General features: G+C 41.5%; 1 protein-coding gene across 4 annotated transcripts; it reads right to left on the bottom strand.

The window, feature by feature from the left end:
• Window positions 1–1,058: 1,058 nt before the first annotated feature.
• On the bottom strand, window positions 1,059–48,140 carry pitx1 (paired-like homeodomain 1). 4 transcript variants are annotated; one of them, XM_038795845.1, is made up of 5 exons: window positions 48,060–48,140; window positions 43,590–43,656; window positions 5,000–5,152; window positions 4,031–4,236; window positions 1,059–1,987 (listed from the first exon to the last, which is right to left on the bottom strand). In XM_038795845.1, the coding sequence occupies exons 3-5, from the start codon at window positions 5,145–5,147 to the stop codon at window positions 1,439–1,441; spliced, it is 903 nt and encodes a 300-aa protein (XP_038651773.1). In that variant the 5' UTR covers window positions 5,148–5,152; window positions 43,590–43,656; window positions 48,060–48,140; the 3' UTR covers window positions 1,059–1,438. The 4 variants fall into 4 exon arrangements, with proteins under 4 accessions (XP_038651773.1, XP_038651775.1, XP_038651771.1 ...); XM_038795847.1 differs by having other exon boundaries at window positions 43,590–43,653; XM_038795843.1 differs by lacking the exon at window positions 48,060–48,140 and adding an exon at window positions 47,159–47,313 and having other exon boundaries at window positions 43,590–43,653.
• Between the last annotated feature and the right edge of the window lie 12,808 nt (window positions 48,141–60,948).

Genomic DNA, 60,948 nt, shown 5'->3' with positions numbered 1-60,948 from the left:
TAAACTTCTGTTAAAATTTCAACGTCAGCTTCGAAATGAAGGAACACCATTGCTCCCGGGTGCATTGTTTTCCCAGCAGAATCTCACCATTTCTGCTGGTCTAATAATTCTCAGCTGCCGAAACGAAAATAAAGTACCCGTTGCAACTCTTCCTTCGTGTGTTCCTCTGCGCCCCCCCCCCCCCCCCCCCCCCCCTCTCTCTCATTGGCGGAAGGAGCAACCGGTAGCGTTTTGAAAGCTTTACATTAGTTTGTGATTGGATTCGCTTAGTCGGTTACGGCTCTATCTTTACACGTTTGCAAACTCATCATTTTTCCAACGCCCAAAATATATCTTAAATACTTTTTTCCCCCCTGATAAGATGTGGCTACGATGTTGCAATTGGGCGCGGAATGTATGCACAGCATTCATGAAAAGGAATGCAATCCATGTGCATTGTCCACCACGGTTAGAACAGAAGCAGTTTTGATACCTTTACTGTGAATGGGGTGGATCGAGTCCTGTTGTTGAAGGCGGGCCGAAGGTGGGCCATTCTGATTGATCATGGACTGCAGCTAACTTGTTTTTGGCCCGGACCTGCCACCAGAACACATTATGCCAGGAGAAATGTTGTTCTGGGCCGCGGGGGGAGATGGAGAGAAATCAATTCATCCAGGTCAATTTTCTTTTCAATGTTTTGAGACTTTATTACAGCAATCTACACTGTACAACCCTGCTTCCGAAATGCCACCGGGAAGAGAAATCGGCCGCTGTGTTATTTGTTTGTTTGACATTGGCCCGAAGTGAAAACACAAGTAAAAATAATTCAGCTTTGAAAACATATATAGATAATATTTATACTCTCCGTGGGGGATGTTTTTAAAATCTATCCATTCAAAAGCAATTCTATGCAAAAAGTCAGTTTTTATAGCATGCTATTTTTTTTTAAATTGGAGTTTTTTTTCATTTTTGGGCGAATGAATCTCAAGAGTTTAGAGGTAGGTTTCTTTGCTGCGGAGTTAGGAATGGCGGTAATGTATAACATTCCTTCTTTTGGAGTACAGCAATAGACATGCATCTTTTTTTTGTTTGTCTACACATTTTTAAAACTTTATATTTATCAACGGACTGCAACGTGTAACAATAATAGATTTGATTTCTATATATACACAAATCCACTTTCAATTGTTCAGTATTAATAGTAAACTTGAGCTTAAAAAAAACTTTCAAGGACACCGAACTACTGTACCCAACTGAATATTCTTTCTTTTTAAAAAACTCACTCAAGTTCTTGCAGTTAAATATTTTTTTTTGTTTGCGAATTGGACAGAATGGTGCTTGAAGTCCAGGAGAGTGGTAACCCGCACACGCCATTAAAACTTTGCAATGAAATCCTGTTTTACTGAGTTTGATTTCCCCCTCTTGTCTGCATCAAACGTCCAGTTCTTTTTTTTGTACATTACACGGGTCTGTCGATTGCATATTGACATGCATTAAGACTGGACCCTGGATTTTGCAAACTGCCGTATCCAAAACCGCTGTGCTGTTTGGGTTTCAGTCTGAGGCTGGCAAGACCAGGGTTACAAGTGTCCCGGTAAACATAAGGAGGAGTCGGTGGTGCGTATGGACAGGCAGCCGAGGACATGGCTGAGTTGAGAGAGGAACCGTTGAGATTATTGATGTTGCTGAGGCTGGAGCCCGGCATTCCCGGTACAGCCGAATGCACCATAGTGGATTGCATTGTCATGGAGGAGATGGTGCTTGGCGCCGAGAACATGGATTGAGAAGACAGTGGGTTCATGGAGCTGAGAAACGGGAAGCTCTTGGATGACAGCGGGCCTGGGGCCAGGCTCTTGGCCGCCCAGTTGTTGTAGCTGTAACCGGCGTACATGTCGTCGTAAGGCTGCATCAGGCCGTTAAACTGCGGCATAAATCCATTTTTACATAGATCCACCTGCTGATTGCGCTCCCTCTTCCTCCATTTTGCTCTGCGGTTCTTGAACCAAACCTATAAAAAAAGACAAAAGGGAGCAAGTTAAAAGTGATTAACGTGCGGCTGTCACTGATACACAACAAATAAATAGGGAACTGGTCCTGCTGCCTCGAATCATCGAAGTTGCAGAAAGAAAGAAATCAGAAAGAGTTTAGCAGTTCACAGTTTAAAATGGTTTGAGCTGAGAATTTACAAGCCTCCACTTTGTCCCTTTCTATGATCTTGTTATGCACATGTGTTAAAAGCATGGCGCGAATATGGACACTGCGGCCTAAGTAATTGAATAGGGTGTGTGATTATAAAATGATAGAAAGGTTCAGAAGAATCCTGTCAATTTGAAACCGTGGGGATGTAAACGGAGACTAACTAACTGATTGTAGTTAATATATGTTCCATTCGACATTGCAGTCAATCTACTGCCAGATTTAAAACAAATTACATTCATTTGGTTTTCCTTCTAATTTCTCACTTCGGGTTTCTTTAGAAAGACACATGGGTCACTGCCCGTGGTCTGATCGGCTTATATAGGATTAAATCTGATAAATAACAAACTGATTGATTCTGAGTTTCATTGAACTGAATTGCAGGCGTTATTAAAATAAGGTCCCTTTCTCTGATCTGAAATCTTCTCTGTTCTACACTGCAAAATATTTCCATTCCCCTGAAAGTAAAGCACAATAATGTTTATCGTTGTTAACTATCCACCTGCGAATACTTTTACAATCGTTGTTCCACTGATAAAACTCGTTGTGCTTCCGAAAAAATCCAGCAGCGTTGAAGCAAATTAATCCCCCAATAGAAAACATGCAAACTTATAATAATGTCTGACTGATGATCATCTGATGGGATAATACAATATAAAAGAGCGCCAGCTAACTTCCGTTGACATTGTTTTGTATTGATCTAAATGGGGGGGGGGGGGGGGGGGGGGGGCTACATGACCAGCAGAGGTTCTGTAAAAATTGAATGAAAGCGGTTTCCCATGGATGGTCTTGTAAGTTGTATTAATGTAGCAATTGCACGTATGGTCACAGTTTTTAAAAAAAATCTACTGGGGTGTTCTGCTATTCTTATTGTTGCAACATTTTTACAGAAAAGGACATTCGATTTAACTGGATAATTATTAGTTTAAGAGCACGTTGTAAGATTTCGTAATAGCAGGGTTAAGTGAAATTGTAAAACATTTGTGTCTAATTTTACGGTCTGAAAAATACTAGACAATGGGGTTATTGTCTGTATTCCGTGTGAAAACACACTGAGAAATATATAGGTGCTCATTACCCGCTCACTAACACACACGCAGTTTGTTTCCCCGGCAATGACTGTGACAGCCCTGAGCTCACTTTGGCTTTGCTGGAATACAAATATATTGCTCAGCCAGGGCATTTTCTTCCATCTAGAGAGCTGACACCGCAAATGTTTGGAACACATTAAAACTTGTCTGGTTCCCAGTCCACGGTGTTCTCAGGGGCGAGCACGCGAGTTTGTTTAAAGACAAAATGCATGATGTAATCATTTTGTGTGGTTTATGATGTAGTATTGGGACTTCATCGCCTGGGTTTTCACCAATTTGCGCTTTGAAAGATCAGACAGTTTGCTGCCATTAAATATTCTTTATAATCCTCGGGACATTATTGGACTTCGAACAGTGGCCCAAGAAGGAGACATATTGAGGAAACCCTTTAAGTTAAAAAAAATATATAAATTACGCTTCACTAAGAAGAATTGTTCAGACTCCCCTTCTTTTTGGGTCTACACGCGGTGTTACTGATTCCCGTTCCACTATTAATCCAACTACTAAATTATATGATACTGACCTGCATCTTTTAATCTAATTAGTAATATTGCACCTAATGTTATCTGACTACATAAAGTATTACGCCAATCTGAAGAAATACGATGAGAATTGGTGTGCACATTTAACCGTATGCCGAACATTTTGAACGACACATAGTGAGTCCAAGTCCCTAGCTGTGCGATTCAATCAGAATATCCTCAGTTTTCTGCCCGTGTTCTCTTTCGATAAACAGAACCGACCGAGAGGCGAAGGATACTCACCCTAACCCTGGCCTCTGTAAGGTTTGTCCAAACGGCGATCTCTTCCCTCATGGACATATCGGGATAGCGGTTCCTCTGGAAGGTCGCCTCCAGTTCCTGGAGTTGCTGGCTGGTGAAATGCGTTCTCTGACGTCTCTGCCTTTTCTTTTTGGACGGATCGTCCGTACTGCAATCTTCTGATTTGTGCTGCATCGATTTCTCCTTATCTGCAAAATACAAACGCAGATATGCAACACGTGCACATTACAACAACTCGCCCGGAACCTCAAGAGAAAGAAAGTACCGCTGGAACAAGATTGCAAAACGGATTGTATCAGCATTCAAGGCACCCCCCCCCCCCCCCCCCCCCACCCCCCAACCCCCCGGCAACTTCAATGAGGGATCAGTAAAATACCATTCTTCACAACCACTCAGTGTCAATATTATTATCAACGAGATGGCTCGGTTTAATGACCCCTCCTGCCATTGTTCCATTGCACGCCATTTGCTGTCAAGGTTATTAAAAGCTACCTGGTTAGTGCTAGTTTAGAAATGGTTAATGTTCATTTGTCCATTGACAGTTCAGAGCACCAGACTCGTCTCCATTATCACAGAATCAGCCCCCGATAAACCTGCAGATCAGCAAAGCGACGCTTAAACCTGCCTCATTCCCTCACTGTCAACACATCGGCTGAAACATCCAAACATTTAGAAGATCAGAATTAAAAAAAAAAATGATGACAGCTTTTATCCACCGATCGTGCATTTTAGACAGCTACGTGCGGGCAAAAAATAGCTTGGCGGAAGTCCGCCCTTCACTTTTAGATTTAAACTCCTACTGCATATCATTCCTTTCATTTCTGCGCAAGGGTTCAACTCGAGCTGGCGTTATTCCGGAGACGGGGGATCTCAGAAGCGATGGGAAGGTCATTTGCTCCCCCCTGGAGCACTCCTTGTGCCAACAATAAGGAACTGGGTGCATCCCATTACCTGCTGCCGCCTCCGTGTCCGAGGACTCGCTGGCTGTGTTTTCTAACCGATCTCTGCTTTCACCCGACCTCAGCAAAGGGAAGCTGGAGGCGGCCATGTCACAAGGAGCCGGGGGTCTTCCGCTTTCGGCTAGCCTCTCCACATTCATCGCACCTTTAAAACACAGTTCACCGCCCCTTTTAATGTCTCATCGATATTCTCTTTCAATTTCAATCCATAGCACAAGATCCGAATGTTCAGGTGACAAACAAAAAAAGATACGTTTGGTTTCAATGAAACATGATGCCTTTTCTAACAGGCGGGTTGAGTGCTTCAGCCGAACATATGAAAGCCTGTGTGTGGATTGTGTGTTAAGGAGGCAGGAGCTGGATTTGTATACTGTGCCGAGGGGCAGGAATGACCCGCCTGGATAAGGTGGCGGAACTGATAGAAAACTCCTCCCACTGCCAGAAGATTCCTCCTAGTTTTCGCTGATAAGTCACCACCCACAATCCATCAGAATCGACTGGGCTAATCTGGGGAAACAAGCTCCCAGCGTCCGCCCAGTCACAAGATAAATACTTTTAGCAGGGCCCGTTAAACAAGTTCAATTGTAAAGAGTTGGTTCAGAGTTTTCTTTCCAAATTCAATAAATATCGGATTTAGGGGCGGGTGTGCCTCTCAATGTTAGAGACTGTATAGAAAAAGAGCGAGAATCGACATTTCAGAAACCCTAAAACATGCCACCCCACAAATAATTTATGTGTCATGAATTACAAATATTTCCAGGATTAGAACCGTGAAACTATTCCGCTTTCTGACTGCCAACCATTTTCTGCTTGTTAAATAATCTTGCATTAAACGAACATCAAAACTAGATTGATATTTGGATTGAATAAAGATTAGTGGCAGCGTTTGGTGCGTTTTATCACTTTCCATTATGTTATGTGATCTCCTTCTTCACGCTTCCCCTCAGAAACCAATAGTTACCCTCTTCAAACTGGCATTTTGAATTGGCTAACCTTTCATGTCAATACCTAATTATAGTGTCAGCATCAGTTCTTATATTTGGGGCTCAATATTATTGCATGGAATTAAAATGAGCGTCACGTTTTGATATTTGCTTGTCTTCCCCCACAAGAAGTGGTCCATTCAAACCATTATTTTAATTGTCGACGAAGGAACATATCGAACCCTCTGCCAGGTTGAGTTTGAGGCTGGCGTGGCACTTGAATATCTGTGGCAGACATGGGGTGGGAGGTGGTGATGGTGCAGGTTTGGGGCTGGATCATATTCTAGTCACCGGGAGGAACGGAAGAATTAGCCCGAGAGTAGTCCTAGCTCGGTAGTTTAGCGCGTTTCTGACTTCACACTCTCAAAAATACGAGTTATATCCTCACAGTTTAGGCATTTAGAGAAATTGGACATAGTATAGCCTATTTAGAATTTTACTCTGCGTAGATTAAATGGACATATTTAAAATGTTGCCACTGTCCATTTGAATGTTTCTCAGAAGTGGCCAAACTGTTGCTTGCTTTAGGATGAAGGAGTGAGGGAGAAAAGTTGTTTACGAGCAGACCTGCACGATAGATTAGGAAACTATAATCAAAATAAATAGTGACACTGGTGTAGGTTTTTCAACGAGAAGGGAGTAGTTTGTGCCAGCTTTAAATGTAATGAATTTATCTTGTGCAGTTAAAATTTTAAGGGTCTGTCTGCTCTGTTTTAAAAAAAATAATTTGTATATATGTGTGGATGAGAAAGAGGAAAGGAATGACGTTGTCGCAAGTTCGAGAGAATCAAATAACGAATGAATGATACCGGGAAATATTTTACTAAAGATTTATTTGGCATCATAAACAGCAAGACCCAGACCTTAATAGTGGATTACCGGGTCATTTGAACCTAGCATTGTGTTGCAACCTAAATATTTAACTTTTCCACATTTGCTTTGTAAATGGTATAGATTTGCAACCATTGGAAATGATTAAAAATCACATTGGACATGCCCAATATTATCGCCTTTACTTAGAACTTTACACAGTGTGGAACTGAGAAAAAACTGAGGAGCAACTGGCATGTTATTGGATATTTGGAATCATAGCTTGGATTTTCTGGGTGTTTCCTTGGCTACATATGATTTCCTTCAGAAACGCGACAATCAAGCTGTACCGTAAACATGACCATGGACGTTAATCCTTGTGAGGTTAATTATGTCACAGTAAAACATTTAATTTGGTAAGATTCTAATTAAATCTGGTGCACTGCTAACGCTGCCTGAGTATTTCAAATTCTATGTTCATTATTGAATTTGGGGATCATTGCCATCATTTAAAAAATTATGATTGAATAAAACATCATTCATTTTTATCACACGGGATTACAGGATATTTTGGGATGTAACCGTGTTTTTGGAATTATGTGAAGTGCCATTTTATGGAAAGTATCAGCCGATGACTTTAATATTAAATTAATACTAAAGGTCCTCTCTATGTGAGAAATATTTGTTGAGTCTTTCGCTTGCAGTAGCTGAAAAAATGTTTAATTTTCTTCACGATGACATCACCAGATGAGGGACTTGGTATGTGTTGAACACACTTTATGCAGTTGTTCGCGCAATAATGGAAAGGTATGCAAAATGCAAATTCATCAAGTCAACGTGCATCTAAAATAGAATAAATGATTAAAGCCTAAAATATTCAGATTCAGTTATTAGTCAGAACCACTGCTGTCCAAGCAAAGAGCAATGATATCAAGGATAAAATGTTTTAATGTTGAATTAAAATGGGAACAAATATCAAATTTGGGAATGAACTCATATCTTCCCTTCGAGTCAGAGGTTGTCGAATCCTTGAGAACATACTCCAGGCTGACACTCCACTGATCATGAATAATATTAATATCATAATATTAAATCAGAATTGCAACTGATTTCCAAATAAATAATAATTTTCAAAGATTATTTTTAACAATTAAAAATAGGCTGCACCATTACCTACAATGTTTACTACATTATCTTGAACTGGTTGTAATCATTGCAATATTCTTTATTGTATGAATGCTTAATTGTGGTATGCAGGTTTCTACTTTATATTGAAATGGACTGAAAGATTAATATGTATTATATCTGAATAATTGCAATTTTACCAATAATAGTGTAATAGCACTGGGATATCAGTATTAATTGGTATCACTTATATTGCAAAGTTAACTGTTATGCAGGTAAGATAACAAAGCAACAGGAATAATAAAACAGGCTGGCCATTATATCATAATTATGGATATTCTGGATAAGATTCATACTGATCAATTGAACTATAGACAATATAAAATATCTACACAATCATAATTAAATATTCAATAGTTTTGCATTGGAGTCATTATAATCTCTCAAGGAAAGCATACAAATCAACACTAATTATTTTCTTTGCAACTCGGCACCAAGGTCATGACAAACATTTGTAGGTACATATTTTGTGTGACTGTCATACTACAGAACTCACATGGATTAGATGAATTATATCTGAAATTAACTGACTGTAAAAAAGGCTTAACAAACTACCATTAAATGTTGACCGGAGTACATTATAAAAATAAATAGCAAATTAATTTTGGGATTAGGTTGACAATCATAAACAACTGAAACACTCTTGAACCTCATTTATACACCTTGCTTTAATTATAATCACATATTTTTCTCTTCTATCCATTTTTCAATATGCCCCCTTAAACAGATGGTGACGGTGACTCATTTTAGTTCAACAAAGGCAAAATAATCAAATACTTGATTGGTATCTTTTATCAATACAACATGTTATTGTTTTGTAAAATTTGACTTTGCAGGATGTGATCTCAAATATATCTAAGGGGTTGAAATAAAGTATTATTCATATGATGAATAATGCAAGGATAATGTGTCATTTTACACTATCAGCATTGCAGAGAATTAATATAAATGAAGTATAAATGTTAGTTCTCAACATAATGATGCAGCAAATAAAATAGAAATAAGAATAATCAGAAGTAGATACTTAAAAAACCTTTTAAAATGATATGGTGTCTAGTCTAGTGGAATTGACTATAAAGTTTTTTATTTCATATTCATAACTCATATACAACCCACATCCAGGTATGACAGATTTAATTTAAACAATTAGTTAGCTGCAACTATAAGGACAAATGCTTCCAAACTTTCACCCTGGTGATTATGAGATAATTAAGTAAGAATGGATTAAATCGTACAGTATTTCCTCTGAACAGTTTTGAAAAATTTATACTAATTGCATCTTTTCCCCCACTATATTCATTTACTGCAATAGTGTTTCATTTTTCCAAAGTAAGTGCCCTTATGTATTTACTGAATGATTGCCGAATTTGTACCAAATTATAGACAGTTTTATGCTATGGGTGATCATTATGTGGAGCTAGATTGAAATTGTTCCAAATTTAATTAATTGAAATTCTATGCAGTTTATAGGGAGAAAGATAAATGTGTATGCGTGCACAAATCTAGGAATAATAAAAATATTCTATCATTGAATGCTGGACTGAAGCACAGATTCTGGGAATAAAACAATAATGTTCAATTCCTAATGGAATCCAATTCTGTTAATTTTACTTTACAGTTCTGTTTCCTCCCTCATAAATATAATCAATTATAACTGCAAAGCAGATGGAATAGCAAAATATTTCATCTTAGAAAACAATTATTTTTGATAACACATTTATGTTTTTGTAAGTGATTGTGCTTAATATGATTCTACAGGAAGCAGCATGTATGGAGTGTGCTTACAACTTCTTCAGGAGAATTAAACCCCATTAGAAATCAGTGAACTAATATTTCTTCACCACTTTCCTCTCTCATGTCCCGTGATGATAGCTTCATGCTACAGTATTACCTCAAAGGCATCAGTATTGGTTGGGTATCTCACCAAAGTAACTATTCTTCATGTGTGAGCTGAGACAACAATGTTGATGTAATTAACAACACGGGACATCAAGCCTTACCACATGTGCATTTCAAGACAGGCATCAGTAAAGTGTAATCACAGAACATAGAATCTTAATACACAGAGAAGATCATTAGTCTACATGGATTGTTCACACAGCAATTCAACCGAATGCCACTGCATTACATTCTCTTCATAGTTCTGTACCTTCCTCTGCTTCAAACATTGAATTGATTTTCCTTAAAAATATGCAATGGTCTGTGCCTCAGCCATTCCTGTGGCAAAAAGCATTCCACATTTAACCATCCTCTGTAAACAGAAATGTATCTGAACATCTATGCTCACTCTCCGGTGAAATAGAAGATCCACCAATATCTTCTCAGGTTAGTACATGCGTATTAAATGTGGTCTTGCCAGTGTCACCTCCATCCTGAGAGCAAGTAGAACATAAATGACTACCCATCGTTTCTGACTCCTTAATAGGATGAAATGGTCTTTCTTTGTTCACACTATCAACAACTTTTAAAACTTCCATCAGCATCCAGTACATCCAGCAATTCTTCATCTCATTTGCCTAAGAACTCTAAGGTCAAGACCCATCCTCCTTCCAGCTGAGATCAGTTAACTTCGTACAGAGCTAGCCTTGGGATCCTCTTGGTGTTCTTGGCTCAGCCCCACGCCCCCTAATACATTTCCCAACTGATTCATCAGGTTTCTCGTGTCGTGTATTCATTATTAACGGACGCGACTTAAGTGATTTTTTTTATCCCCCTACAGTGTTGATATATAAAACACTGACGCCGTTATTTCAAAGTAAAATTCTATCCATGCACAAGAACCTCAGCTGAATGAAGAAAGGAGTTCGGAAGCACAGCTACAGCGAGCGGGAAACACGCTGAAAAAAGTCACCCTCGCCATTAAACTGGGTTTAATTTAGCTCGCAGTTCTCACTTTTCGAGATATTTTGGTATTTCCCATAAAAGAGCTTCAGACACAGATGGATTTTAATCAGTGGTTGTTGGCCCCAGGTGCAGGCCTGTGACCACGTGACCGCTCTCAAATCCTCACAATGCTCCAACTAAACAGCAGTGCCTTAAACAAAAACTCATTTAAACTAAAACGTTGCAAATCAGCATTGTGATAATTACATTATTGAAAATTAGCTGGGTTGTAACTTTGAAAGGCAGTTGCATACAGTATTGCATCTGCAGGTTGAATTATAAAGAACGTGCCTTCCTGAGTTATCTGAGGGGCACTGCACTTAAAGATGGGGGAATAATTATTTAAGAAATATAAAGGACAATACTATGGAAATATCTTTGGATAATATAAAATAAAATCGCGCGAAAAAGCCTTGCGTCGATTATTTTCTGATATGCACCATTCCTTGATGTCAAAGGAATTAAATACCTTAAGGAAATAATACATTAGTGCTTCAGCTTTCAATGCGGGGCAAGCCTATCAGTAAATTGCAATGGGCCACAGACAATATTCTTTGCAAAGAATTATATTTCAGAATGCTGTAGATATTTACTTCGCTAAGAGCGTTCTGCATGAATGAGGATTATGTTGGGATCAACATGGTTGTAAACTCGAGCTAGAAATATCTTCATACCATAATCGGTTTAATCTGCTATTCAGATCAGATCAGAAAATCATAACTAAACGTAAATTTTACACAACCAATCTGTTGCTGCCCCCATATACACAGAACCAGTTGATTACGGGCGATGGAAAGTAAACTCCCGGTAAAGGCGACCTGGTTTAAAATCAGTGTGATTTAAATTAAATCTTACATTATTGGGAATTGAATGCACCGCCAACTGATCTAAATTGGTTGCTGCGATTCCTGTGCTATATCTGATCAGCAATATTCAGAAACTCTTGGCTCCTTGCGAGCATTGTACACCATTACACTTTTTTTCTTTGCCCTATCTTATTTCGCGCGCGCGTTTCCTTCCTTCCAAAAAGCAATCATAGATGTTACATATGAAATTTCCAAGAAACCTTGAAACTGGCTGCTGGAATCTTTACGTGTTCGCTTTGGAGGGCAGCTTTCTTGCCTTTTGTTTTTAAGGTCTGTATGAGCTGACCGACCAGTTTGCAAACCAGCCAGTGTTAGTTTAAGGCCCGGGGTAGTGTGGGGACGAGGACAGCATGTTCAGATAACTGAGAAAGGCCGCGGCGAAGAATGGCCCATCTTTTCTGAACAAGGTTGAAGTGGGAAGATTGCACCGACTGGTCAGAGGGAAGTTGTCCCCCACCCCACACACACACACACAGACAAACATAAGTAGTTGTTTCAATCACCATGAGGTGTGTACTGTAGCGTTTGAAGCGCAAGGTATGCAAAGTTTACGACGATATTTGACCCTTCGGCCTGGAAAAGCAGGGAGTCAAATTAGTCTAAATCCTTAAATTAGGGCTCAAACGGCGAAATAAGTAAATGAGTAAATTATGCAGCAATTTTCTTGTTAGGTTGGTGCAGGGATTGTTTTTGCTGCTGTTTTCTTAAATGCTCGGGGTGATCCGGATAAATAGGAGAGCGTGATTCTGGCTCTCATTTAATGTACTTTGATTTACAACTCATCTGTTTAATGTCCTTACAGGGATATTAAGTTGCGGCAGCGAACACATTACTCCAGACTGTCAGAAAACATGATCAATTGACGCGATATTTAAAAAAAAAATGTTTTTTAAGAGTAAGATTTCTTTTTAAAAATCTGACAAAGCTCAGCTTTTTTGAACCGTTGTGACGAATTGTGCAGTGTTGTGGTGAAGGATCAGGCAATTCACTCATCTGAGCGCCGCCACCTTTAAGAAGTTAAAAAAAAAAATCAAACCTTGACACCAACTGGATCTTTCTCTAGCTCATGCCGGAATCGGTCAGACATATGAACCTTTTGATTTATGCATTTCCTCACTCTCAGTAAATCGTTCAATTTATAATATTGTGGAGATAGCATCGGCACTGAAATGCCTTGACGTTCTAGTTTAATGTTATGCAAATAACCAGCTTTTGCTGAAAGTCTAAATCAACTTTTGAGGTCGCCTCAAGCAAAGCCAACATGCCGAGGAGTATATTCATTAATATTAACACGCCGCGTTTGTTCCACATATTTGTTAGATTTAATGGAATATTATATAACAACCAACCCAGATTTCAGAGAATTCCAGCAAAATGAATGGGACTGCTGATTAATATGAACCGTGGAGACGGTTAATATCGGTTCATTGGTGCTTTGAACGTGGAGATCTCTCTGGTACCTGCACCTGAAGAGTCCCTCAACTCTGGAAGTACTCCCTGAACTTCCATGCCTCGCTTCCTCTCTTCCTTCAAGACTTTCCTCTTTGACCAAGCTATGGACAATCCGCCCTATTATCCCTGGCTATATTATAATGTGGTTTGGTGCTAAATGTTGCCTGATAAAGCAGGCGTGAAATATCTTGGCATGCTTTATGTTATTAATGTTAGAAATGCACGTTGTTACTATATAGCATTCATTTTAAATACTTCAATTTTGGGGCATCAATTTAATCATTCTATCTTTCCTCAGGGGGGTACTCTAACCCGTTTGTGTTCTTGGACTCGGGACTGTAAAACTATAAAATGTAGATGGACCTTTCTGGAGGGTGCGAGAGGTGATGGATCAGCAGCTCTAATTAATCATCTCCCCACTTCCCAGGGCCGCTCCATCCGATCCTTAAGGCAAACGCCTTAATTACATTTCAGCAGATATTTTAGCACCTATCGCAGAGGCGACGGAAAGATCCAAGATGCTGTATTACTTAACAGCCACCGACGGTTCAAATGTTTTTTGTCCCGGATTAATGAAAGCAAAATACTGCAGCTGCCGGAAATCTGGAATAAAAACAGTAGGTGCTAGATAAACTCAGCAGGCCTGGCAGCATCAGTGGAGAGAAACAGAGCGGAACAGTGTGGAAGAAATCATATCAGACTCGAAACGTTAACTATTTCTCTCTCCCCAGGCACTGTCAGACCTGCTGAGTTTATCCAGCATTTTTTGTTCAGTCTGGAAATAAATGTTTTCATATTAACTGCTCTGAAAGGTTACAGTTGCCTTGGATATACACATTCACCGTCCATCTCTACCTCACAAAAGAATTGATGAAATAGCTGCAATTTGAAACATTTTTTTGTCCGTGAAATGCTGCCTCCCTTTTTTTTTAAACGATTCCAATTTCAGATCATTCCTACCCGTTCGAAATTACGTTTCTCCGTGTTGCCTGGTGAATAGCGACGTCGGAGTCTACTTAAGGCTTAAACAAATATTTAAAAATCCCCATTTGTTTTCGTTCTGGCAACAAGCTGTAAGCAAGTGGGCTTTAGCGATTAACTTGACAATAATATCCCGGGGTTTGAACATGATTGTGTTCAACAATTTCAACAAATACGCTATGTTGCATTGAATCAGTCAAGATGGGGAGAAGTTTTGAAGAAGCAGCGGAGGTGATCACAGAAATATATTTTTGTAAATTTAATGTCACTCTTATTTCGGGGAAAAAGCAACAGGATTGTTAAGGAAAAGGTTTTCGATTAGCATTTCTTGGCATTTTTAAACAAATCTTCTAAACTGGCTGTGTCATTCTAGGGAATAGCATGCTCAAACAGCCAATTGATGCTCGATTTATTTGGGTGTATGTTTTTTAAAATAAATAAATGTGGCAATTTGGTTAAATTTGGCAGCATCTTCCTGGGCTTTCTGCTGCCGAGGTTGGAAAAGTCCAGGCTGAATTAAGTTAAACTGTTGAGTTTCGGGAACCTTGAGTTGTGCCAGATTATTGTTATATTCATTGACTGACTGGCTCCCGCACACGTTTGGATGATCTTAAAAGTTGTCTCTTTAAAATCTGCCTCGCCTCCTCCTGGGAATTTTGATTTGAGTTGGGAACAGTCTGTTTACAACGAGCTCCTTTGATTTCCCGAAATAAACAAAGGATAGCGCTTCCCGTTCTACGCACCGGCCAGTCTTATAAACAATCACCCCAATATAGCGGCTGGAAACCTCGGGAAATGGAGCAATAGTGCCACCGTTGTACATGCAATAACTGTGCCAACGGTGCATTGGTTGAAACTTGGATAGTCAATGCTCCTCCAATGAAGCGCTTGCTGTATCGTCCCAGGGGCAGCACGCGCTGTCCCCAAACTCTCAAGGTAATTATTGACCTCTCTTTTTTTCCCCCCACGAGCGAACTTGGATGTCACAAAAGTGACTTGAACTAATTATTTAGCTTTTTGTTCAGTGACATCTTCAGAAAGATATCGTGTGGTAATCTATTCACTTTTCCACTTTTGTACCAAGCCGGCGATCAAATGCTCTTTCGGATCATAATTTTATTGAGATGAATGTTTAATCCTGCGCGTTTTTTATAGGAGATTTCTGACTGCAGATCATTAAGATTCCAACGCGGTGAGTTGGCAAGTTGTTCCCCAGAATTTGACATACATGGCAGTGTCTTAGGGGCAGCAGGGTAGCATGGTGGTTAGCATAAATGCTTCACAGCTCCAGGGTCCCAGGTTCGATTCCCGGCTGGGTCACTGTCTGTGTGGAGTCTGCACGTCCTCCCCGTGTGTGCGTGGGTTTCCTCCGGGTGCTCCGGTTTCCTCCCACAGTCCAAAGATGTGCGGGTTAGGTGGATTGGCCATGATAAATTGCCCGTAGTGTCCTAATAAAAGTAGGGTTAAGGGGGAGTTTGTTGGGTTACGGGTATAGGGTGGATACGAGGGTTTGAGTAGGGTGATCATGGCTCGGCACAACATTGAGGGCCGAAGGGCCTGTTCTGTGTTCTATGTTCTATACGCGTGGCGCGCTCGGCCCAGTTGCCTAGTAGACTTCAGAAGTGCAAAACTGCGACCTGCATCGCCCGCGGTTTGGGAGCAGGAGCAAAATGGCAGACCACAGCTCATGGGGCAGCACGATAGCATAGTGGTTAACACTGTTGCTTCACAGCTCCAGGGTCGCAGATTCGATTCCTGGCTTTGGTCACTGTCTGTGCGGAGCCGAAACGCTCTCCCGGTGTCTGCGTGGGTTTCCACTGGGTGCTCCGGTTTCCTCCCACAACTCCTGAAAGTCGTGGGGCTGGATTCTCCGATCCCTGACGCCAAAACCGGGCGGAGAATCCCCGATGACGACAGAATCGGGGATGGCGCCGCTTTCGCGATGCGCCGTTCCCGACCTGTCGAGTTCCCGACAGCGTGGGATACTTTTGTTCTCACCCGTCGGGAACACAGCGTGGCAGCTGCTGACTCGGTCCAGTGCCGCCACAGGCGGAGGCGGGCTGATCCGCGGACAGGGTGGGTGCTGGGGATACTGTGGCTGCTAGCCTCCCCCCGCCCCTGAGCAGGGAATCGGTGGCCGTTTTGCGCCAATTTCCCTGGCGTAAAACACCACCGTCTTCAAGGTGGTGTGGCAACTTAGTCTCCCAAATGGAGAATCCAGCCCGTGCTGTTAGATAATTTGGACATTCTGAATTCTCCCTCAGTATACACAAACAGGCAGCGCAATGTGGTGATTAAGGGCTTTTCACAGTAACCTCTTTGCAGTGTTAATGCAAGCCTACTTGTGACAATAAAGATTATTATTATTGTGTGGACATTTTGAGATGCATTACGCTGGATGCCATAGTGGTGAGATCAATAGCTTGCTGCAGTGAGGGGCTGTCAGAGGTATGCTGAGCAGGCAGATAATAAAGCCAATCAGCATGCAATGCTGCTTCTATGTCAGTGGTGCACTGCAACCCTGTTAGCAGCAGAAAGCAACTCAACCACCCTACCGCTCCCCCTCCACATCCCCACAACCCAGCAGCCCCGGTCTTATTTGAAGGGGTCATAAGTATGCTAGTTGCTCTCATTTATTTTAATTGTTCTGTTGTTTCTACAAGTGTTTGGTATTTTCCATAGTTGTTCGCAAACATTTTGCAAAAGTCTACAGCGGATGCTGAAGAAGATATTGCTGACTGCAAGGTTTTTGCCTCAACTGCTCCTGGCAGACAATCGCCTTACAGTACAGCATCATTTGGAGAATGAGGTCAGACAGGGCAGAACAAGCTGGTGACAGGGGGGAAGGGGAGGTCTTGGTATTCAGGAAGGCATTCTCCTACTTGAACCTCAATGAGAAATCACCTGTAAGGTATCCTCAAAAGTGTCCGTTGCACTTTCTTTTCATTGTGCACAGCTTGTTCACTTGAATCTGTGGCACCCTTTAACTTTGCAACTGCATGTGCCCCGGAGGGTGAACGTCTCCACCTCGTGTGTGAGGTTGGGGCTGATGCAGCTGAAGGTGGTGTATAGAGCGCACCTTTCTCAATGTGTGTGAACATTGCAGGAGGGGGCCCCGTAAACCACATTCATATGTTTTGGTCCTGTCCAAAGCTGGAGGATAACTGGAAGGAGGTGTTTAGGGTAACCTCGAAAGTGGTGCATGTGGAACTGGACCCGGGCCCTCGGGAGGCCATATTTGGGCTGTCGGACCAGCCGGGGTTGGAAACTGGCGCGGGGGCAGATGTTGTAGCCTTCGCCTCATTGATCGCCCAAAGGCGGATCCTGTTAGGGTGGAGATTAACCTCTCCACTCTGTGCCCTGGCGTGGCGGGGGGACATGCTGGTATTCTTGACACTTGACAAGGTCAAATTGGATTGGATTGGATTGGATTGGATTTGTTTATTGTCACGTGTACCGAGGTACAGTGAAAAGTATTTTTCTGCAAGCAGCTCAACAGATCATTCAGTACATTGGAAGAAAGGGAATTGAACAGAATTCAAGAAAGTACATGAGAATACATAATAGGGCTACACAATATATACAATGTAACTACATAAGCATTGGCATCGGATGAAGCAGACAGGGTGTAGTATTAATGAGGACAGTCCATAAAAGGGTCGTTTAGGAGTCTGGTGACAGTGGGGAAGAAGCTGTTTTTGAGTCTGTTCGTCCGTGTTCTCAGACTTCTGAATCTCCTGCCCAATGGAAGAAGTTGGAAAAGTGAGTAAGCCGGGTGGGAGGGATCCTTGATTATGCTGCCTGCTTTCCCCCGGCAGCGGGAGGTGTAGATGGAATCGATGGATGGGAGGCAGGTTCGTGTGATGGACTGGGCGGTATTCACGACTCTCTGAAGTTCCTTGCGGTCCTGGGCCGAGCAGTTGCCATACCAGGCTGTGATGCAGACCGAGAGGATGCTCTCTATAGTGCATCTGTAAAAGTTGGTAAGGGTTAATGTGGACATGCCAAATTTCTGAGAGGAAGAATGGAGGGATTTTACAATTCATGGGCGTTATTCATTCTGCATTTTCGAGAATTGGATCACATCGAACATTAGGTGGGATGGCGGCTGGGAGGGTTGGAGGAGGGGGACTGTATGTGTTAATGGTGACTATGGGTGATTCCTGATTCCTCTTTGTCATTTGTTTATGTTAACATGTGGGCTAATGTTTGGGGGTTTGGTGGGAGGATGGGATTGTTGTTATTGACATGGGGATTGACATTACATTCATTACTGTTTATTGTTTATTGTTGGGTGTAAATTTGGGAGAAAATATGAAAAAGGAGAATAACATATTTTTAAAAAGAACTTTGCGACTGCATACACGGTATCTTAAATAGAACAACTTGTGAGCGACGTGTTATCATTTGTGGGTTGCTGTGTTGTCATGAATGCAGATTCTCGCTGAAATTTAGCATATGCTGAAGCCAGAACTGCAACCACAGAGCAGGGCAAAGATGGCAGTGCAAATTGCTTTGAAGGTGATAATGGAAATGAACTCCTTCCAGGCTCCTTCCAGCTGGAAAGGTGTATGCATCGCTTTGCAGTTTGCCTTCCATTGTCGTGTAAGGAAAGTCAATTACACTCTTTATACATTAAGGCCCAACTACATTAAAATTTTTTTTGCATTACTTTACATTTCATTCCCTCTTGCCAGAGAGAAGCCATTGGAAAGAGCACACACCTTTACTCGGACTGCAGGCTTGCCCATGGTGCAGGGTGCATTGGCTGCACACATATTACTTTGCGGACACTGCATGAACTACATTGGAAGGGATTCCAGTCCCTCTACATCCAGTTGCTGTATGACTACAGGCAGAGAATTATACAAATCAATGCCTGACATCACGCTAACGGTTGTGATGACTCCATTCTTCACCAATCCATTGTGCCAGCTTTATTAGAGTTTTCATGCCTAACCAAAGGGTGGCAACAGTGTGCCAATATCCACTGATGACATGGCTGATGACTCTGATGTACAGCATGCTTACAATATAATACATGCTGGCACATGAAATATTACAGACCAGAAGTTTGGCATGCTGAAATTCTGTTTCTGAACCCACAATGGAAGAGCCCAGCAGCACTTGCTAGAGTGGCTGTCAAGATTAGGCATGGTCTGCTGCATTCTGCCCAATCTTGTCAACATGTGGCAACAGATCTTGCCACAAACTGCACAGGAAAGGAATATGGGGAAGAGGAGGAAGAAGAGAAAGGGAGGGGGCATCTTAAACAATCCCTTTCTGACCAGGCTGTTTCTGAACATTAACTTCCTCGTCATTGACTATCACAAAATTTGCAGGGGCACAATGCAAAAAAATAAAAGCCACCACAAAATTAGCTTCACTTATTTTTTGGAGTATCATTACGTATCAAATAATTATTTCCCAAGTGCATTCCCTTAGTGTGGTTTTCCCATGTGTCCTAGCCATGGTGCTCTTATGCAGTTCTACCCCAGTTCTGAAGTATAGCTAATGAAAAACAAATGTTTTTCAGTGAGGAACACTACTGATGGCCAAGAAGGATGACCATGAGCAACTCTGTATGGTCGATTGCAAATGCACCAACTTGACATGGGCTGTCTGACAGGCAAAGGGCACTGGCAGAGCGTGGCAGAGATTAGAGGAAGAATGCTACCTTTCTCAGGGAGCACAGTAGGGTTGCACACCATGAAGCCATTGTTGTTCTGCTGGGGTGATGCCTCAGCACTGGCAGGAATCTGTTTGAGGTCAGATTGTTGCACTGTTGTGACTATAAGTCCCTTTGCCCCAATGTGCAATCCACAGTCACGATGACAGCAGTCTGAGCTTGCATGACTTCGCTTGAGCTTTCAATGCAGTATTGAGACTTCTGGTGGACATTATTTGTTCTGCAACAGAAGCTGAGACAATGGCCATCAGACACTGCATCATGTTTAGGTCTACAAGTGTGCCAGAGGAGTTGACCACCAGTTTTGTGCTGGAAAGATGGAATCCACATTCTAACTAAATTCCTGCACCAAATTGAGTTTGGACTACTCCATACTCCTTGACATTGACCGCTGACTTTCTGTCAGGCTTCTTAATGCACCATTGGGTAAACCAATCAGGATTCCTCTGTGGGATACCACATCCAAGGTATAATTGGGTCAACTGGCAGAAAGATTGTGTTTCACCTTGCCCCAATGAACTGGCACCTTTGCTATCCTGGCCCCATGTCCTACCTGCAGATGTCTCATGACAAACAGATCATGCTTCCTTACCATCCTATAGATTACATGCATTGGTAATATCTAATAGCAGTACGTGTGAAATTGGGTAAGGGGGTAATGTGTTTTCATCATCATTGTCATCTCTCTTTACCTCCACTCCCTGGCCAGTATGCACATTTTGAGTATCTGAAAAGAGAAAGGCACAAATAGAAGGTTGTTGTGCTTGGGTGGGTGGCATTAAGAAGTGCATGCTTACACAATCTACAGCTTGTAAATCAGAAGAGTATGGGATGTGAGTGAGATGTGAAGTCAAAAGAGGGACTAGGTATGAGAAATCTATCATCTTCTATGATTTCAGCCCTGCCATTGGCCACAGCAATGGACATTCCAATATTGGCCAGCACCATCTCCTCCATGGGAAAGAGAATATTCAGGGATGGCTGTCCCTCCCTGGTTCACGTCTGCAGCTTTCAGTGATGTGTTATCTTGTCCTGCAAGAAAGGGAGTATGTTACCGAGTGTCATCAATCTATTTGGATAACAGGGCAACACGGTGGCGCAGTGGGTTAGCCCTGCTGCCTGACGGCACCGAGGTCCCAGGTTCGATCCCGGCTCTGGGTCACTGTCCGGGTGGAGTTTGCACATCTCCCGTGTTTGCGTGGGTTTCGTCCCCACAACCCAAAGATGTGCAGGATAGGTGGATTGAATACATTAAATTGCCCCTTAATTGGAGCAAAATGAATAGGGTACACCAAATTTATATTAAAAAAATCTATTTGGATAATATGGCTGTCATAGCTAAATAGCTTACAGTGTTTGCAAGTTGTGACTTCTGGGTATGAGGCGTTCAGTAGTGTCCAAGGGTGCAGAGGAGCTAATTAATGTTAGCACTGAGTCGTGATTGATAGAGATTGTCAGTTCGCAAGTCATGCAGGTGTGGGTGAATTGGGTAGTGTCTGAGGTAGTTTGTTGTAATGATGTTGGTTATGATGTTGGTTAAGGAAGTCTTCATAGTCTTCTGTAGGTTAACAGCAAGGTTTTATTAGCTATCTGTAACTATTTACATGTGTACAGTAAAGGGTACAGGCAAGGAGCTGTCACCATGTTTAGAGCTAAAGACGTCTCTGGCCATCAACACACTGACCCGAGGTCTGAGTCATGTGCTTTCTTACATCACTGTATGGGTGATACTGTACTTAGTCTCACGTTAACCCTGTATATATCAGATGCTTACATTACAGGTAGCAGGATATGGCATTTAAAGATGCATTCGCTGACCTTGGACACTCATGCAAGGTCATTGAACTTCTTAATATACTGTCTCCAGGTCCTTATGTATTGACTCCTAGCATTGGCCTCCATAGCTAACTGCTCCCATTGCCCTCTACAATGTGCTTGAAAAGCCTCCGGGCCCCCTGCAGTTACAATGCATCTCTCTTTGCACCTTGTCCAGTAAAACCTCCCGTGTAGGATTCAAAAACTTAGTATCATGCTCTGTCCCATGTCGTGCCTATTCGGTGTATCTCAGATCCGATTCATTTCCAGCGTACTCCAGGCACAATACACCTTGCCTCTGGATAGTTGAAGATAGGGTTTAACTGGTTCCAAAGAAGAGTCTTATTCAACTTGAAATAGCTCTGTTTCTCTTCCACAGATGCTGACTGACCTGCTTGCATTTTCACAGCATTTTCATTTTTTATTTTAATTTCAACTAGTGCTAACCAATGATTTTGCCTTCTTGCTCATTTCTCCAGCCAATCAACAGGGTAGTTAACACTGGCCTGACATGGAAGTCATTTGTAACAGCAAGCAGCACAACGTTGAATGTTGCCTCCACAGCAGTCAATGTTGAGATGAATCGTGTCACAACTCGTGTCACCATTTTCAGGGCTGTTGAATGAAACTCCAAAGGTTTGTGGCATGCTATTGGCTACAATGGTTCCACTGGAAGCAACACATCAATGTTTTGTCAAATCTACTAGCATTGAGATCAGATTTATGTGCAAGGTCCTGGCTTTAACTCTTCCATTGTAACAAATACATCATTACTCAGGAGAACTCTGTTTTTTGAGATTCTAACTGGAGATGCAGTAGGGAAATCTGCTTGAAAAGAAAATGGTTTACTGGGTTATGACACCATCAATTAAGTGTCAAATTTATGTGAATCCTGGTGTAAATTTAACTCTACATTGGTACAATAACAGAGAGAGAGGGAGATGAGACCTGGAGAAACAAGCCTAATTACAGCCTGGCGCTAATCCAGCTTGTTAATTTTTAACATTTAAGTAGCAGTCAATGTAAATAAAAAGTGATTTCTTAATTGGACATGATACATCCTCTTTCAATGTAGAGCATTAACAACTCGAGAGAATGAGTCTCTAAAATGTGCACTGTTAGCATCCATGTAGATCTTAGCAATTTCACTGAAAATTATAAATTAAGAAAAAAAATAGTTTTGCTTCATTACAGGGCATCCGAGAACACATGGAGTTGCTATTTGGCTCCAGCAAGCACTATAACAGCAAGTACACCCTTGATCGAGTGATTAACCCACAATTTTTTACAAAAAAACAAATGCAATCAATCACTCTGACTTGAGAAGTATTTATACTGCATCATCTCAATTGTTTCTCTGTACTGATGCAACACTGGCATCCATAAAGACTGGGGGTTTTTTAATGAGCAATTTAGTAAATTTGAAATGTCTGGTTTGTTTTTAATGTTTTGACAATGCTGCACACAGGTTATTCTGTGGTCTGGATTTGTCTATTTGCGAAAAATATTTTTTTTACAATGGGAGCTTTTTAATTTTGAATAATCTAGCTATGTTGGATATGCTGCAGTGGGATTATCCCCATGAATAAGTATTTTGTGTGTTTTAAGTAAAAACATAAAATGCTGGAAATGGGCAGTCGGTAGATCTGGAGAAAGTTAGGCTAAAGACTTCGGTGTTAACATATCATTAACTGGAATTGGCCAAACTTGGCAGGCCTGTTTATAGTTCTGGGAGGAAATAACCATGCATTTCACTTGTCGTGTCACTTTAAGCGATGGCATGATTCATTCTGACATAATTTATGTCCTTTTAAACTGCTTGTAATAAATGATGGTGCACATGAATATCTTTAGTGCACAGTGTCTTCATAGGTTTAGTCGCAAAGGCAGGAATTTTCAGATTGCTTAGCATGGATCAATGTATGCTTGCATTTTTATTTGACTCTTCAAAACAATAGGCCAAAGAAATGATCAAATTAGGTTATACACAGATTCTGCCTTGCTAGTGAGATTATTGTATTACAGTAGCCACTAACACAGCCCATTACATTAACAGCCGCATCTAAAAATATATTGTGTATTTAAAAATCGAGCTGTAGCTTAACACTACACTTTTAATAATAATAATCTTTATTGTCACAAGTAAGCTTACATTAGCCTGCAATGAAGTTACTGTGAAAAGCCCCTAGTCCCAACGTTCCAGCGCCTGTTCGGGTACACAGAGTGAGAATTCAGAATGTCCAAATTACGTAACAGCATGTCTTTCGGGACTTGTGGGAGGAAACCGGAGCATCCAGAGGAAAGCCACACAGACACGGGGAGAATGTGCAGACGCTGCACAGACAGTGACCCAAGAACCGGGAATCGAACCTTGGACCCCAGCACCGTGAAGCAACAGTGCTAACCACTGTGCTACTGAATACTTGAAATGTCAGATCACCCTCCGAAAACTCCATGGTCACTCTGCCCAGTAACTCAATGTAAGGATCACATGTATCATATTGTGCCATACAGATCACGAAGACCACAGCTTTTTTAAAATTTAGAGTGCCCAATTATTTTTTCCCAAATAAGGGGCAATTTAGCATGGCCAATCCACCTACCTGCTCATCTTTTAGGGTTGTGGGGGTGAGACCCATGCAGACATGAGGAGAATGTGCAAACGCCACATGGACAGTGACCTGGAGCCATGAGCCAGCAGTGCTAACCACTGTGCCACTGTGCCTCCTGCGATCACAAGTTTGATTCCTGATCTGTTTTAATTTAATTCTAAATGCCTGCTACCACAAAGACCATTATTTCTGTTCAGACAATATTAAAAAGGTGATCATTATTAAAAGAAAAAGAGGAAGTTAGTCTGGTGCAGTAGCCAATACTTCCCTAGCAAAAGCAAATGAACTGCTCATTCACCTCATTAGGAAATAAGAGCAGGAGCAGGTCTTTCAGCCCCTTGAGCCTGCTAAACCATTCAACTAAATCTTCTACCTCAACACATTTTACTGCACTATCCCTATATCCCTTAATATTGTTAATATCGATCAGTCTATCGATCTCTGTTTTGAATATACTCAATGATTGAGTTTCCACAACCCTCTGGGGTAGACAATTCCCAGATTTATCATCCTCTGATAAAATAAATTTCTCCTCATCTCAGTCCTAAATGACTGACCTCTTATTCTGAGACACTTTTCCCTGGTCCCAGACAGCACCCCACGCCCCCAGCCCAAGGAAATACCCTTTCTGCATCTACCTTATCAAGGTCTGTATGAAATTTGTCTTGATGAGATCACCTCATATTCTTATAAACTCGCGAGAATCTAGGTCTAATCTCCTCAATATCTCCTCATAGAACAATTCCGCCATCCCAGCGATAAATCTGGTGAACTTTCATTGCACTCCCTTTTTTATGCAAGAAAACCAAACTATACACAATACTCCAGTTGCTTGATATCTTGCTACCTGCAAAATGGTTGATGCATTGTCTACATAACAGAAATCACTGTTCTTCAAAGTTATCAATTTAGCATGGATAGAACGAGAATGTCTCCCATACGAAGAGTTCAAAATCTCAATTTTTTCTCCTTATATTTTACTTCCAAAAACTAGCCAAAAACTGTGAGGTGGAAATTAATTTGCCTTTAATAGGCCCAAGAAAATGCAACAGTAAGGCGACCCATTGGATTTTATTTTTCTAATTTTATTTTTTGGGTAAATATTTAAGGTAATCAGAGCAAAGGAGCGGGTGACGGAGCCTCTCAGACACAGCATTAGGTATTCCCAGATCATCTATAATCTAGCATAGCCAAGTTTGCTACAGTTTGCCTAGTTGTTCCAGATCACCTCCTTCTGTACCAATGTGTCACACTTGTTCCCTACCTATCCAATGAGAACCAGGCTGTAACTGTCTAAATCTAATTCACACAAAGGCCCTAAAGGGAGCAAAAAGACCTAATTTCACATAATGAGTCAGATTTGAACCTAATCCCAGAGATGAAGATAATGTGCCACACCATCTTCTACCTTCCCACCTTTTGACAAGAACAATGAATTTAAATGTTGTGGATTGGGATGGGCCTGGCCCACCCACACAATTCTGACAACTGTCCCACAGCAATTTAACACTGGGTGCCATGATAGTTGTTCAAGGCAAAACCTCATCGCATACCTCACATCTCAGGAGGAAGCTCCTCTTAGACTGTAGTCTAAACAGTGCCGGACCGTAGTGTCGGCCATTGCTGTGGGACATGCAAAGGAGCCCAGATAAGTCCAAGGGGTCTACCTGAGAGTTGATGTGAGATCCGGGTTCTTGAGGCTGAGAGAGTGTTAGAAAGTGGATGACCTTGGTGGGGATGCTTCCGATGGACCCAGGAGACCTTCTCAACTCTGGTCTGTGTAGTAAAGCTGCCGGGCATTCCCACGTGGCATGGGTAAAATAACTGTGGGGTGGGATGAGGCCCTTAAGTGGAAAAAGTGGAAATCAATTAGCCTTTAATAGGCCCAAGGAAAAGCAGCAGTATGGCCACCCACTGGATTTTACATACAAACGACTTCAAACCCAACAACCGGGGAGTCTAAAATCTAGCCATCGTTGGACAGATTACATGAGGTAATCATGAGGCAATGGCTGAGATAGTGATGGCTCTGCATATATTACAGCAAATCAGAAAAAAACGGCTTTATCCAAAAGCTTTGAGTTGGTGGAAAAGACGGCCTTCCAATTTTATTTTTTGTTTCTACTTGAAATGTAAAGAGGGGATGGAATGAAAGAAATTGTCAAGGCATGAAATATCAAAAAAGATGTAAAGACGGGATTCTCCGAAATCCAGGCCAAGTGTTGACGCCGGCGTCAAAACCGTTGTGAGTGACGCTGGCATCAACAGCCATCCAGGCCCAGTCATTCACCCCTTCTTCGGAGGCTAGAATGGCAGCGGAGTGCTATGCGCTGCTCTGGCCCCGAATGCAGGCCCTACACGGCCGGCACGGGTCCACGCATGTGCGCGTCATGGCCGGTGTGGATCCGTGCATGCGCGCCACCGCCGTCTCCATGCTGGCCCCCAGGCAATATGGCGGCACCTTACAGGGGCCCGGCACGGAGGAACATAGGCCCCCCCCCGAATTAGAGCTCCCCCGATTGGTTGCCCTTGATCGCGGGCCTGGCCACCATGGAGCCCCCCCCCCCCCCCCCCCCCCCCCCCGGAGTCGGCCACCCCCACCAGGATGGCCCCCGCAGGCAGAATGCCGATGTCCCGCCGGGTAGGACTATACGACGCCGGCGGGCACTTGGCCTGTCGAGTGCGCAGAATCGCCGCAGGGGCTGCTTTCAACGGCACCCGACCGGCGGCGCGGCAACCACGCCAGCGCAATTGTCGCCGATTCTCCGGTCGCCGGACCAGCGGCGCAGGAATCATGCTCCCCCCCGGCCGCCCCCCCCCCCCCCCGGCCGCCGCCCCCCCGCCGCCCCCCTCCCCCCCTTCCTATTTAGGCTATCAAACTTTCTCAGCATAGCCAGCTTAGAATTTGCCATGTCACGTCTGCCTACCTTGACCACTTGAGAGAAATCTCAGTAGAGTTATTTTTTCCTGAAAGACAGCGAGGTAAAACTCTGTTTATATTTATACTTATATTTCTGCTCTCATGAAGGCAAAATCCACAAATGCATCCCCACTTGTTATGTGTATTGTTATTGATGTGATTAGTGTGGATTAAATTTTATTTATTGTCGCGTGTACCGAGGTACAGTGAAAAGTACTGTTCTGCATACAGTCCAGACAGATCATTCAATGCATGAAAAAACATAGGACATACATAAACACACAATGTAAATACATAGACACAGGTAGCGAGTAAAACATACAGAATGTAGTACTACTCAGTAGAGAAGCTATGTGAAGAGAACAGTTCAGTCCATAACATGGTCATTTAGGAGTCTGGTAACAGCCGGGAAGAAGCAGGGATAAGCATAGCATTCAAAGTGTCTACAAAAGGCTACAAATGCTCACTCTGTGGAATGGTCATCTGTACAAATAGAGAATAAATAGCAATTGAAATTGTTGAATTATGTCCCATAATTTTGAGGTTCAGAGTTAAATATTGAATAACATTTCACCAGATTCATTAAGAGGTAATGATGACACTGGCATTTGCTGCAATCTGTCAATTGATGGGGCATTTTGGCTTTTCTTATTCCATTTCATTAGTCATTACCCATCTCTCACTTGTTGTCTATTATACAAGGCTAGTGTACAGGTACAGCAAGTAATAGAATGCTATCACCTATTGTGAGGGGAATTTATTCATAAAATTGGGAGGCTATGCATAAGTTGCACAGGGCATTGGTGAGACCACATCTGGCTATTGTATACATGTGATGAATGTAGGATTAAAGATATATTGGACTATAAATATTTGGTGAAAAAAGGCTAAAAGCCTGGGTTAGTGTGTTTGACTGCTGCAGTCATGCTTTGAGAATAATCTTGGTTTGAAAGACAACAAAGCTTTCAGGAGCCTGAGGTGCAATTAACCATTGTAAAAGCTTGGGCTAATGCAATTTTGTTTTGATTAAAGGGATTCCCTGGGGAATTAATTTGTTTTCAGCTTGGTGAGATGATGACATTACTGGGTAGAGTTAAGGCATCAGGCATTTTGGGAACACATTTTTCAGTTGAGTTCTGATCTGATTGAAGCTGTATGCACAGTGAAACAATTCTGCTCTCATGATAGTTAAAAGAGAGCAACTGTATTTAAAGCATTGTCTGAGGATAAGGGGGGGGGGGGGGGCTTTTACATACCAAATTGAAAACAGCTTTTGAAGACATCCAGCCTAGGTTCCTGCAGGGTTTTGGACTGGTGTCAGATCTGTTCTATAAAGTAGTGTAAAATCTCTTTCTCAAAGAATATCTCTGTAATGCAAGTATTATTCAGTGCCATTGGTATTTAGGGTATATTGAGAGCTAAGATTGTCTATTGTTTTGGTGTTTAAGTGGGAATAAAGATAGCAAGTAAGGGTATTGTGCTTTTTTTTAAAATTTAAGAGTACCCAATTCATTTTTTCTAATTAAGCGGCAATTTAGCATGGCCAATCCACCTAGCTTGCACATTTTTGGGTTGTGGGGGCAAAACCCACACAAACACGGGGAGAATGTGCAAACTCCACATGGACAGTGACCCAGGGCCGGGATCGAACCTGGGACTTTGGCGCCGTGAGGCCGCAGTTCTAACCCACTGCACCACCATGCTGCCCTTGTATTCACTTTGTTCAGTAGTATTGTTTAAGGGGTAATTGTAACCTATTTTCAGGTGTGATGTTAAAGATTGTAATACTTTGTTGGTAATAAAGTTTTGTTTTAAAATACCATAACTCTATTTCTTTGTGCAATCACTCCTTGAGCAAAGCATCCTTTCCTCACAGTCTTACAACATTAAAAATAAAATATTGGGGTTTCGGTTCAATATCATAGCCATTGTTGGGGTCTGGTCCGGGATCATAATATACAGAATTGGCTTGTTTATTTAAGGAAAGATGTAAATGCATTAGAAGCAGTTCAGAGATGGTTTACTAGATAATACCATGAAAGGATGGGTTGTCTTGTGAAGAAAGGTTGGAGACGTGAGGATTGTATCCGCTAGAATTTCGAAGAGTAAGAGGCGACTTGATCAAAACCTTTAAGATCCTGAGGGGTATAGATAGAGTGGATGTGGAGCGGATCTTTCCTTTTGTTGGAGAATCTAGAACTAGGGTCACTTTTAAAAATAAGGGGGTGCTCACGTAAGATAGAGAGGAGGATACTTTGTTTTCTCTGAGGGTTGTGCATCTCTGGAAATCTCTTCCTCAAAAAGCAGTGGAAGCAGAGTCCTTGAATGTTTTAAAGCAAAGTTAGATAGGATCTTGTTTAATAATGGAGTGACAGGTCATTGGGAATACACAGGAATATGGGGTAGAGGTTACAATCAGATCAGTCATGATCTTATTGAATGGCAGAGCAGGCTCGAGGGGCCGAGTGGCCTACTCCTGCTCCAAATATGTACGTTAATATGTTTGTATGTACATTCTAATAGTATCATGCATTTGAAATGTATTTTATGAGCTATTTTGTATTTTTTATCTCGTAAATGTGGTGGCATGAAAGTATATATAACATTACAAATAAACCATGAGATTTATCATTTTGTGATTTGGTTGGATTATAAGATAAAATTAGCAAATCACAAAAATGATAAACCTCATGGTTTATTTGTAATGTTATATATACTTTCATGCCACCACATTTATGAGATAATGCACTTTGTAGCATTAGACAAAGTTAAAGAATCTCACCACATAGGAACATTTAAAAAAATAAACTTAACATTAGTAATTTATTTTTTAACTCAGAGACAAATGTTTTTGGATCTATTTATTTAAAAGATGGTACTGATGACATTTTGGAGTGAATAAATACTCAGCTCAAGGGTTCGGGTTCAAATTAATGGGGCTCAGTTGACACATACCGAGTTGAATCATCAATGCTTGTTATATCATAACTGTGTCTATGAATGTATGACTCCTTGTTTATTTAATTCCCTCACAGTTGGGTTCAGTAATTATTATCTTAATGATATCATCAGCACTTGTATTTAAACAAAATCTATTTAAAAAAAACAGCAAATGAAAGAACAAATCAAAAGCCTATTCTTTGTAGTTACTAAGCTTTTAAAAAGCTATAAGTGTTCATGCAAGATGTTAAAGCACTGATATACTGTGGAATAGTCAGATGGAGTATGAAACTCAATTTTTACTCCATTCCTTGATATTGTTTTCACTTTTTTAGTGACATTCATACTTTTTAAAAAATAATCTTTATTATTGTTTCAGTAGGCTTACATTAACACTGCAATGAAGTTACTGTGAAAATCCCCTCATTGCCACATTCCGGCGCCTGCTCGGGTACACGGAGGGAGAATTCAGAATGTCCAAAGTACCTAACAGCGCATCTTTTGGGGCTTGTGGGAGGAAACCGAAGCACCCGGAGGAAACTTACGCAGACAAAGGGAGAATGTGCAGACTCCGCACAGACTGTGACCCAAGCCAGGAATCGAACCTAGGATCCTGGCACTGTGGAACAACACTGCTAACCACTGTGCTACCATGCCACCTTTCTTTCTGAACCTGGAGGTGCCTTTGAAGAATTATCTATTTTAAAATACATTTAGAGTACCCACTTCATTTTTTCCAATTAAGGGGCAATTTAGCATGGCCAAAACACCTAGACTGCACAACGTTTTGGGTAGTGGGGGTGAGACCCATACAGACACAGAGAGAATGGTCAAACACCACATGGACAGTGACCCAGGGGCCGGATCGAACCCGGGTCCTCAGCGCTGTGAGGCAGCAGTGCTAACCACTGCGCCACCGTTCTGCTCTTTTGAAGAATTTTCTTGTTTGCATTGCTAACTCAGTGTTATCAAGTTGGCTCTATTTTTAAGGGTCAGACATTTGCACTCATTATGAAATTATGGAACACTGTTTTCCATTCTCAAGCACACATAGGTGTCATTTCTAACAGTGTGAAGATACATTGGCCCATCATGGCAACACATCTTATAACAAATGTTAGTTATATGTGGAACTTCTGTCAGCCACAGCACAAAACTGCAGAAACATTGTGGGATCCGAAGCCTATTCCCAAACATAACCAACCCAGCCCAGGAATACGTTGCATAGGCACTTCACAAGATTCTGCACAACACTGAAATAATCTGTTGTCCTCCCTGAAAGACCCTCGACCTATCACTTAGCACTGTTCACTTTAACATATAGCACTCTGTGGCTGTATAATTTTCATTGCATTTGCCTGCAAGTGCGAATTGTGTGCTTTTGTATTAATGGGATGTGACTGTCATGGGTAAAGTTAGCACTACACATTCGCACTTGTATACGCTGGCATTTCTCTTTGAAACCAGGCTTTAAGTATAAATTTTTGTATGAAAATAAGGAAAACACAGCGGGCAAACGTGTTTGTCATTTTGACCCTGTAACTATATGCTGAGGAAACTTGTATTAGAAGCACATAGAGGAGGGAATAGCAGCTTATCATTGTCAAAACTGGTCCCCTAATGGAGTGACTGTCTTTTTGAAATCCAATGATTATTGCAGCATTTAAAAAAAAATGTGAGCATGTAAATCCCCAGAAATTTAAATGTGTCTGCAGTAATTAGAAATGTACAAAGCTGCTTTAGGAAGAAATTTAATAACTTTGTTGTTTATAAGATTCATAAAATCACATTAAACGAAAGTGTAGACATAATAACCCCATTGTGTTAAATAAATCTTACCTAGTCAGCAGGACTGTCAGACCACACAAGTGTTAAAATGACATAAGGAGTAGGAATGCTGAACAAAGCTAAACACAATAAATGAGTTAAAGAAGCCTTTGACTGTATACCTGTGTTTTAACAGGGTTAGTTTGCTTTCTTATTTACTAATTATACTGCATTTTGTTGTTTCTAATCAACTAGATCATTGGTACAATGGTGTTTTTGAAAAGCGATAACAGAACCAAAGAGCATAAGCTCTTTTTGCATTATCACATTTAAAGAAGAAATTCCATTGGTATAATGTCAAAAGATGCTTTTTTTGTTATTAATACGTCATTCATAAGGTGAAAAATTATGGAATGAGAAAGGTCATTTGGCCTATCCTTCTGATAGCTTTTAAGGTAAGTATGGAACAAATAGAGACATTCAACCCATGGAGTCTGTTTATTCCATTGCTGTAGAATTACACTGTTGTGATCACTACCCAATCACCTGAGGTAGCTAACTCATCCTGAGTACCCTTTCGGATGATAAAGGATCTGTGAAAATTATCTTTGATGCTCAAAGGAAATCAAGCAAAATGCTACATTTGCATCATAGCCTGGATGGCAACTGCTCGGCCCAAGACCGGAAGAAACTACAGAGAGTCGTGAACACAGACCAGTCCATCACATAAACCTGCCTCCCATCCATTGACTGTCTACATCTCCCGCTGCCTTGGGAAAGTGGACAGCATAATCAAAGACTCATTCCACCCTGCTTATTCACTCTTCAAACTTCTTCCATCAGGCAGGAGATACAAAAGTCTGAGAACACGCACAAACAGATTCAAAAACTGCTTCTTACCCACTGTTACCAGACTCCTAAATGACCCTCTGGTGGACTTATAGACTGATCTGATCTCTTCACACATCTTCTCTACTGAGTAGTGCAACACTCCTGTTTGCTTCACCTGATGCCTGTGTCTATGTATTTACATTGTGTATTTTATGTTTGCCTTATTATGTTTTTTCTTTTCATGTGCGGAATGATCTGTTTGAGCTGGACGCAGAACAATACTTTTCACTATAAACAAATCCATTCCAATTTGTGTTATCAAATTATGATCTCCCAAATTATCAAGAAAATAAAACTCTTCCAGGCTTATGAAGATTATAGAGACAATATGTAGGATATTACACCTACATTACAATCTACGTTATACAACTGTGAGAAGTTGTATTCCACAAGTAACATTTTCACAGCACTGTTAGAACTAGAACCAAGTATCCCAAAGAGTAACTGATAACTACTCCCAGCATTTATCATTCTAATCTCAATTTAACCAAATATTTAACCAGCTGTTATTCAAAGAAAGCAACAAGCACTGTAAAACTGATCCCAATAGGAGTCTATAAATCTACTATTACTGTGGAACAAATCCTCAGGTTTTCCATTTCACGGTTGTCTTAATTACATATCCATGATTTCCAAATTTGTGATCTAATTTTAAGTTAAATAATGTAAATACAGTCATCTTAGTTATGTATTTCCGTATGATAAAATCTAGATAATGTCCTCCTTTAGTCTTCTTTTCTTAAGTAAAAGGAAGTTAATTTGATTAGCTTTCTTTCATAGTTTTGATGTTTTAGTCCCCCAAATAATCTTTGTTGAATTCAAGATCCATTTCTCGACACAATTCCATTGCATCAATTTATTTATTTTTTTAAAGTAGGGGAACTGAATTGTACTCAGTATTTCAATGGTAACTTTAACAATACGTTATATGGGAATACAACAAGCAAATGCGTCTGAGCATTAATTTGGTTACAGCGGTCTTAACATTGGCTAGATATTTTCAGCAGATGGTGATATCTCTCCCTTCTGACTTTAGAAATGAACACCCATCAACTGTGTACATAACATATTATGTTTCCTGCACCAGCTTCCATATTCTTATGAGTAATGTAGAAAGCAAACAGCCAGAACAAACCCTTGTGGAATTCCATTACTCACCATCCCTCCCCCGCACCCCACCAAAACAAGGCAAGCCCTATCCACTTGTCTGCAACTTCTTCAATATTGCAAATGGCAGTTAAGGCGATAGTCTTTTCTTGCAAGAGACATCTTTTCCTTAAGTTCTCTGCCTGAAGTCAGGTCCTTTGTGATCATTTGCTGAACCTAGGCAAAGGCGCATGATTATTTTACTGTGGGTAGGGTAAAGTGGCAGGCCCTGTGTTCATCTCAACTGGAATGGGGGTTGAACCCTGAGCCAAGCAATTCCCCAGAAACAATCAGAATTGACACAATTCCATCCTGGCCCTGGATCGCTGTCCGTGTGGAGTTTGCACATTCTCCCCATGTCTGCATGGGTCTCACCCCCACAACCCAAAGATGTTCAGGTTAGGTGGACTGGCTACTCTAAATTGCCCCTTAATTGGAAAAAAAATAATTGAGTACTCTAAATTTATAAAAGAACAGAATTGACACAATTCCACGTCAAAGATGTCTTGATGGCAGAATTGCCTTGTTTAATGTAACCCTGATGGGGAGGACCCCTGCCACATCCTGCCCCTTGAACCACCTACACTTGCTCTCTGCTCCCTAAAATTATATTGATAGTTGTGAAAACAGTTGAGCAACAGCAATTTGAGGAGTTGCTATGGCTTGTGGAAAAGTGAAATTCCTTTTGAGAAGAAATACTGGTTTGGAGTTTCTGCCAAGTTGCAAATTGCGGGAGGAAAATTCACCCAAAAGTGGCAAAGCCAAGACAAAAGACTGGAAAATTAGCGGAACAAATTGAGTGCAATAAGCACAAAACTGGTCTTGGTGCAGTGGGTTAGCATTGCTGCCTCATAGCGCCGAGGACCCGGGTTCGATCCCAGCCCCAGATCTCTGTCTGTGTGGAGTTTGCACATTCTCCTTGTGTCTGGGTGAGTCTCACCCCCACAACCTAAAGATGTGCAGGTAGGTGGATTGGCCACGCTTAATTGGAAAAATTAAGAAAACATTTTCCAGAGTTAATTAATTGCTAAGGTGATTTTCCACTAATTGTGTTAAGTTGGTGGCCTTCATGGAGACTTTAAAAATCAGCTGATTCTTTTGAGTACAAGGACACTAGTAGACATGTTTCAAAAGATTTTGGATTATGTGTATTTAATTTAAGGACCGACTACTATCTCCCAATATACCTAGAAAATGGTTCTTTGGTTTTTTTAAGTAATTTAAAATTGAGGTACTCATCACCGGTGGATGAATCACTGATTAAATGCTTATCTTTTTTGTGATAGACCCATTTTCAGCTTTAGTAATCAAGTTGCACCACGTTACCAATTTAAAAAAAAATTTAGAACACCCAATTCATTTTTTCCAACTAAGGGGCAATTTAGCATGGTCACTCCACCTAGCCTGCACATCTTTGGGTTGTGGGGGTGAAACCCACGGGGAGAATGTGAAAACTCCATACGGACAGTGACCCAGAGCTGGGATTGAACCTTGGACCACGGCACCATGAGGCAGCAGTGCTACTGACTGCGCCACCATGCTGCCCTAAATTACCAATCTGAAATATATAAAGGAATAATTTTTTAAAAGCAAAATAAAATGTTCTAAATTACTGCCCACTTGCACTGGTTTATGGAAGAATTTGGAATTCATGATATAGAAACATCTTGAGCAGAAATTCAAAGAAAATAACACACTTGTGCAATTTTGGTTCTATGATCCAAATCAATGATTATTACAAACTGAAGGTTTACTCCACCATGCTGAACAACAAGAACTGGATGAAATTCCTTCTGAACGCTAGCAGATTAGGAACTGCTGAACCAACAGCTTCAGCCAAATGTGGGTTCAGCCAAGAAACCTTTTCTTGCCAATTAACCAGATCATGGGGCTAAACTTTACTCACGCACCTGTCTGAATTTGGTACAAGTTGTTACACTGAATGCTGAAAAATTTAAGCTAGCTGAGCTCTGAAAAGAAATCTGACCCATAAAACAAACACCATCAGCTAGAGTGGTGGAATACTTTTATGTGTATACATATATGTGTAGTGCATGCATGTAGTTCTTAAAATGTATTTTACTGAATGGAGTTAAGACTGAAGAAGGAGTAATTTGAGCCTTAGTAACTCAAGATCAGCGGATTCATGTCTTTCAGTGAAAGGGGCACTGTTATCCATTAGCATCCCTGGTTCTGATAAACCAGTATATCCCACATGATAAAAATACTTACCATTTGAAAAAAACCTGTGCTGTTTTTAATTATCACTTTTTAAAAGAGCAAAACGATAATCGGGGCACAGTGGCTATTGTATAAAATATGGCGCAGAAGATTCATTTTTATTCATGCTTTCAGATTCTATAAATAGTGAACAGCAACATACTTGAGTATTGAGACAACAATCAGAAAATAGAAGATGAAATATACACCATATTTTTTTTCTAAAGTAATATATTGGGGAAACTCCAATTGTTAATGAATTGCTAGATAATATTAGTAAAAGTAACAGACTGGAACAACATTTTTGGATATGCAAAAAATGAGCTGGGGTTAAAATAACAACCAGCAGCAGCAGTTGTAGACTGCAGAGTCCTTGTGCAATATTATACTGTGAGGAAGTAGAAAGTTAACCTTCATGTTAGTGGTCCATGGGCTTTCTGGATGTCAGCTGTTACTACAGTCAATGTCAGTGATCATTTAATTTGCATGATAAGTTATTTGGTCAAGTGAATATACCCCAAATGTCTTAGAAGTGTATAACTGAAAATGTGGAGCAGAATGAATGTAGACAGATTGCACTGTAAAGAGATCTCATTGTTTAACATTGACTCTGCTGTGCTATTTGTTTGAAATGTTAAATATCTAATTGTGCCTTAGACCTCAACCACATTATAATGGGAACCCATGGAGCCCAAATAATTTTGAAAATATTCAATATCTGTTTAATTTTAAAATATATTTTCCCATTCTAATTTTATTAACAAGCTAGATGCAGAATTATATAAAATACATAGTCAGTAAAGAAACATGGGCTTGACTAGCCTGTGCTGGTGCTTATACCCCATGTGTCTCCTCCCATTTCATCTGTCTCATTTCAGTTTCAACGTAGCTTTCTATTCTCTTTCCTCTTATGTACTCATCTAGTTTATTTTTGAAAGCATATAAACATTTTACGCCAATTACTTCCAGTGATACTTTATTAGACACCGAATAAAAAAATCTCTTTATTTATAGTGGGCGGCACGGTAGCACTGCTGCCTCAAAATGGCAGGGACCCGTGTTCAATTCTGGCCTTGGGTGACTGTCTGTGTGGAGTTTGCATTTTCTTCCTGTGTCTGCGTGGGTTTTCTCCGCGTGCTCCGGTTTCCTCCCGCAGTCCAAAGGTGTGCAGGTTAGATGGATTGGCCATGATAAATTGCCCCTTAGTGGCCAGAGATGTGTAGATTAGGTTATGGGAATAGTGCGGGGTGGACAGGGGCGTGGACATGTTTGCAGTTCTCATTTGAACAATCAGTGCATACTTGATGGGTCAAATGGCCTCCTTCTGCACTGTCAGGGTTATATGATTCCCAGTTGGATCAATTGGTAATTAACTTGCATTTATGGTCCAACATTTTGGATTCTCCCAGAACAATATAATCTGAGAGGATAGACTGACAAGCTATGTGCTTTCAAGTTTACGTATGTTATGTGCAAGAGAATGTGAGAGAAAATAACTTAGGGGTAATACATTTTTTTTTGCCTTTCCTGTCACAACTTTTTGACAGGATGGTTGCAAGTAGACAACAATACAATGTCTTCTGTTTGGAATAATTATGTCTTAAATCCATGTCACAATATTACCTTTACTTTGGCTCTATTAAAAACATAAAAGGGAAATGTCAGAGGATCTCAGTGCATACCCAGTCTTCTCTAGCTAAATTTGTATTACTGAAAAATGTACAGGGGATGCAATAATCTGTATAAGTGAGGCTGATTGGATGGTACATGAGTAATGAAAATGGGGATATATTAAGATGTATATTTATATATATCTTAATATATATATATACATATCTTATATATATATATATATAAAATATGATATATTTAGAAATTACTTCCTAACAAAGTAATCTTGAATAATAACAAGAACAATTGTACAGATTTCTGTGTAATGCATCAATTTTCTCAATGCAATATTTTATAATTGAATACAGCATTTTTATTGAGGTTTTAGAATTAGTCACATGACATTATTAAAATTATTTCATTGATAGTATCAAACAACATCTTTATGAGGAAGCAATGAAATATTGGAACATAAATGTACCATGCTGGAGTGACAGGATCCGGATTCATGTACATGATTCTCTACAATGGCAACTTCTAGACCTCATCTCTGCCTTTATTACCTTTAAACTTGACTATTCCAATACACTCCTGCCTAACCTCCAATCCTGCACCATCTGTAAACTTATGGTCACCCAAATCTCTGCTGCTCATAGTCTAACATCCACCAAATACATTTCGCTGTCACCCCGATGCTCGATGCCTTACAGTGGTTCTCATTTTGTCAGTGCCTCAATTATAAAATTCTCATCCTGGTTTTCAAATCTTCCATGGTGTCAGTTCTCCTCGTCGCTGCAACATCTTTCAGCCATATAACCATGCAAGATCTCTGTTCCTCCAGTTCTACCTTCATACACATTTCCAATTTTCATCACTACAATATTAGAAGCTGTGCCATCATTTGATTTAATCTCTGTAATTTCCTCCCACAACCTCTCGACCTCTATTGCTTTCCTTTAAGAGGCCCCTGAAAAACAAACATTTGGCCACCTGTCCTAATATGGATGTCACAGTGGCACAGTGGCTGGCACTGCTGCCTCACAGCTCCAGGGACCCGGGTTCAATTCTGGCCTGGGTGACTGTGTGGAGTTTGCACTTTTTCCCCCGTGTCTGCTCCGGTTTCTTCCCACAGTCCAAAGATGTGCAGATTAGGTGGATTGACCATGCTAAATTGCTCCTTAGTGTCCAAAAGGTTAGGTCGAGTTATGGGGCTAGGATGGCGGCATGGGGTTAAATAGGTGCTCTTTCCAAGGGCCGTTGCAGACTCGATGGGCTGAATGGCCTCATTCTGCACTGTAAATTCTATGATTGTAGAATAGCTCCTTGTCTGCTGAGTCAAATTTGGTTTGATAATGCTCTTCTGAAGCATCTTGGGATATTTTTACTATGTTAAAGTAACTAATGCAAGTTATTGTAGCAGGAAGACGTTGAGCAAAGACAAGGACCTTCCTCAGATATACATTCAACACCAGGGGTAATAAACTATTACATATCATCTAGAAGGTGGCATGACAGTAACATTATCAGAGGAGACTTTCGATGAGGAGATGGCAGAAAGAGTGAGAGAAATAAAATATTCTATAAATACAATGACAGAGATAAATTGAAGGGTAATGAGTTGGAACGAGGATGGTTATAAAATATACAATGTGATACCAATATGAAAATACATACTTGCTAATCCAGTTTTTTTAGCTTTGTATATAATCAAATATTTAATGCTATTTCTGTTGCAAATAAGATTTTATTCTAAAATTGTTGTTTTATTGGCTTGCTATACTTACTGAAGTGCAGGATGTTGGTTTAGGGCAATGAAAAACTTTTCATACAAATGTCAACATCAAGCACACCCAGGTTAACTATACCAGTCATATATAAAGTCCCAACAATGTCTATAGAAATAGTTACTATGTGTAGTGACATTACAAATGCATTGAAAAAGAATCTCTTTACAAGGTTGGTATACATAGAAACCAAAGCTACTGTTCCTTTAATGTGCCCTAATCTCAAATTAGAAAACACCCATCCTACTGAACCAGTGTAGCATTTCTATATCCTCCATTAAGCAGCTTTGCGATTGAACCGGCCAATTTAATTGCAGTTTAGGCAGATTTCTGAGTAGTTTGCGTTGTGAACTCATTCTCTAGGAACTGAATTGAATCATATCCAAACTCATTTTGTTCACAATATGTTTACATAAAACAGAGTTATAGGGAGAAAAATAAAACTGTGGATTAAGTTGGAAAGCACCCAAGTTAATAGGTGAAAGGACTGTATGGCAATTCTACACTTCTAAACCCAACTTCTCTCTTCTTGCTTTAGTGATAATATGACCATTGGGTTACAGTGGGATGACAGGTACTATGGATTGTTATACATGGGCATCTTTCAATTCAATCATTTGGAGGCTGTGCCAATCATAACACCTATATCTGTTAATGGGTAAAAACTGTACTTAATGCATGAAGAGAGGTTGTGCGTTTCACTTCCATGCCAAATAATACAAACTGCCCAAAAGAAAGTACGCTTATTCATACATTGCAAACTGAATTTATGCTGTACTGCTTGTGAATGCAAGATGGTGTGTGGCAGCCTAATAGGGATTTCACACTTCAAGGCTTTAATGAATGAGCAGTTTCATTGATAACTGAGATTGCTTTTAAACAGCACATTTATGATGATACCCATCAAAATTAACTTTGTATCAAAAAATCAGCATAAATGCTGCCCCCATTGTACCATATAATTGTGTTTCTTTCTTTAAGGTTATGGCGTGCTATGGCTTACTATAGCTTGCTATGGCCGGTTTAACTCACTTGGCTAGACAGCTGGTTTGTGATGCAGAACAAGGCCAGCAACGCGGCTTCAGTTTCCGTATCGGCTGAAGTTATTCATGACATTCTCAACCTTGCACTTCGCCTGAGGTGTGGTGATCCTCAGGTTAAATCGTCACCAGTCAGCTCTCCACTCAAAGGGAAAAGCAGCCTGTGGTCACCTGGGACTATGGCGACTTTCCCTTTACCTATGGGTTGGGCAAATATATTGTATAGAGATCCCTTAAACGTATCACTACAGGTTTTCAACCTTTAACTTTTTGAACAGTGAAGTGCTGTCCAGAATTCTCACCCATCATGTTATTAGGGGGAAACATCCTGCTGTCACATCAGGGGAGTTCTATGCCAAATGTCAGCTTCTTGACTGCCTAAAACCAATAGTTTCAAAGTATTAAGCCATGGTAACAAATGTGATTTTAGGATATCAATAAGCACATTGATATTTATCTTTTTGACAGAATAAAGCAGAAGAGATTTCAATTGGTTTGGAGGAAATATTGCACCTACAGTGTGAAGATCATTAATATAGATTTGAATTAACTGACGAACCCTGCTTTGACATCAATGTCTCCTGATGATAATTCAGCAATCTCACACTGTTAAGCTCAGTAACCCCTCCAACCTAGTCCCCCCTTCTATCTTAAGCAAAGGTAATAAAACAGAAGTAGACAAGCTGAAAAAACCCCCAAATGGATTTGAAGTTGTTTTTAAATATAAATTTAGAGTACCCAATTATTTCTTTCCAATTAAGGGCCAATTCTAGCATGGCCAATCCACCTACACTGCACATTTTGGGGTTGTGGGGGTGAAACCCATCTGACACGGGGAGAATGTGCAAACTCCACATGGGCGGTAACCCAGGACTGGGATTCGAACCCTGGTCCTCAGTGCCAAAGGCAGCAGAGATAATCACTGTGCCACCATGCCACCCACGAATATTGAAGTTGACCATAATTCTTGAGTTTGTTTGAAGAGGATGAGCTGATGGTAAGATTCCCTCCCCTGAGTGACTGGCATGCCCAGGAAACTGAATTTTCTTTCCCATTTCATCAAAATGCATTAGTGACATACCAGCTTCACATAAACTATGCAGCATGTGATTGGTAGTGAGTTTTTACATGTTAAATCTGAAAAAAACTGCACTTCAGAAAACATTAAGAATGGGGAGAAAGAAATGGAAGATGGCACAGAGCTTCTAGCCAGGTTGCTGAAACCACTGAATAGTATCCATTAATTTTGATGTCAATGAAAAAGACCAGGGTATTATTATATTTAGTATGAGCAAGAGTTGGTGGGAAGCAATATTACTACAGAGTTATTACACTCTACTTGTGCATTTGAAGTCCTTTGCTAAATTGAGAAGACAGAATGTCAAGGAAAATAAGGATGAAAATAAATAGATACCTACTAAAGTAGCATTCCGATTTCTGACACTTGTTTTTTGTTTTACATCCAGAATTGCAGTTGTATGATGTATGATAAATTTTAGCTTCTTGGAATAAAACATAATTCACGGAAAGATGAAACTGAAATTTAACACAAACTGGGAAACACGTTCTTGAGTTACCGATAATCCAAAAAGAAACACAGGCCAATACCAGATAGACATCTGGCAGCATTTTGAATGTCCCACAGCTGTTGGGGAGAGTTTTTCAATTCTATCTTTTTTCAAAAAGAATCTGAATCGCGTCGATCTAACTAACTTGGTTACACAATTCCAGTCAATTGTAAATTACAGGTTTTTTTAAAGTCAAAATGTGAGGTTGTCAGAAATGACTAAAGGCAATTTACTTTGCTCATTGAAACTTTATTGGAATTCCCTGTTTATGAGTTGGAAGTGTATATTCCTCCAGATATTTGGTTTGTTTTCTTTGATCCTCAAGCATTTTTACAGCTGCAGCCATAGTGACATGTGCATGGAGACGTGGTTATTATTGAGTATAAGAATTCATTTCATAATTTAAAAGCGTCAAAGTATGTAACAGAGCAGAGACCATAGATATGTTGTGCTGACTGTATCATTTGTTTATAATTGCAATGAGTGAAAAAAATGTTTTGAATGTAAATTCCTAGATTAACCTTTCCTCTATTTCAATTTCCAACCTGACTCGCTTAGATGCCTAGATGCATCCCCACCCACCGCCCCGTCATGGGTCAGCCAGTAGCCGCAACCAACACCTAAGGGTTTATTCCTAAGGGTTCGCATAATCTGAGAAAACACTTTTTTGTATTGTTCTAAATCAAAATGAAATAATTTAGCATTTTAAATAAAAAATAATAATAATTAATGTTACAGACAGAGTCAGCACTTTAACAATATTATCAGTGAATAACCTGGCGTTTATTCCGAACAGCAGTAAGATCTCTGATAAAGACCAGCTCGAATTATAAACGTGGCTGTGATTTCTGATAGATTAATTTGGTGCCTATTTTTATATTCATTTTGTAAAATGATAATTGGGCAATGATGATGTTAACTTTAATTATGCGAGGATGAGTTAAGGGCAGAATGTTTTTTTTTTAAATCTGTGATTACTGTACCAGGCTTTTTCACAGGGAAAACTTTTTTAAAGTCTAAAATAATTATGTTTACTCTTCATCACCACGTTTGAAAACGCACACGCCGATGGATGAGAAACCAATGGTTGATCCTTTTTAAACATGAACTGTCCATTCGCAAATGGCGCTGGTCATAAATGTAGACTAGCCATTGAACAGAATGAGACCAAACAATTCCAATAAGTAGAATCCATTTAACGCGCAGTTAATTAGTTATAACAAGCAGTGACTCAGAAGGATGGTGCACATGGTTTTGAGACATCAATTGATTTGACTAAATTCCATAGCAATGCTTTGTATTTTCTTATCAAAACAGAGCTCGACCCCGATCCGCTTGTTCATTTGCTCTATAGCATCTCGGTAAAGGATATCCACATCCCAGACACACAACCCGGCGAGTAAAAGAAATGTCCCCTACCCGAATCTGCACAGAGGGGCAACCTCTTCTGCTGATATTTCCGTTCGGTACCGAATTTAGACCTCTGCTAAAAGCAATCAAACAAAACAATTAGACATGAGCGGAAGAAATGTGTTGAAAATAAGTGTCAGCATTGGGCGCTCGACAGCAAGCGTGTAGAATTATTAACATGGAGTAATTACCGCCTCTTGTGTTGGACCAGCACTTTCCTCAGCCAATCCACTAGATAGAAATGGTAAATTAAGGGGACAGACACACCGAGATCATTCGCTGCAATTGTAATGTCTTCGCTTTTGGCGTTATTTCAGTAAATTCTAACAATTATTGCAGTGGCCTCGACCACGTTGTTGCTGCCATGCATTTATTTTAGTTAGCAGATATGACTATTGATTTGTCAGCGGGCATTTGGCGGCAGTAATAAAAGCAAGCTCGCTCCCAGAAGCAAAATGACTGAATGTAGCTGAATATTATTTCCCAAGGAGCTATCTATGGCGGGCAAAAGGAAATCTGCCAGAATATTTGAGTCAGGCACATTCCGTGTATAAATCAGAAAAAACGCTGCACATTCCACCACGTTGTTTTCGCCACGATTTTGCAAAGATGTTCTCAGTCTCCTATACTCTGTTCCAAAAGTGACAAAGTCTTTTCTCGACCCGAATTTAGGTAACACAAATTCCCCCCCAAAAATAAAATAGCTTAATATCTGAGATGAAATTTGGTGGTTAATCAGCAAATCGAGTAGCCCATATACATTTGGCCCCGAGTTCCCATTGACAGGCCAGATCCTAAACCTGGGCGCAAGTACCGCAATCAACCTAACGAATTTTTATCGGTTGTTTACTTTGCAAATCCTTTCCTTCTCCAGCCGATAGCATGTAGTTTGTTTGATTATGCGGGCTTATTTGTACAGTGTGTTGCCCCGACGCCAACAAGAAACAGCAGAGATAACACATACTACTCCACAGCAGAAACACCACAAATACACAGGCCCTCTTTTGGACGCTAGATGGTTTGAACTAGGATCAAAACAGAACTTTGCAGAGGACTGACTATCAGATTTCATAATTTTCCTTCCAAACACTCGCTCCCCCCCCCCCCCCCCCCCCCCCCTTCTTTTCACCCTTGAGTTGGTACTGAGACAGAATCACTACCTGAGGCCAGATCATTAACAACCAAAACTTGACTATTTATTAGAACCAGTGGATACATTTTTCTTAATAAGAAAAGATATTCCGTCAAGGCTCGCAGATTGTGCCCGAAACATCAGTTAATGAATATATAACATCCTATAAAATGTGTTAAATAACCGACTAACATTGAAAAAACTATGCAGCTAAACATTTAGAAAACATTAGAAGCCGAGAGTTGACATCAGCTAATTTGCAAATATCGGTTTCCAAATAGCACCGACGTTCTGGAAATGAGTCCGAGGTAAAGACACGATTCAAATAGTTCAACATTTCAATCGATAACTATTATTGATCAGGCTTCGATAAGTACATACTTGTAATAACCGTTTATGTTGTGAATTATTTTAAAAGGAGAATATCACGAGTTGGAAATTATCTTAGATTTTCACGGTGAAAAATGGCATTCCTCTATTTACACCCATGCACCGTGTGGTCTTCTCTCGGGCCTTTTCCATCCGTGCCATTGAGTTGGTGTTTAGAAACGGGTCCATTTTTTACAGAAACGTTTAATACAGTTGTATTGCTGTTCCTTTGCCAGTTGCCTGTTGTTTAATATTTATCCACGGCTACTTTAAGACACTGGTGGAGTCAATTGCAATGCAAGCTGTTTCTTGTAAGGTGTTGTGGATTTCCATGTGTCGTTCATGGAAATCCTTTGGGCGCCTCACTAAAAAACAATCCGTATAAGGGGGCATTCTGTGAGGTAGATTTGACCGTTTCCCCTACTTGATGGGAAGTCAGATATTTGACAGTTTAATCTGAAATTTGTGAATTAATTCAATAACTGCATTCATATTGTAAAAGTGGAAACACATTACAATGGGAAGTAATTAAGATCACAGTGAATCCAGCAGGTTGTACGCGTATGAAAGAATGTAGCAATCGATTATTCATAGATATATATTTCATAGGGCAAAATTTAAAATACATTAAAGGGATATTCTCTCCCCATCGCCAACTTAAAAAAAAATAAAACTAGGGCTTTGGATTTTCTTTACCTCGAGAGAGTTGCTATATAACACAGCAAGGTTATGTTAGCCGAATCCTTGAACTAAAATGAATGGTAAACCACTATGTAAACATTACTTAAAGCGTTTTCAGATTCCAGTATCAAATCTGGAACACTGGGTTTGCCGAAAAGAAAACCACTGAACACTGATTTTGCCGCAAAATCTGCCAAATCAAATAAATGTCTTTATATTTAAAGTGGGGTCAATCGCAAACACTCCATGATAAGGGCTATTCCACACACACAACATACACACAAACACACCCGGCCTACATTATTGGTAAAATCAATAACCTCAACACCAAGGAAATGATTGTTTAGGTCAAAGAACAAGCCTTATGTTTTTTTTGACAGAAATATAATTTCTCGCTCCGAATACATTCTTGGGGCTGTCTGCCTTTAATTCCACTCACTTAAACATAACCTTTTCTCGAGTTGGATCTGACCCCAGTTATAATTATGATCGTGCGTTTGGTTTTGTTTTCAAGTGTGAATTTAGGACAGTCTGTAATCTGCTCTAACCCTACACTGACATATTACATTTTAAAATATGCATGCATTAAAAAAAAAGATGTTTGCACGTTTCTTGATCGCTTCAGTAACATGTTGAACCACGCTGGGTGATTGCTTGGCAGGTTGAGTCGAGGTACATTCTGAGCGCCTGCAACTGGATGTTGCTAAGAGGGAGAAACACTTTCCTCTCCCTGACAGACTGACACCCCCGGGTTTTTAAAACGCTCGGCTGCTTCAGGAAATTATATTTTGGTCTGAAGCAAATACGGCAAAGTAGGAAACTGCCGAATGTAAGTCTTTTAAAAAGAGGTAATAAAAAAAGACAAGGAATGATTTACATTCCCCATTTGCTTCTCCTCTATGAGGGAAACCCTCTGAAAGTACACTTTCCAACTTTCTGGTATGTCGGTCGCAGGTCTGACGAACCACAGAGTTTGTACATAATTTACACACGGTGTGAAATCCGACAAAATCCCCTCCCTCCCCCCTCCCAACTACCCAACTTCAGAGCTACAACCAAGAAATTCATCTTTTCATAATGACTATTATTCCAGACAGCCAACACAACACTTCAGAAAAGAAGTTTAAAAGGGGGCGGCGGAAGAGAATTCAAACTAAACACTGAAGAATCACCTCAGACTCGCTGCTTTTTTTTGTTACACAGTGACATTAAATCACATTCCCACCGAGTGCAAGAATCTTTGCAACAATCTGTTTTGAAATATTGCCAGCCTTTCCGCGATCACACGCAGATTTATCTTAATTGGGAGAATTGCAATTTTTTTTAAAAACAAAAAGCACGTGTTTCATTTCTCCACTCTGTCTATCACATGATTGGGACTAAAGTGTGGACTCACCGTTCAGCTGCATTGTTGGTTGAAGCTCTGCTATCCTCGATCCGCGCTATCCCGCATTCATTAATGCAACAGTCAAAAGCGTAACCCTCTAACCCTCAGTCCAGGAGCAGGGATTGGGGGGGAATGGGAAGTTTCTGGATGGGGTTGGTGTGGGGATCGGGAGGTTTTTGGATGGGGTTGGTGTGGGATCGGGAATGGGAATTTTCGGATGGGGGTGGTGTGGGATCGGGAATGGGAGGTTTCGGATGGGGTTGGTGTGGGATGGGGAATGGGAAGTTTCCTTCGGCTGCTGTGGGTCGGCAGCTTGCCTCGGTGCCTGGTATGTGACGTAAGGCCTCCCCACCCTTGGGAGCAGGGCTGTGTGCTCAGACAGCACCGTTTATACAAGAGGTTGGAGGTGGCTTTTTAATTGAGTGTGTGTGTGTGTGTGAGTGTGCTGGATTTCTGTGCTCTGCAGTGCTTCTCACCGAGAGAGAGAATGGGCGCATTTCACTCTTTGGCAAACAGTGAAGGAGCTGCTTCTTTAAGACAGGTCACTCTCTCTAACACTGCCCCAACCCCCAGAATAGAAATGACTGCAGTTATGACATTAGCCACTTTGATCCTATGTAAATAAGCACCTTTCACCTTTTTATGTTGAAATATAAGCTAAAGTGTTGCATTTATAATCTTTTAGGTGATTATCTTGTAAACAAGGGGATTAGGTACATTACTTCTTTTTGGAAAGGTGTCCTGTTTATATTTATGGGGGAGGGAGTTCACAAGACGCGCTGGGGTGCAATGTCTCAAGTCTTGGCAGCGGTTAGGCGAACCTTTTATTTTATTCACAAACATCCCAGGAGGAAAATGCACCCTTTACACGTTTGCTCTTTCCATCCCCTTCCTTTCCCAATAATCTCACCTTGCCACACACCTTGCGTGGGAGAGAAGGCTGCGGTGAGCTTGTTGACCCGGGATCTGTTATTGCGACTCTGTCTGGAGGGCGAAGGTGACGACTGGGGCGGTGCTTTCTCTTCCAACTGAGGTGACAGCCGCACTCAATAAGGAACTCGGTGATAGAGACGCATCATTGGACGTGACATTCACCCCACAAATGCTGGCACTGTTTATTGATGCTGGGGTGATGTTCCACCGTCCCGTTTGTCCCCGTGGGCATGTATGGGGTACAATACTATAATGTATTATTTAAAGCAGTCAATTGAGTTTTACTTGTTTACCCCAACTGCATTATTGTCATTGGTTTGGCCAACTATGTAAATACTGAATTTAATATTTTACAATAAAACAATATATTTCGGGCAGCATGGTGGCACAGTGGTTAGCACTGCTGCCTCACGGCGCCGAGGACCTGGGTCACTGTCCGTGTGGAGGTTGCGTATTCTCCCCCATGTCTGCCTGGATTTCACCCCCACAACCCAAAAAAGACGTGCAGGGTAGGTGGATTGGCCATGCTAAATTGCCCCTTAATTGGAAAAAAAAATTGGGTACTCTAAATTTAAAAAAAACCAATTTATTTCATAAAAGCACATATTTCATAACTTTACACCATTAGCCAATTAACACATTTTAATGTGTAGTTTTGCTGCAACTGATCCAGCAGTTTTAGCTCCTTAAAAGTGACAGTTTAATTGTTGAGTCAGATCCTAACTGCAAAATTGGGGAAACCAAGGTTTGGGCTTGAGATTGAGCAAAGTATAGTCCCAAGGACACATAAGTAGGTTTCAAAATGTCCCAAGTATTCCATTGGGCCTCCAATATATGTTCGAAACTTACTGCAAATTTGTTTTTATGAAGTGAACATTTCTGCTTGAATTCTTAAAAAAGTTAAAATTGTCCTGGTCGAGAGAATAGAGTTCTGTGCACATGTGAATAGAACTTCACTCTCCAAAGTGGTCAGAGTGTAATTTTTCAGTCTGTTGCAGAAGTTATGCTGTTGATTGAGCTGCACACTAAACAGTTTTCTGATTTACCATGTAACCACACCCTTCCTGCTATATAAACACTAAAATCAATTATTGCATTTATTCTGTTTTGAGTCGAAATGTAGTTATATGAAACGTATATGCAAATGTTTTATGTGGTGTAGTGAGCTAGTTAGATGTCAGCCTTGGCTCAGTGATGGCTCTAAGTCAGAAGATCCTGGGTTCAAGCTCCACTCCAGTGACTGGAACACTTCAGCAGAGCATTGAGGGAGTGCTGCACTGGCTTAAGTGCCATCCTTCAATCAATTAGATGTTTAAACTGAGGTCTTGCCCATGTCACTGTTTGAAGAAGAGTAGGGGACATTTATTGGTGGCCTTATCCACAAATATCTTTGAACCAACATCAGCCCCCCAAAAGATTTTTTACTCATGCTGAATTTGCAATGTAAATTGGCTGCCTGCATTTCCCTACATTAGGACAATGACTATACAGTTAGGTATTAGGACAAATGGCTGGCTTGCCCAAATAGGTTTAAGGATGCCTTAAAGGAGGGAGGGAGTTCAAAAGTGTCGAGGAAGCTGAAGAAATAGTTGCCAATGATGGAACAATTGAAATCAGGGATGCACAAGAGACCAGAATTGTGGTAGTACAGAGATGTCAGGGGATTGTAGGGGCAGAGGGAGGTTCCAGAAATAGTGAGGAGCATAGACCTAGATAGACTTGAAAACAAGGACGAAAATCTTAAAATCACGGCCTTGTTGGACTGGAAGCCAATGTGGTCAGTGAGCAAAGAATGCTGGCTAAGTAGGACTTGGTGCATGTTAGGATATTAGCAGGATAACTTCAGATGCGTTTGTTAATGTAAAGTGGGAGATGCATGGCCAGCTCAGAGAGCATTGGAATAATCAAGGTGAGACTAAAAAAGGCACGGTTGAGCATTTCATTAGCTGAGATAGGAGGAGTTAGGTGATGTTATGGAGGTGAAAGTAGGCATGTTGGTGATGGAGCAAATATGGAAGCGCACCTCAGATCAAAATACACACAAAGGTTGTGAATGTTCTGATTCACCCTCAGACAGTTGCCAGATTGAGGGGTGGATTCCATGGCTAGGGAGTAACACTTGTTGGTGGGACCCAAGGCAATGGCCTCAATTTTCTTCATATTAAGTGGAGGAAATTCTGTCCAACCAATACTGGCTGTCAAATAAGCAGTGTGACAAAGCAGAGGTGGTGGTGGAGAGGTAGAGCCAGATGTTGTCAGAGTACACATGAATCTTGACATGTTTCCTTATGATGTTGCTGAGGGGCAGCATGGGGATGAGAAAGAGGAGTGGGCCAAGGATAGATCTTTGGGGGATTCCAAAGGTAATGGCGCAGGAGAGGGAAGTGGGGCCATTGCAGTTGATTCTCTGGATAAAACCAGATAGATAAGAATGGAACCAGGTGAGGGCAGTCACACCCAGAAGGTTGATAGTGTTCATGGCACCGAGATCCTAGGTTCGATCCCGACTCTGGGTCACTGTCCGTGTGGAGTTTGCACATTCTCCCTGTGTTCTCCCTGTGTTTGCATGGCTTCCGCCCCCAAAACCCAAAGACGTACCGGCTAGATGGATTAGCCATGCTAAATAGCCCCTTGGAAAGAATGAATTGGACACTCTAAATTTATTTAAAAAAACAATAGGGGACATAATTGATACATTCCACAATATTAAAAATGGTTGCACAATAGAGTTATGACATGCATATCATTCACAAGTTAAGTATGCACCATTAAAAATGTAACACAGCGAGATGCCTGATGTTAACATATTGTTCATTCCCCTCTGGGACTTGGGTGTAAATCAAAGTATATGTGATATAGTATCAACTCAGTGGTTGAAATCTTACTACCTTAATTCTGCTGGAAGGATGGGATGATTTTCAGGCCAGGAAACTGGATCTCCAAGTTTTGTGTATTGTAATTGTTATTTCCAGGAATAGTTTCTGGAGACAGGAGAGAGAGGTGGACAGTCCCTGTCAAGGGGGCGCGGAGCTTTCCAGGCTATGCTCAGATCGACACAGATGCTGAGTCTCGGAGGTCATCCATTAAATGGATAATTGTGCAGTGGTAATGAAAATGACTGTGTATATGTCAGAATTTCCAGAGGCAGTGCGGACCCTTACACGGGAAATGGAGTTCATCTCTCACATGAGTGCTATTATGTCTGCGACATTTGTGCTGATGAGCATCCCCATTGAACAAGGGGTAGACCACAAGGAGAATCAGACATGACAGGCCACCAAGTGCGTGCTGACCCTGTGCCCATCCTCTTTGTTATGTTAAGCTGCATGTGGCTGTGGTGAAGGCACCAGCTACTGCTTTTGTTGGACTTGCTGCCTCTGTTGCTGTGGCTGCTGAACTGGAGGATGGAGTATTTCCTCCTCAGAGGTGCAACAAGTTTCAGGATATGTAGGCCCCATGTCATTGGGAACTCCACAGGCAATCAGGTGAAATCAGCTCTCAGAAGGGTCAACGACACTTGCGTAAGCTGTACAAAACTGCTGCTCCCAGTGGATTTAGGCTGAAGCAAATGCTCCTGTCTGTGTAAGTCTTTCACTGTGGCTGACCAGAAGTTTGTCAGCTTCGCTGTTTAGAATGCTCACTTCATTGTTTTCTTCCCCCTACAGTGAATCCCAGTTGTGCACTCACCTTCTCTAATCTTACACAACGTGTAAAGGTAAAGGTAGGGTAAAACCGTCATAGTCCCAGATGACCATGGGCTGCTTTCCCCTTTGAGCTGGAGAGTTGACTGGTGGTGATTTAACCTAAAGATCACCACACCTCAGGTGAGGGGCAAGATTGACAAGGCGGGGATAACCTCAGCTGGTTCATGGATAACCTCAACTGGTACGGAAATTGAACCCACGCTGCTGGCCTTGCTCTGCATCATAAACCAGCTGTCTAGCCCACTGAGCTGGCAACCCATGTCCTGTTGGCAAAGAGGAATTCCATGCTCTTAAAGGGCCAGGTGGGATACTTGTCGGACTCACAAGGCACTCCTGGGAAGCCACAAGAAAGCAGGATTCCAACTCAACAACCTGTTCCAAGACTTTCCCACTTGTCTCGTTCCTGAATCCATATCAACAGCCTGGGAAAATTCTGCCCAATGGATGTGCAGCACAAACTTGTTCATTTGTCAGCATGAATTCTCATTAACAGCAATCTCTTTTTAAAAAACATTTTCAATTCATTTTTTCCAATTAAGGGGCAATATAGCGTGGCCAGTCCACCTAGCCTGCACATCTTTGTGTTGTGGGGGTGAAACCCACGCAAACATGGGGAGAATGTGCAAACTCCACACGGACAGTGACCCAGAGCCAGGATCGAACCTGGGACCTTGGCGCCGTGAGGCAGCAGGGCTAAACCACTGTGCCACCGTGCTGCCAACAGCAATCTCACACAGAGATTACAGTATGGTTGAGGTAGGAAATAAAACATCTGCAGTGGTGCAGCAGAAGGTGCCTTTTCTAAAGTTGGGTTTAAAGTATTGTGTTGGGATGGAACAGCAGGAGCTTTACCTTGCATTGAACATATACCTTGTGAGTAAAATAATGGGATAGTGCAGGGAAAGCTTGCATATCTAACCAATGTCATGCTTGAGCAAGGCATCTTTCATAAAACGGTATGGGCGAACTTTACTTTGCATCAAATCTGTCGCATGCCTGATTTGTACCCTTGCTGTACATGACCTGAAAGAGCTTGTCATTACATGAGATGAAAGGTAAACACAGATTACGTTTTACACAATTGATATCCTTGTGTCGCTGAATGCAATTTAAAAATAAATAATGCCATGTTAGACACATTCATATTTTATTATTTGGTTAACATTATCAAACATATCTTGAAAAATATAAACATATACAATAAACATTTAAAACAAAATAAGAGTATAGTAAAATTGATCAGAGTTATGAATCCATTTATTATCATATTAAGACACCCATAACATTTTCTTGACAAGGTATGAAATTAATGTAACAATATAATTGATAATAAATTAGCATTCAGTATCTTTAAAACAAATTATGTAACTCATTATATTGTACAAAATAAGATACATTCTCTACCCTAGTATATAATTAAAAGTTTTGCCCCTGGCACATACCCAATATAATCATAATGTGTGATAAGGTATCTGAGATTTGTATACCACACAAAGTATGTTGGCAGGCTCAAATTTCCCAGTCACTAAACAGCATCAATCAATAAAACATTCACAAATACACAGTCTGCTTCTTTCCAATAAAAACAAGTTTAGCATTGTCATCACAGTCGGTGCTTAATTAGCCTTGATCTTGTAAGTGTGGCTTATAGTATAGGTTCACCTGCAGTAACAGCTCCTGGGGAAAGCAGCACTGAACTTTGTGTTGGGAGTGGCTCCTCTAAATTAGAGCAGGATACTTACTAACCCTGGGATCTTGGCCTGTGAATTGGAAAATCCATCAAGAGAACAATTCTTACAGGGCAGCAGCTTATATTGGAGGGAAAACTTTGATGGTGGCAGAGAAGTAGACATGAACGTAATACTGCTCACTTTAATGCCAAACAGCTGATGGTTTGGCTGTAGGAGTTACAACAAGAGAGGTGACTATATGGACCTCGTACAAACATAAACTCCAACTGTAAAGCGGCAATTGCTGACTGAATCTTTGCAGTGATATCACGGATGCAATAAAATCTGCATTGAAAAACATGAATAATAACTTTGATATCTAAAATCTTAGTAAAATCATATAAATAAGCACGGCATGTCTGAATTATGAATTTGTGTTGGCTCTTGTACAACTGTCAATAATCATAATAATGCCAAACCATTGCAATATTCCAGAGTTAAATCAACAAAGAGAATACAGGACCCATAATTAGCTGAGATTAGAGATTTAAATATGATTTATGTACTGAACTTTAATCCTTATATGAAAACTAAGTGACAGAAATTATTCACATCGTAACTCTTACACATTTTTAGGTCTGGAAAAATGCATACAACACAACTGTAATTTCTAGGTACGGTAATCATACCATTTGAATGTAGAAAACAATATAGATTTGTTTTAAAGTCTGCTGTGAAATATTTAATTTCCAGTAGAGGCAGCAACCTTCCATGACTGAGATTGGCTTTTCTATGCAAAGATTGAACATTGTCGACAAATCAGGATTTCTCCATTTCCATGGAGCGATTTTCTGAGGTGCAACCCATAATTGGATGACTGATCTTTTTGTCAGTTAAATGTTAATATTAATTAAATTAATTAATTCCATTCTTCACATTGAACTGGAACAAAAATGTCACTACATCAACTGCAGGAAAATCGTATAGGGGCCATCAATTAAATTGATGTGTGTTTAAATCTGTCAGAGATAGGGGGCGGGATTCTCTCACCCTGGGGCCGGGCCGGAGAATTACCGGGACTGGCGCGAACCGTGCCACGCTGCCCTGACGCCGGTCCGCCGATTATCTGGAGAGCGGAGAATCGGTGCCATTAGCGCGGTGCGGTCGGCGCAGTGCCGGTCGGGGGCCACTCGACCAGCACCGCTAAAAAAGCCGAGTCCAGTCGGCGCCGTCGACACCTGCTCTTACCTGGCGGGACCTTGTGACCTTGGAGTGGATGCATCTGGGGATGGCTTGGTTGGGGGGAGTGGGTCCAACCCCGGTGGGGGCCTCCGCTATGGCCTGGCCCGCGATCGGGGCCTACCGATCGGCAGGTCGGCCTCTCGGGCTGGGGGCCTCTATTGTTCCGCGCCGGCCCCTGTAGCCCTACGCCATGTTGCGCCGGGGCAGGCGCGGAGAAGGCAGCCACTGTGCATGCGCGCATTGGCGCCGATCCCACTGTGCATGTGCAGACCCGCAGCGCTCATCTGACGCCGGGGATCAGCAGCTGGAGTGGCGTGGGTCGCTTCAGTGTCGTGCTGGCCCCCTCTAGGGGTCAGAATCACTGCTCCTGAGGCCATGTTGACGCCGTTGAGAAATGCGACGGCGTTTACGTCGGCGTCAACACTTAGCTTCAGGATCAGAGAATCCCGCATTCTTTATGGTGGAAAATATGCCTCAAATGTCTTCATTTCTACAATAATTTATTTTGTAATAAAACCTGGGGCGCGATTCTCCGACCCCCACACCGGGTGGGAGAATCGTGGGAGTGCCGGCGATTCACGACACGCTGCCCTGGCACCCGCACGCGATTCTCCCACCGCCCCCCCCCCCAAAATGGCGTGTCGTGTTTTACAACAGGCCACTCGGAGAATCGCCGCTTGCCGTTTCTAACGGTCGAGCGGCGATTCTCTGGCCCGGATGGGCCGAGTGGCCTGCCTAATCCGACCGGTACACGCCGGCGCCAACCACACCTGGTCGTTGCCGGCGTGAACAGCGCGCGGCCACTGCGTCTGGGGCCTGTGGGGAGGGGGAGGGAGGATCAAGCACCAGGGGGGTGCTCAGGAGGGGTCTGGCCCGCGATCGGTGCCCACCGATCGTCGGGCCAGCGTCTCTAAAAGACGCACTCTTTTCCGTCCGCCACCCCACAAGATCAATGCTCCATTCTTGCGGGGCACCCGCAGGGAGGACGGCAACCGCGCATGCGTGGGTTGGTGCCGGCCAACCTGCGCATGCGCGGGTGACGTAAGTTAGGTGCCGCCGGCCGCGTCATTCAGGCGGCGCCGCTTTGACGCGGGCGCCATGGCCCGGAGCATGAAATTGACACGCCGCCGCTCCTAGCCCCCTGGGGGTGGGAGTATAGGGGGTGAGGAGCGGCCTCCGACGCCGGAGTGAAACACTCCGGTTTTCACTCTGGCGTCGGTACTTTGTCTCCCTTGGGGAGAATTGTGCCCCCGATATTTTTTAATCCTTACATAAAGAAGTATTGTGCTAGTAACGTGTTGATTGGCTAATTCTTTACTTTTAAAAAAATAAATTTGGAGTACCCAATTAATCTTTTCCAATTAAGGGGCAATCTCGGGCAGGATTCTCCCATTCGACGGCAGAATGTCACGCCGTGGGAAACGGCGTTGCGTTTCATGACGGCATGAACTGGCTGCCGGCGGGACTCTGCCTTTTTAGAGCAGCTGCTCGGCCCATCCGGGCCAGAGAATCGGCGGCCCGGCGCGTACAGCCTGTGACTGGCGCCGCGTCAAACACGCCAGTGCCAATGGCAATGATTGTCCGCTCTGCCGCATGCCGGCGTCGGGACAGCGTGGCCCGGTTGCGGGGATTCTCCGGCCCGGCCCCGGTTGGGAGAACCCTGCCCTTAGTGTGGCCAATCCATCTACCCAGGACATCTTTGGGTTGTGGGGTGAAACCCACACAAATACGGGAAGAATTTGCAAACTTCACACGGACTGTGACCCAGAACCGGAACCATTGAGGCAGCAATGTCTAACGCTTTGCTTAGAAGAGAAAAAAGTCTCAGATCATTGAGTGCCAGTCCCATCACAGTGTCAGTATACATAAAGTCGCATACATATTTAAAGATTTATACCATTGCATTTTATGTCTGCGAACAAATTAAGGTTTGCCAGGCACTCTTCTATGAAGTCAACACCCCTTTAAAAGAGGTACACTCATCCTCAACGCTCAATTGAATTGCAAACTTTTTCTTTCTTTGTTCCTGCTTCTGTTAACATTTTAAATATTTCCGTTAAAGCATGGAATACTGAAGATTTCACTCGTGGACCTGACTCCAGTATTTAAGGAGTAGAATTAACATCAGCAGGGATGCAATCATTAACCCTGGGTGCTTTGGTGAGCATACCATTTAAACTGAGTGTTAATCCAGTTTCCTTTCACTGCTGGGCTGTGTAAATGCTCCTCGTTAGTCCCGTCGACAATCTTATCAGAACTTACTATTTAAACAGAAAAGTTCTAGAAATAAACAGAAATGGACAGAAATAAATTAAAGGATGTTAAAATGAATCATAGTTCTTTGTAACCATTGTATTTTTTAAAAGGGATCCTAATGGTTCGACTCCCTCTTTAAATGCCAGTTGCCATTCATTAGTACAACTGCTGATGCTCTCCAGATCCTGCTGAACGAGTATCTGCCTCTGCTACACATTTCCCCCTCCCACGCATACTTGTGTCAATGGCAAACACTGTAATTCTGCTTCTGATCTCATCAAGGTCAGTTGTGCAGATTATGAATAGTATCAACTAGAGCAATAATCTCCGGGGAGTCCTACTGCTTTGCTGCAAGTCTGTTGATATCCATTTACAGTTATACTATTTTCCTATTGTCAAGTAAGTTTTCCACTCATGTCACCAATTCTGTGAACCCGCATCCCTCTGCAGTCAGAACTACTTTGTCAGGTGCCTTTATACATCTTTTACTGGGTTGCTCCTGTCTAGTGACATTTTAATGCTCTCAGAAGAATCTACTAAATTGGCAAGGTAAAATCATCTGCCCATAAATCCATATCACCTTTCATGAATTATATTTGTTTTGGCTCAAACATATGGGTTATGTGTCTTAAAATAATCTTTAGCTTTTTATTGCAACTGATGGTTGTCGAACCGACTCATAATTTCCAGGGTCATGCCTGTGTCATTTCTGAATGAGATATTCAATAGTTTTGTTTTTTTGGATATTACCCCAATTTTTCTGTGCTGTTAACCATTTCCGCGTGGATCAAAGTTATCTTCCAAATTAACTTTGCTTTCTAAATGAGGGAACGCCAATAACTCCAATACGTTTATTGGCTGACATTGAACTGACTTGTGGGAACCCAGAAATTGCAAAAATATAAACAGAAAATGCTGGGGGAACTCAACAGCGTCTTTGGGGCGAGAAACAGAGCGTTAATGTTTCAAGTCTACATGATGTCTTCAGAATGCAAAGCTTTCCTTTTGGGAAATAGAAAAATGTATGCATGAAGCTTTATTGTTTTCCAAAGTCTTTAACAGTTTGAAGATGTGCCGGAGCTTGTTCCTATCTTTAGTTTGCATTTATGGGATGAAGGAAAGGGTTTTTTTTTTAACTGATCCAGTAATTCATCACTAATAATTCACATTTAATTATTGACTGAGTGCTTCCAAAATAGAAGTGAGGGATTGCTTATTGAGTTGGAATAAAATGAGTTTGTATTTAAAATGTTAAGTTAACTTTTATTTCAGACTCAAGATTACTAAGACTTATTGCTTCTTCTGGTTAGGAGCCGAGCTTTATCAGGCAATATGAGGCTATTATATCTTATTGAAAAATATTTGCACTTTAATTTAAATAAAAGATTTATTTTAAGGCTTGGTATTATGGATTGCTTAGCAAAACATTGGTAACAATAAAATACAAAAGATTATTACTTTGTATCATAATACAGATACAATCAAAGATAAATGTGATTCATGAAAGGTCATACGGATTTACAAGCAGGAGATTACACCTTGCCAATTTATTGGATTTATATGACGACCTGATATAGCCAATACACAGGAGTAATCCAATCAATGTTATATATACTAGCTTGCAAAGGTACTTGATAAAGTTTAATTCATTTTGTAGATTCAGTATTTCCCCTCAGGATCAAGTAGACCCAGATTAGGTACAACAGAATTGCACACATGATCAACCTCACCGTAAGTTGTCCAGTAAAATGTCTTTAACATTTGCTCCTGTGAATTGGCTATATCAGATCCTCATATAAATCTAGAAAATTGGCAAGGGGTAATCTGCTGCTTGTAAATCCACATGACCTTATGGAAGAAGATCTATATGAAGCTTCCCTTTAAGAATCCCAAGAACTGTCTTATTTTGTGAATTGTGGTGACCTGCCCATGAATGGAAACCAATGTGTTCATGTTGAGACACCTCAATTATGTCACCATGCCTTTACTTTTCTTTGCTTTCTTGCCAGCTAAGGGAAATACTTCCCACACAGTGGCCCAACATATAAAGAGATGAAATGTGTCTTGATGTTTTGGCGATAATTAGTAAAATGAAGAATGATTGTAAATGGCATTCATGGGATGTGGGCGGCACAGGCAGAGGCAGCATTTATTACTCATTCCTAATTGCCTTTGAAAAGGTGGTTATGAATCATTTTGTTGAACTACTCCACTCCATGTGGTGAAAGTACTCATACAGTGCTGTTAGGGAGGGAGTTTCAGGATCTTGAGCCAGCGATGGTGAGGGAACAATGATATATTTCTAAGTCAGGATGGTGTGTGACTTGGAGGGTTATTTCAGGTTACTATGCACCCGCTCTCCTTGTCTTTCTAGGTGTTAGAGAGTTTGAGATGCTGTTGAAGAAACCAGTCAGATGGGTCGATTCGGTGGGTTGATCTTCTTGAATGCTCCTGGAATTACATTCATCCAGGTAAGTGACAGGGTGGCATGGTAGCACAGTTGTTAGCGCTGTTGCTTCATAGTGCCAGGGACCTGGGTTTGATTCCGGGCTTGGGTTACTATCTGTGAAGAGTCTGCACATTCACCCCATGTCTGCGTGGGTTTCTTTTGGGTACTCCGGTTTCCTCAAGTCCCGAGAGTTGTGCTTGTTAGGCGAATTGGACATTCTAAATTCTCCCTCAGTGTACCCGAACAGGTGCCAGAGTGTGGCGACGAGGGGATCTTCACAGTAACTTCATTGCAGTATTAATGTAAGCATACCTGTGGTACTAGTAAAGATTATTATTACTTGTGCCTTATATATGGCGGACAAACTTTAGGGAATCAGGAGGTGAGTTGGCACCCATCTCTGATCTACTCTTGTAGAATTTCTGTGGCTGGTCTAGTTAAACTTTGAGGTCTTTGATGGCCCCCAGGATATGAATGGTGGAGGATTCAATAAGGGTAATGACATTTATATAAGGAGGGAAGATGTTTCGATTCTCTCATTGAAATTGTCATGGCATTGGTGTGGCACAAAGGTTACTTACAACATATCAGCCTAAGCCTGAACGTTGACCCGGCCCTGCTGTAACCTGCCCAGATCCTTTTGGGTGGAGGTAATTGGTTGCCCCTTGGATATATTTTGGTTGAATAACAGTTCCACCGTACAAAAGAACAAGCAAAATACGTAACAAACACCACAAAAACAAAATCACCAGCTTCCGAGACAGCGCACGCTCACCCTACGCAACCCCCCCCCCCCCCCCCCCCCCCACCGGCCCCAGCAGCAGACCCACATCAGTGGAAAGGTGGGCAGTACATGTATGGGAGCGCATGTGTGTGAAAAGCAGCGCATGCATGTCGGCGAGAGTGTGCATACGTGAAAGAATGCCTGCATGTGTATATCTGTAAGAGTGTGCATGTGTGAAAACAAGCAGTACTGTCCACCAGAAAAGGCCTGGAGCATGGCGGAAGAAGAAGAGAAAACATCCCACCTCTCCCAAGAGGGGCACAGTTCAGTCCAATATCCAGAGTTTAAAAAACAAGGCAAAATCCACAAAACAGGCAAGAATACAATGAAAATACCAACTACACACCCAGAGACAAAACCCAATAACAATCACGTGTGCATGAGAACAAGCAGCACAGATCACCGGAAAAAGTCACACCAACACGGAGCGCAGCAGAAGAAGGAGAGAGAGTGCCTCTTCCCTTCACCAGCACTGGTAGGTATCCCTGTCTCCAGGCCACAGAAGCAAGAGGGGCCACAGCAGACAAGTACACGGCCACCAGACAAAGACCAATACACAGCCAACATTACAAAAAACGCACCTCCCTCCTCCTCCCGGAGCCCCTATGGTAGACCCGCATTAGTGGAGAACCTCTACCTTAGCTAAACACTGGAAGGTCACACCGACATGGAGCATGGCAGAAAAGAGAGAGAGAGCAAATACCTTCTCCCCCTCCCCAGCACTGGCAGCACTTCCAGCCACCCCCAGGCCACAGAAGCCA

This window comes from Scyliorhinus canicula, chromosome 4, assembly GCF_902713615.1.
Source record: "Scyliorhinus canicula chromosome 4, sScyCan1.1, whole genome shotgun sequence".
In the NCBI taxonomy this organism is placed as follows: domain Eukaryota; kingdom Metazoa; phylum Chordata; class Chondrichthyes; order Carcharhiniformes; family Scyliorhinidae; genus Scyliorhinus; species Scyliorhinus canicula.
This window is presented reverse-complemented; position numbering and strand designations above follow the sequence as displayed.

Coding starts and splice junctions, on each gene's coding strand:
- pitx1 (XM_038795845.1), bottom strand. CDS start 5,147: ATGAATGTGGAGAGGCTAGCCGAAAGCGGAAGACCCCCGGCTCCTTGT. Junction 4,237..4,999: donor GGACACGGAGGCGGCAGCAG/GTAATGGGATGC, acceptor TGTATTTTGCAG/ATAAGGAGAAATCGATGCAG. Junction 1,988..4,030: donor TTACAGAGGCCAGGGTTAGG/GTGAGTATCCTT, acceptor CTTTTTTTATAG/GTTTGGTTCAAGAACCGCAG.